Source organism: Salvia miltiorrhiza, chromosome 6, assembly GCF_028751815.1.
Source record: "Salvia miltiorrhiza cultivar Shanhuang (shh) chromosome 6, IMPLAD_Smil_shh, whole genome shotgun sequence".
Lineage (NCBI taxonomy): Eukaryota > Viridiplantae > Streptophyta > Magnoliopsida > Lamiales > Lamiaceae > Salvia > Salvia miltiorrhiza.
This window is the reverse complement of record NC_080392.1, coordinates 10,458,530-10,530,618: the sequence shown is the minus strand read 5'-3', so window position 1 is coordinate 10,530,618 and position 72,089 is coordinate 10,458,530. Positions and strand designations below refer to the sequence as shown.

Sequence of the window (72,089 nt, the reverse complement as noted above, 5' to 3'; positions counted from 1 at the left end):
AAAAATTCAGACGGAACTTAAAGAGCTTCATCGATACGTCTTGACAACTAAAATACAATCCAAGCAGCAACTTCTTGACATTCAAGATAAACTTGGAAAAATGCGCATCGAGTTCATGACAGACTTCATGACTTCTACAGACGCTCAACTGATGATCGTGCAAGAACTCCGACCAATCCTTATTCGCCTAGCAAAAGTTGAAAGTGAACTGAATTCTGTTCGAGAGTCTTCCAACTCTTCGCTCATGCAATCGATGCTGAGCGACATCAAAGATCTTCAGAAGAATATTAGCTCTCTCCCTCGCGATGATGCCAAAAAGGGGAAAGAGTATTTGGAACATTCCTTACCCAAAGATCTGGCACAAAGCTTTGTCAGGGCCCAAGCAATCTTCTCTGGCGCTCCCAGCACCACCGCACAAGCTCCTTCTGTTTCAAGAGACCTCAGCAGAAAGAGATCAAGAGAAGAAAGCTCATCTTCCAGGAACCCAGAACCAAAGGCCAAGAAAGCTCTCTCCATGGGCGAAGATATTCCAGAACCCTTCCCACAGAGGCTTCAAGAACAACAAAGAATACTACAATATATCAGCGAAGGCCTCTTGGCATCCCACTTGGATAGATGCGAACGACAAGACCGATGAATACCGTCTGATATGAATGAATGGTGGGAAAAGCTGAAAGAAAGCTACACCAAATGAGTTGTTTTCACAAATCTCGACAGGAGCAGAGAATTCCAAATTGAAGCTTGGAAATACTTTCTCGTCAATTGGCCTGAAAGAGTGATGGTTGTGAAGATGCAGGCTGCTCAGAAAGATGCTGGGATTCTAACTTCCAATTCTCTGAAGAAGACAGTTTGTCCTCCAAGAACCAGAAACGGCGTTAATAGAGATTCCATCAGAAGAGAAGTCAAAAGCATCTGCAAAATCTGGAAGGTGCCTACTAATGTTAATTCAAGAGCTCTTAACAATATCAAGAATGCAGTCTTCAGTTTGTATGGACAGAAACCTTAGTTTTCTGTTTTGTTTCCTTAAAGAAGTCTTTTACTGGTCCTGTAATTCAAACTGTTGTCTCAACAGTTATTTTCTTATAATGTTTTTATGTCTTCTCCTCGTTCTATTTTAGAACTGTTGTGTTCTTTCTCTAAGTACAAGTTTTTAGGTTCTATTGTTAAGGGGGAATAGTATTCACCCTGTTTTAGGACTTGTACTCTGAGTTCAGTCTTTTTCTTGTCTAGAACTGTTGTGTGGTTTTGGCATCATCAAAAAGGGGAAAATTGCTGGGAACTTAATGGAATATCCTAATTCTTTATTTTGATGATACCAAAATCCATAGGCTTTATTTGTAATAGACTAGAACTGTTCGAACTCAAGTGTTAGAGTTCTTTTCTAGTTTAGTTGTTGTTCTGAAGACTGAAGACTGAAGAACGGAGGACTGAAGACTGAAGTTGCCAACTGAAGTATCAGTTGAAGAATCAGTCTTGAACTGATTACTTAATGCGTGCCACGTGGAATCAGCAGACTAATACTAAAGTCAAGTATCAGTTAAACATTCTTCCTCGGACTGAACCTCCAACGTTCAAAGGAAGCCACGTACTCCAAAAGTACAGCCGCATTAAATGCAGAGATCTCAGGATCATCATTTCTCTGCAGAGGTCATTCCTATTTGGTGACTTTTGTATCAGAGACGTCGCATCTCCTACTCTTCAATATAGTCGTTCTCACCAAACAAGGAACCTCGAAGATTGAAGCCTCAGCCCAAGTTCAAATTACTTTCTAACGGAAGAAATCTTGAAGACCTTCTCCGCCAACAGATCTAATCAAGACCTCTCCAATAAATAGCGCTCGAGGATCACTTCAATCTTCACCGATTAAACAACTCAAGCTGAAGCTCTGCCAAAATTGCGTCTCAGCCCAAAGCTCAAATTCCCAAAGCTTGAATCGAAGAAGAGAATTCCAAAGTCAAAAATCAGTCACTGCTGATTACATATATTCTCTTAGACCTTAGGCAAACCTCTGTTTACCCAGAGCCTAGGTCAAAACTAGCTCCAAAAAACTTGTTCTTTGAAGTTTAGTTTGCAAGATTTCAAACCTCCCTTCGACCGATAGAATCGAGTGTTTGAGTTGAAAAGAAGTTCAGGAAGGTACTCTGACTCCGTGAGATCCTAGTGCCAGTTCGTGCTAGGAGTGAGAAATCCAACAAGGTGTGTTGGTACTGAAGATTGGATCTTCAGTTGATTCGGTTGTGTGCACCCGGCAAGCACACGGATTCGGTTTGCTGTGCACCCGTAAGCACAAGCTTCGGTTTGCAGTGCACCCGTAAGCACTTGCAGAGTGAAGTTGTTGGTCTGATCAACCGACCGTGGATGTAGGAAGTGTTTTCCGAACCACGTAAAAATCTCTGTGTTATTTACAACTTTCAGTTTTACTTTCCTACTTGTGTTCTTACTTTGATAAACTGAATACTGATTAATTGCAAAGAGAAACTTAAGACTAACAACGTGCTCAACAAAGGCTATTGCGAAACAAAAGTATTTCCGCTGCGTATGTTATCAGTCATCTATCCTCGGATAGTCAGGAAGATTTATAACATCTCTGTTTTTATCAAACCCGACTGAAGCCTTACGTGCATCAGTTAAGTTATTGTGACTTAACTGATAACTCCTTACTGAAGAGTCTTTCAGTATCGGTCGTCAACCCTGTTTTAATCAAATCTCTTTTCAATAAACAAGTGTGTGTGTTTGAGTTTAAAGTTTCGTTTTGATCTCTATATTGAGATCCATCTGATTTTGAAAAATGGCCTATAGATGTATTCCCCCCCCCCCATACACGTATTTGAGACCCTCCGGACCTAACATATATATATAGGGATGAGATCATGTAGATATATCCCCTATAATAGTATATAGTATCTAGCGGTCTTCCACACAATGGGGCCATGTGGCGCGCTTCTAGCGTGCCACATGGCAGCAGCCTCCCCAAACCTTCCAAAGCCTTCTAAGGCAGAAAACACGGAAGGGTAAAATGGTCATTTGAAAAATTATAAAAAAAAGTCCATAAAGTCTGACACAAAAATGCATTAAAAAAATGCATAACTTTGAACAGAAAAATGCATTAAAAAAATGCATAGCATTGAACAAAAAAACAGTGCATTACAATTTTTACAAATTAATTTGGTATTTTCTTTCCGCCACCCCGCAACACCCCCTCACCCCACCCCTCAAAAACTGACATATTTTACATGCATATAATTTCACACAAAAATGCAAAAAAAACTCAAGCAAAAATGCATAACTTTGAACAGAAAAATATATTACATTTTTAAAAATTTTGTATTTTCGCCACCTCACCCCACACCACCCCCAAGCCAATTTTTTTTTTTTTTTTCACAAATCTGATTTTTTGACCGCTGCCCCCCTCCCCCCAAGCCAACAAATTTTTTTTTTCAGAATTGTGAAAAGAATAAAAAAAATTGGCGTGGGGGTGGGGGTTGGGGGGGTGGTGTAGGGTAGAGTGGCGAAAATACTAGATTTGTAAAAATGAAATGCATTTTTTTTTTACAATTTAATGCACTTTTATGTGAAACTTTATTCACTTTTTGTGTAAAATTATATGCATGTAAAATATGTCAATTTTTCGGAGGTGGTGGTGGGGGTGGGGGTGGGGGTGGGGTGTGGGGATTGGGGGTGGGGGCTGGTGTGGGGTGGGGTGGTGAAAATACCAAATTTGTAAAAATGTAATGCAGTTTTCTTTTCAAAGTTATGCATTTTTGTGTCAAGCTATATGCATTTTCTGTTCAAAGTTAGGTTTTCATGATTTAAAAATTGATTATGTGCTTTGCATTAAGTTAAGAGATTATGTTACTATAGAATAAGAAGCATGCATATTCATGATTATAATTGATTAGTTCGGTGTTGTGAATCTAGGATTAAAGTATGGACTTATGGTGAAGGATAGATTATATAGGATGAGTTTTACAGACTTAGTTCGTCTATACTAAACCTAAGGTTTATATTGTAGGCATAACTGAAGAGGATACCTAAGTGGGAACCACTCAATAGCAAGATCAAGACTATCTTGTATATCAGGTGGTATCAGAGTTGAACCTCTCCCAGTACAGTGTGGTTCGGGGATGAATAAAGCGAAAGCTGGTGGGCCTATGACGCCCGCGGACGAAGTGCGGAGTGATCGCCGGTGCAAAAGAGGCACGGACAAGGAGCAGCTCCGATTAAGACTTCCAAGCGGAGGGTCGCAGGGATGAACCGGAACACACTCGAACGAGAGGAATTCCGAGAATATGTTGGAATGGGACAACATATTCAAGGAGAGCTTAAAGGATTTGATTGTGCTACTCATATCAACAAGATGCGTCTTCTTTTCTGATGCCCACATGGAAAAAAACTCCAAGGTTAAGCGTGCTTGGCTTGGAGCAATTTCAGGATGGGCGACCCCCTGGAAAAATTTCTCGGGGAGCGTGCGAGTGAGGACCAAACACGCTAGAAAAGACTTGTGTTCGTCTGTGGGGACAACCGTCAAGTCTGGAGTCGGGCTGTTACAGGCTATAACGCCCGGGGACGAAGTGCGGAGTGATTGTCGATGCAAAAGAGACACGGACAAGGAGCGGCTCCAATTAAGACTTTCAAGCGGAGGGGAGCATGGAAGAACCGGAACACACCCGAACGAGAGGGATTCCGAGAATATGTTGGAATGGGACAACATATTCAAGGAGAGCTTAAAGGATTTGATTGTGCTACTCATATCAACAAGATGCATCTTCTTTTCTAGTGCCCACATGGAAGAAACTCTAAGGTTAAACGTGCTTGGTTTGGAGCAATTTCAGGATGGGTGACCCTCTGGGAAGTTTCTCGGGGAGCGTGCGAGTGAGGACAAAACATGCTAGAAAAGACACGTGTTGGTCTGTGGGGACAGCCGTCAAGTCTCGAGCCGGGTTGTTACAATGTAAAATATGTCTATTTTGAGAAAATCTAAAAAATTTAGCGTGTGACAACGCGCTAGATACTATATACTAGTATACGGGAATGGATCTACATGATCCACTCCATATATATATATATATATATATATATATATAGGAAGTTCTATGGAAACACAAAGATAGGCAGAGAAAGGAGACATGATCTCGTTCGTTGATTTGATGAAATCTGATGGTAGTAAATTAATCCCATTACTGACAGTATTTTATATGCTGAAGGATACTTTGGTATTTTACTCATTTGTGGAACCGTAGGTTACCTTAATTACATGTAATCAAATCTACTTTATTATAGAAAATTAGATATGCATATACATTTGTTGCATTAAATCATAAACAAAGATTACATAGTGAGAAAAGCTAGTTGTTGTTCACTTCTTCTTGAATACCACTCTCTGCACGTATGAACGAAAGTAGTTGTTCACTTAAGTTTCACAGAAATATGAACTTTATCTTCGAATTCGGATGAGATAAATGAACATAAAATAAACAATGTTATAATTCAGATGCATATGGTTATGAACATAAGAATTATTGCACTTTATTTATTCCGAACCTGAGCACACTTGTTCTTGAACATTAAGTTCTGTGCATATGAACGTCATATGCACCAGTGTTCATCGACGGAGGAAGCAACACAAAGAATCAATATAGGAGATTAATCGACTACTTCAAAAAAAAAAAGCCAAGGTTCATCGACGGCAGAAGCAACACAAAGATTCAATAACCTACGATCCTCAGCTACGATATGGAAAATAAACACACCCCCATAGTGAAATCACATCCTAACGAACGAAGATTTGGTATAGATTTGATAAGTGAGAAATTTTAGGGATACTATGATTCTTTCCAAATTCAATTCATTGTATTTTTACTTAATTGACCTTACGAACATCAGAATTAATATCTTAATATTAAAAATGATTATAATAATTAAAAGAACTCTCAATCTCATCCCTTGATTACACTTGATCCAACGAACCATAATATGTCTTCTTTCTCTATATAGGGGGCTGTTTACATGAACAAATTTATATATTTTACGAACAGATCAACATAAGTAATGAACAGACATATTTTGTTCATCAAAATTATAGATCTGTTCATCTTTGTTTGACGAATTCTCTATTCTATAAATATTTAGCATTCTCTGAACCTCTCTCTCTCTCTCTCTCTCTCTTTATATATATATATATATATATATATATATATATATATACATATATACACACACACACGGAAAAAAAAATCCGTAGAGAAATACAAATATTTAGGGATTTGAGAGTTGTTCAATACTCTTATTCAATATTATATATTGTCTTATTCATCATTATATACTAACTTATTTATTAGTCTCATATCTTATGAAGTAACAATCTCACTAGAACCTAACCCTATAAAAAAAAGGTAAAGAAAAAGAAAAAATAGGAAAAAAAAATAGTTTCTAAATAAATTTTTAATTTTATTGTAATATAAAATTACCATTTAATTTTGAAATCAAGTTGAAATTTTGGCCTTTTTTTTATTTAAGGAAAATTTTAGCAGATTTAAGAATTTTAAAGTAGTTGTTATTATAGATATTTTTGTTAGAATGCCAATAATTTCAAATTTGGATAGGTCAATAGTTTGAATACTAAACTGTAATATTTTGGAAAGCATAACTGTGATTTTGTTGCTTTTCTGCACACGTGCATCATCTACTAACAATATATAATTCAACTTATTAATTATGATATAACAAGATTTTCTTGGGAAGGAACAAAAAGATGTTTTAAAATACTTTTAGCAAAGAATAGGATGTGCATTGGAGAGGAATGGAATCTGAAAATAAAATACTACTGGAACCGTTTTGAAATCGGGGATTTGAACCCGACGTGAATCGAACACGCAACCTTCTGATCTGGAGTCAGACGCGCTACCATTGCGCCACGGATCCCGATATTCGTTCTGCTTACATATATAATTATAGTTCCATGCTTACGAAATTATTGATTTACTTTTGGAATATATGGGTAATCGGGGCCGAACTTATTTTATGGGTTTTGGATCAAGTGCGATGATTTGTTTAATCAGCTATTAAATACTACTTTTTCTCTACCACAAATTTTGATAAAATATTAAGGGTAAAGGTCACTTTCTGTCCCATCGTTTTAGCGAATTCTCAAAAATGTCTCAACCTAACGATAATATCAAAACGATACCCAACCTATCAAAAAAATATCATCCGTGTCCTATTAAAATTTTCCGGAGACCGGAAATTGACGTGGACGACCGGAGAGCCTACATGGCTTGCCTATGTGGATTGAAAGGAAAAAGAAAACTAAAAACTAAAACACACGTAATTTATCATTTCATTTTCTTTTTTTTCTCCGCAGTTTTCGGTAAATGGTCAGCTCTTCCACCGCCAATGACTCCATCCATCTCTCAAGTCGCGGCTGCTCTGATATCGGCGAGGACCTCCGTTCGACATCTCGCCTCCTCCCCTGTTGATGTGTCGTTGCCGTTGCCACTGGAGGGCCGACAAGAGTCATCGTCGGCTCGGTTCCACGAATCAAAGTTAGACTCGAATTCTTCTACAATTTGATCCAAATCCATAAATTTCGGATTCACGGAAGAAATAATGGGCTCAGAGAAGAATCCTAAAGCAAATAATGCGAAAAAGGAAGAAGAACGAGAAGAATTTCTTCACCCCTTTCTGCAGACTATAAATTGCAAACCCTAACCACTCTTTCTTCCTCTGCCGAGCACCATTTTTACCCGCCGTCAGTCACCACCACTCCCGCCGTCTGGAAATAGGTCAAGAATGGAGAGTTGCAGCCGTATTCATAGGCGAAGGCTTCTCTGGTGACTCCATCAACTTTTTGGTGCGCCGTCATCCTCGAGGCGGATGTAAGCTCCGCTATCGAGGCAGCTAGGGAGGGAGCCCTCCACCGTGTTGCAGGCGGTGGGGGGGGGAGCTCCTCTATTGGAGCAAAGTTGCTGGAGAGGACGTGTTTAGGGCGGATTTTGAGGCGCCTCATCTTTTTGAATAGCTGCGCGGCGAGGTGGGGCCAGCCTGAGCGGCAGTAGGCGAAGATGCAGGTGTTGAGGAGGGTTGCGGATGGAGGAGGAAGGGGGCGGGCGGGGTGGAGGAGGTGGCGGTGGAGGTGGTGGTGGGGGTGCTCGGATGCGATTTGGGATTGGAGTATGGCTTTGGCGTCGTCGAATTTGTGGTGGGAAATGAGGAAGGAGATGAGAAAAAGGAGAGGGGGGAGGGGGAGGGGGGTGAGAGGGGCGGCAGATTGGGCCCAATTGAAGAAAGAGAGGAGGGCGGACAGGTGGCGGTGGAGGGCGGAGGAGGAGAGAATGGAGTGGAAGACGTCGGAAGTTAGCTGGGGGAGCTAGGGCGATAAGGCGGCGTTGAGGGTGGGTGTGGCGGGGTTGGCAGTCTTCAGGAATGTAGTGATGGTGGAGATTTAATTTTAAGAGCCATGTTAAAAAAATTTCCAGCTAGATAAATTTCGTCCACGTCGATATGGCCATGTAGGCTCTCCGGTCGTCCACGTCAATTTCCGGTCTCCGGAAAATTTTAATAGGACACGGATGATATTTTTTTGATAGGTTGGGTATCGTTTTGATATTATCATTAGGTTGAGACATTTTTGAGAATTCGCTAAAACGATGGGACAGAAAGTGACCTTTACCCCAAATATTAAATAAGTGTATTAAAAGTTGAAAAATGATTCACTTTGATGAGGATGGTAGTCGGGACTTTGGGCTTGAACTCCTAGGCAAGAAAGAGAGCCCAATTACCCCAATCACTCGCCTCAGGAGGAAGACAAGCTCAGAGTTGAACCTAAAAGATATCGCTTGGAATTGTTGTTAAGTAAAAGGGGAATTTCTTTAGTATTAATCATTAAACCCCGCAAGATCAGAGTGGAGTACTGGTCATGAGAGAAAACTTGGGAAGTACCCAGACCAGAATTGATTCTTATTAAGACGTGGATCCCATAACGCAATTAGGTGCAAAGGCTGAAGCAACTCAAAGCGGAGCCCCTTGAGCAGAGTAGCGGGATACTTATGAAAAAGTAACTTTCTACGGGAAAGAAGCAATGCACCTGCGAATGACACTCATTGCAACTGAAAGGCAGAAGGTCATTGTCCTCTTTTTTGCAAGAACCGCCTCCCTTGACTAACAATCTGCCGGCTGATGTGGAAGATGCTAAAGGAGAAAGGACATTCTTATCCCTGGGTATAAAGGAGAATGAAAGTAGAATGACTAAAATACTCGTCCGTATTATAATCTGGAATGACAAAATTGCCCACTAGGTCGTGTAGTCTATAAATAGCGTAAGTATTAGCTTTCTAAGGGGACCGATCTTTGAATTCTTACCCGATTCTGCATAAGAAATCACCAAGAAAATGCTCTAGTCCTTATTCAAAAATATTCGACCGTTAAGAAGAAGAAGAGTATGAGAGCTGAAAGAAAGGAGACCATCAAGATCACAAATACACAGATCTTATTCATCCGTGAAAACCAGGTAGGATTTAGAAGTTTAGAGCTTTAATATAAGTGTTGGTAAGAACCGCCTTCACCGCACTTTATTATAAAGTAAGAGTAAAAAATTAGATGTGCATGTGTTGATCAAGCAGTAAGGGGTTAATGCCTAAGGCCAAATGTCTTGGGTTCAAGTCTTCTATGGTGCGACCTTCAAATTTCTTTATTTAATACTGTTAATTTATGAAAAAAAAAGAATAGGAAATTAGGAGTTAGCGGTGAAATATTGTCCAAAAAATAGTAAATGCACACTCTTGTAGGACCTCTCAAAATAGAAATAATGACACGCTCTTATGAAACGAAGGGAGTACTATTAATATGTCTGTGTGTGTGTGTCGATAGACGATGAGTATTAAAATTAAATAATATTTTTAATATAAATATTAAATATAAGTAAATACGAATTAATTTTTTAAGATAAAAAAGTTGTACCAATTACTAATTAAGAACATGAATATGAAAATATATGAATTTTCAACTTTATATTTCAATAATTGAAATATCTAATAATTGATTTTAATTAATAATGGCTATACACATTTAAATTATCAAAAATTAAAAGCAAGTATAAATGATAATGAGTATTTATGTATCATACAAACATTCTAAGACGTATAAAATCATTTATTTGCACATACTTTAGTACTCTTTGTGTCCCTTTTCGCTTGGCCAATTTTTCCTTTTTGGGTGGTCCCATTCAACTTGGCTTGTTTCCTTTTTGTATAATAAATTTTCACTACAATAGATATGGACTCATATATTTTATACTATAATCTTACTCTCCTTAATAATCGTGCCGAAAAGAATTAGGCCAAGTGAGGTGGGACGGTGAGAATAGTTCTTACTAGAACCACACTCTATGTGTGTGTGTGTGTGTGTGTGTGTGTGTGTGTATAGAGGTGAGCTAAAATAAGAACACTTTTAAGTGTTCAATAGAAAAATGCCTTAAGATAGATAATAAAGAAGTAATCTATACCATCTATTTCATCTAATCTAACGGACCAAATTAATTAATAATTAGTGATTTAAAAGTTTCGAAAATATTTAGTTGGTTTTTAATGAATAAAAATGGTGAAACAGTAAATTATTAAATTGTATAGATATGGTAATAATAACGTATTTAATCAAATCCCTCATTTCTCGCCGGCACAATTTTGTTCAGTGGGAATTATTTTTATCATATTTATTTCATTTATCTTATTTGTTCTACGGATATCAAGGTCATGTTCAAAACAAATATAACGCCTGAACAAAAACATGTTGTTCAAAATGTTCAATACGTTCAAAACTAATAACAAAAACATGTTGTTCAATAATTATTCATCAACGATAAGATATGTTCAACATGCAACTGATCATGTTCAACAGGCAACTGGTCATGCATGTTCAAATAAGATATGTTCAATAAACATTCATCAACGATAAGATATGTTCAACAGAAATTTAGTCATGTTCGTCCTTTTTATATCATATTAAAATAAACTCAATCTATTTACCTGAAGAATCCATGGCAGGCATAGGGTTTTTGATTTATTTAATGAATAACGTAAGTTAGAGGTAGTAGAAGAAAAATATAGAGATCGAATGCGTTATGGAATGAATCAAACATAACTGCAAATAAAATCTTCCATAATTACATGAATTTGGTTATGGTAATTAAGGGATATTAAAATTAGTAAATTACATAGATATCCTTTACTAAGTAACTGGCGTATAAAATCACAATTAACTTATATCTGTTAGATGTAGCAAAATGAATGGATATGATTCATTGTTCAACAGATAAGCTAAATATTGTGGAGAATAGAGAATTCGTAAAATAAAAACGAACAGATCTATAATTTTAATGAACAGATCAATGTACCACATGAACAACATTAATTTGCCAAGGGATCGAATCCTGCTGGTGGCGAGTTTTTCTTTATTTTTATTAAATACGACTGTTCATTACTTATGTTGATCTGTTCGTAAAATGAATAGATTTGTTCATAATGAATAAAAAGATAATTCTCTATTAAACTCAACCCTATATATATATATAGAATGGTTCTACAGAGAATTGTAATATATAGATAATAGAGAATAAATCTTGTGCATTGATCTTGATGAATCAAATGGCTATCATTTCCTATCAAAATTGCCGCAATTTTAGTAATAAGGTTAAGTAAGTAATTTGTTTTTTCTATTACTAACAACTATTCCTACATTTAAGGTAAATTTCGTTTATTATCTACAGATTCTATTTTTCTCTCTCTTTCAATCTAAACCACTCTTTCTCTCTCATTATATACTGTAATGTCTCTGGTTGATCTTGAGAATTTCAGTCCAGAATTTCACTCTTCATTTTTTTCTTTTTCACGTGTAATTTAGTCATGTCATTAATATTAATAATTATTTCTGTATCTGTATTCGAAATAATTTTACGCCTGTTCGTTAATTTTTTTACGCCTGTTCAAAATGCCTTATGTTAGTAAAAAAATATTCAAAAAGTTTATTTAAGTGTTCGTAATTTTTTTACGCTTCTTCAAAATAGTTTATGTTAGTACAAAAAATTCAAATAGTTTATTTGGGTGTTCGTAATTGTGTAAGGCATGTTCAAAATGTTTTATATTAAAAAGCCAAACAAAAAAAATCAGAATTCAAGAAATGAAAACAAAAGCGATTCGCTGATTTACTTAAGAAACCCTACCCGTTCGTGCATAACTTTGAGGAAGAATGGAAGCTATAAAGAAGGAGTGATTTTAGATTAAACGATTTTCATCCTATTAAATAGTGTTCCACGAAGAATCACAATTTATAAACGAACAGAACACAATTTATAAATGAACAGAACACAATTTATAAATGAACAAATATATTCATATTTACTGGACACATGAATATCCCCAAATTTATATGAAAATTTCATTCAATTTGACGAAAACAAAAAAATATATATAGCAGTGCAGATCAACAACATTGTCCTGCAGCAGCATCAGCCATCCATCCGCCTTCAGCAATGTCTCGGGGCTCGAATAAGATTTTGAACGTGATTTGTCAATGAGAAAATTAAAAAACGACATACTAGATCTATTCGAAATTTTTTTTAAAATTGAAAAATAGATTGGAAACCCTACCTTCGTTGAACTTCCGCCGTCGAACAGGAAAAGTCGTGATAACCAAGATCCTGACCATGGTCGGCGAGATGGGAAACAAGCGCGGAGGTGCTGCGGCGGCGGGACGCGCGCTCAGACCAGTGGCGGCGACAGTCGTGTGTGTCGACGAGCCCTTCACGTGAAGTTAGCAGCGGCTGCGTGCGTCGACGAGCAGATGACGGTGACCGAAGCGATGATCTGGCCTAAAGATGGCGAAGAGGGAGGCGGCAAGGTGGATGCAAAAGGAAGCGAGGGGGACGGCTGGATGATTGAGAGAGAAACATATCCCAAATTGATTGATCGAAAATGATGGTAATTGGGTATTGTGGAGACTAAGTGCGTTTGACTAATGGACATATTTACCCTTCTGTTCAATATAATGCACATAAAATATTGATTAATTAGTAAATAAAATGGAGCATTCAATTTAATCATAACCGTTCAATCCCACTAAATAGATGGTTATGATTTATTCTTTATTCTCTACATATAAGGGATTCTTTGTTGAATTCCTAAACTTGAAGAATTCGGATGAATCTGATTCATTGATTTTGGTGAGATCAATGGCTCTGATTTGGTCTTCATTCTCTATATAGGGGAGTGGTCTCCATTGAAAGATTTTATTAGATATATTTAGTGCAATAATTACATACCTACCTTTATTAAATAAAATAATCAAAAATTAATAATCTTAATCAGTTGAATGATCACCATTAGATTAAGCAAAATCGACGCATATGATTTGGTCTTTATTCTTTATCTAAATGAGTGGTCTCCATTGAACTATCCCATATATATATATATATATATATATATATATATATATATATATATAGGGAGGTTCAAATGAGAACCGAGATTCACAATGAGAACGGAGAACCATCCTCAATCATTGAATCATGAATATCAATGGTGGATGCATCATTTGATGGATAAATGTACCATCTGGGTTCGAATCCTGGAGGGAGCGATTTTTTTTTCTTTTTTTCATTTTTTTCGAATGCAGTTAATTGTACAGCGAATGCACTAACTTTACACGTCAATGTAGTGTTCTCAATTCTCATTTTAAATTGTGGTTTTCACTATAACCATATATATATATATGGGTGGGATAAAATCAGAACACTTTTAAGTGTATAAAATATGAACAAATCCTATCCATTAGATCTTGGTTGATCTTGTGGCTTGAAATTTGCCTAATCAGAACATAATTCGTAACAAAAAAAACTTCAGATTCGTGCATAGAATATAACTCGTAACAAAAGTACTTTCAATTCGTAATAAGAAAAACGTATGAATTGTTTTCGGATCTCCATATAATTTGATCTGGGCCATTAATTCACTATGATCTAATGGTCATGATTTGTTCCTATTTTATACACTTAAAGTGTTTTCATGGTAGCCCACCCATATATACATATAAGGGTGGGCTAAAATAAAAACACTTCTAAGAATATAAAACACCTTTCAGTCAACACCTGTGAATATGTCGGAATCGATTCCAAAACAAACGTTTTCGGCACCACCGTGTCGGGCTTGAAGGCTCACGAAGGAATTGAAAGATCTTCAGTATGGGTCACCATCAACACCTGTGAAAATGTCGAAAAGGCCTCCGTCAGAGGCACCATATCATTGAAAATCGGACAAAGGCCCAACTCACGAATCGAGGACTGAGAGATAATCGGTAGAAATCGGTAGAGATAATCAGTCCAGACGTGCGGCCGCGCGACGGAGCAGAGCTTGCTGGAGGAGCGCGCGGGCTCGGCGCGCGGGCGCGCGAGCAGGCCGCGCGAGGTCATGCGGTCTCGGCGCGCGGCCGCGCGAGACGCCGTTTTCTCGCCCAGTTTCCGGATTTTTCACTTAAAGCGCGATTTTGGAGTATTTTTGGAGCTTGAAGACCTAGGGCATATAAATACCATCCAATAACTTATTCCCCAATGATCTTTTATCATATTTTACTTTTCCTGAGAGCTGAGAGAGACGGAGAACGGAGTGAGAGCAAGAACTGAAGATTCTCAATTCTACTACGGTTTTTCTTGTGGATGTTTATTTGTTTTATTGAGAATTGTATTCTAGTTCATATGTCTATGTGTGGCTAGAATCCCTTTTTTTCCCAGGGTTTAGGGAGTAAACATGGTTTGAATTTCTGAATGTTTGATTCAATTAATTAGATTGTTATTCCTTTCTATGTTCTTGTTTTAATTGTTTGCTTTATTGATTGGCCACCAATTTAGCATAATCATAGGTTTTAATTTGAGATCGGGAGATGATAATTATTACCTGAACTAAGAACATAGAACACATATATTTAATTCTAAAGGGAATTGATATTTGTGAGGGCGTTAATCCTATAAGCTTTTAGGAGTTGCACGTTAGAAGTGCGATCCGGGGACGGTAGCCTTGCATGTAATCAACGGTTTGTATGCCACGGGAGTGGGTATAGACTAGTTTTGAGATTGCCTTAGGAATCATCTTATTAATTGAATTGAACATGTTAGTTAGGAGAATCTGTTGAAACCTTTGCCTTGGGAAATCTTCTCTTATCTGTTTCTCTGTTTCACAGCTTGCTTTATTTTCTTTCCTGTTGTTTACTTATTTTGTTCTTTACAATAAAAACTCTAAATTTCGTTTGTCCAGATAGAGTAGAATAATTTAGGACAGGAATTGGTAAATTCAGTCTCTGTGGAATACGACCTTGCTTGCTACTGTACACAATTGCACCCGTACACTTGCGGCGTGTTAATAAAATAGCGAACAAGGCGGCACAAAGTATGGAAAAAACTAGGGTTTTGTCAAAATGAATGTAAGAAAATAGGGAGGTGTTGACCGAAAGAACTAATGGGTAGGAATTAATTAAGTAATTAGATTAGGTTTTAATTAAAAAATTAAGTAGATTGTTTGTCATTTATTGTGATGGGTCAATGAATAGCAAATAAAGTAAATTTAGAAATTAAAGGAATAAAATTGTATAAAAATAAAATAGGACACTTTTTGTGGATAAAAAAAATGAGTAAGTATGACTTTTTTTTCGTGAATGGAGGAAGTAGTTTCAATAGGTACGATGAATCGTGGTACTAGCCTACTAGACTAGGTAGGTGTATTTAATTAGTTAATTAATATTCATCCTCTATGCTTTAATATATCCATGCATGCATTTTCTTTATTTTGCAATAATTTAACTATTTGTTTATTCCTAACTTGAGATGGCTATTTATATATATTAGGAATGCATATACATATATGTAATCAACAATTTTTAGTTATTTAGTCATATATATATATATATATATATATATATTTGGGTGCATTTATTTTGATGGATAAATTTATCATGAAAAAATGAGAGAGAATAAAAATTTATATCTTTAAATGCCTCATTTCTTTTTTCACATTTTATACAAAAGAGAAATTCACTATATTTCCTTCCTTATTTTCACTTCAATGAGGGATAATATTATCCTTCCACCCTTAGAGAATATGCACTCATATAGTCATATTGAGCAATGAAATTCAATTTTGGGCTATCCATCTAAAAACATACAAATTATGGCCATTTTTTATAATTTCGGTCCAAAATACTCTTGACCTCGCAGATCCTACTCTACCCAGCCCAACTCGTACACGTGATTCTCCCTCTGTCTACCCCCACCCCCACCCCCCTCCCCTCCCTTCGCTAAGCACAAATGGCATAACCGTGCCAAGTGTACCTAATGAATGACACATTTGACACAAATTTATCCATTTGTACGAACTGTACCATCATTCAATCTTCAGTTACTTTTGGCACAAATGAACATAATTGTACCAAGCCAAATGTACCTAATGAATGATACAATTAGCACAAATTTACTCATTTGTACCAACTGTACTATCATAACCCACACACCCCAACCCGAACCCGAAGCCCAGCCCACGCGCAAACCCGAACCCGGTCCGCCATAATTAAGGGCAAAACAGTTTTAAAACGTAAAAAATAGGCAAAATTTGTGTGTTTTAGATGAGAGGCCAAATATTGAGTTTCATTGCTAAATATGGTTTATCTCAAAAGTTGACTCTACATATTATACGTCTATACATATATTTATTTCACCTTGAATCATTATGTACATATATTTATATATGTTATATAAGTATACTTATATATGGAGTATATTTTTAGGGGTGAGCTAAAACAAAAATACCTCTTAGAATATAAAATAGGAACCATTTTCAACTATTAGATCATCAAGATCTATGATTGATTCATCACATTGTTAGATAAATTCATGGTCCCGAGTTCAAATCCTATAGGTAATAATTTTTTTTTTTAAATCCATACATTACACAGTGACTTCATACGTGTTCTACATATAATTCATACATTAACTAGTTCGCATTTTATATATTAAGAAGTAGGGGTGTGCAGCGGGTCGGACCCGGACCGACCCGCCGGGTTTGTAGACCCGAAATTTTTTTAAAAATGGACCGACCCGAACCGAAAGTTTCGAGTGGGCCGACCCGGGTCCGGTTCGGTCAGGGTCAGACCCGCTAAAAACCTGATTTTTTTCCCTATTTTTCACCTATTTTTTCCATATTTTTTCCTATTTTTCACCTATTTTTTTTTCCCTATTTTTCGGCATCTGGGCAGGGGAACACCGCGTCTGCACGTCAGGGGCGTGGTCGGCAGCGGTGCTGGGCGTCAGGGGCGTGGTCGGACCAGTAGGCGGGGCGGCAGGTTTGAGTGAGGCCGAGGCGTCTGGACTCTGGGCTTGGGCGCGCAGGGGGGAGACCTCAGACCGCGTCTGCGCGTCAGGCGCAGGCTCGCAAGTCGCAGCGGTGCTGGCCTGCTGGGCGTCAGGGCGTGGGCGCCTGGGCGGTCCGGGCGGCGGTTAGATTGAGGAGTGGATGATGGGTGTGTGCGGCGCAGAGAGCAACAACAGATTGATTTTTATTTTTTAGGGTTAGATTCAAAAGTATAAGTTAGATTAATATTATATTATTATTATAAATATTAAATATAAATATTAAATTTTAAATGGCACGGGTCGGTTCCGGGTTCGCCGGGTTTCGACCGGGTTTGACCCGGACCGACCTGGAAAACTCTCGGTCCTGAAAATAGGACCCAACCTGGACCAAACACCTATAGTGGGCCGGTTCGGTCCGGACCGAACCCGTCGGTCCGGGCGGGTTTAGCGGGTCTGGGTTGGGTTTGCACACCCCTATTAAGAAGTGTTTATACCCTAACAATCTCCTGTATTTTTATATGTTATATATATAATTCTACTTGTGAAATTGCTCGGTTAAAGTTCTTTCGTAAAATTTAAAAGCCTATGTACAAGTTCGTATTTAAAAACCATATACAGTTATTAATGTCATGATAAAAAAAAAAAAATCATTTGTATATATTGTTAATCTAGTTCGTTGTAAGTTTAAATGAGTCCTATTTTCTTCAAACTTCACTAAATATTTTAGAAAATAATTTAACATTATTCTATGAAAATTCGAGATGTTACGAGTCGTTTTGATGGTAAGGTTTGGGAGACAAAAAGTACTTTTGTTGAAATACAAGCCCGAATGTGGAGTTGGGTTACTATTTTTCAATTGTTTGAGTGGAAGGACACCTTCTCTTCATGGTGCTCTGGTGTCCTATCGAATCTTTTTTGTAACTGACTTTTGGGCATTTCTGATGCCTATTTTCTTTCTTAATGAATTGTTGTTCCTTTTCTGATAAAAAAAAATAGTAGCATCATATTTTTAGAATACTTCCTTATATAACATTTGGTAATACCATTCCATACCATCAATTCTATCACATAATTATGATGCTTTATAATATTATCTATTTTAGAATACTTCCTTATATAAATTCTAAATATACTACAAATATATTATCTAGTTTATCTCAAGTTTAAGAGTCACATTTCTTACATATTTGAAAATCAAATATTTTTATAAATACAATTTATATATTCGTTGATAGTAATGCATTGGAAAGTTTAATTCAACAATTTGCCTAATTTATTTGATAAAATGTCCAACAAACAATTATTATCCATACTTTCTAAAAGGAACCAAAAGAATTTCCTATACTTAAGTTCCATTACAAAAATACTCCCTCCGTCCCGACTATTTTGAGATCTTTTTCTTTAGCATAGGAATTAAGAAAGTAGTATTTTGTGTATAGGTGAAAATAGGGGTGAGCAGAAACCGAACCGAACCGAACTGTATTGGTGCAGTTCGGTCCCAATTCTATTGGTGGTCGGTTCGGTCCGGTTCCATAATTCAAAAACAAAAAAATTTCGGTTCGGTGTCGGTTCTGAAGTTTTGGTTCGGTTTTGCACCGAACCGAACCGACTAATATTAATATTTATTAAATATTTATATTTTATAATATATTTAATTTTAGTTTTAACCTAAACTAAGAAAGAAAGTAAGAAACCCTAAGTCTGCCTCTCATTCTACACTCTGCCGCTCCTCCCAGTCCCCCATTCTCCTCCAAATCTGAATCGGCAGAATCGCTCCCGTTCCAGCTCGGCGTCCGGCCGTCCGCCCGTCGCCGACTCCAGCCCAGACCAGTCGTCCCCGCCTGCCTCCGCCAGTCCGCGTCGCCGTGGCGTCCCTCTTCCAGTTTCCAGCGGGCAGCGGCGACGACAACGACGTGTAGTTCAGGCGTCCGACGTCCCTAATTCAGATGTGAAGTTCAGGCGTCCCTCTCCCGGCAGCCGTCTTCCAGTTTCCAGTTTTAGGCGTCCCTTTCCCGATGTTTCCAGTTTCAGGCGTCCCTCTCCCGGCAGCCCTCTTCCAGTTTCTAGTTTCCCGGCGTCCCTCTTTAGACGTGAAATTCGCCTTCACCGAACCGAAACCGACGGTTTTTCCGGTTCGGTTTCGGTTCGGTTTGGCACCTATGATTGGTGCGGTTCGGTGCCAAATTTGAGCATCGTTTTGGTTTTCGGTTTTGAGTTTTTGGTTCGGTTTTACACCGAACGGAACCGATGTTCACCCCTAGGTGAAAAAGTAAAAATGTGAATAAAGAGTCTAACTTTTGCCAACTAAGAAAATATCTCAAGATAGGTGAGACACCAAAAAAAAAGTGTCTCAAGATAGGTGAGACAGAGAGAGTATTATAATTGAGAAATCATGTAAAACTCAATTTATATCATTTAAATTTCAGAATTTTAAGTAAAATTAATACTATAATAAATGGAATAAATTATTAGAGCAATCCAAAAACATGACAAAATATAATTCTTAACTCTACTGAAAAAATTATAAATAGTACAAAGCAGGAAAAAAAAAACCTATTAATATTGGTGGAAAATTAAATCATTAAATAAGTGAAAATAAATAAATAAAAGTTTATACTAAAAATAATACAAATACTTTGATAATTAAAATTACACAAGTATATTTCCATAATAATCAAACATAAAATATTTTGCGCAAGTATAGACAGTAAAATAAAATCGAAAAACAAAAGGAAATGAAGCAAATAAAATAAAATCAAAAGAAAAAAAAGAAATAAATATAGGATATTAAGAAAATAAAATGAAATCAAACGATAATAGATTTAAGAATTAAAAATAAATAAAATATAAGAGTGAAGAGATGCAATAAATAAAATAAATGAATTCAAACGATAATAGATATTAAGGATATCATGACAATAAAATAAGTAATTATTGACATGATATAGTAAAATAATGAGATGGTCTCCTGTGAAACCGATTTTATGGTGAAACTAATTCACAATAACATTACTTCAAATGATACTTTAACATTTTAAAGTATCATTTATATGTCGCAGTGGTGTCATTGTAAAGCTGATTTCACCATAAAACCTATTTTACAGGAGTTTTTGTGTAAAATAATTTTCTCCATCATTCTAATGGAACAAGTCTTAACATGGTTTTACATGCCGACCAAGATACATTTGTTGATGTCAAGTTGTATCACAATAGCAATCTTATAGTAAAATAATCAATGTTCTTACTTTAATTTGCATTCTTATAAAATAAAAACCAATAGACTCAAATATCCATCATCGAAAACGTTCCTAATTTCTTGGTCCTTGTACGAACTACGAAGAATCAAACAGTTTCATGTATTTTAATTTCAGATATTCAATTTTACGAAGTTGCAGTTTTTGAAAAATTTTACGCAAATTCTCTCGAGCTGTGCACATTCCTGCATAAAATTACTTCTTTTGGGGCCGTTATAATTTACTACATTCTTGTGATTTATGCAAATATTATCGATTTGAGAAATATAAATCTAACTCAACTAAACTAATTGTTTTTGCATTATGCTTACTGAATTGATTGAAACCAAATGCACTGTCTTATTGATTAAGTACACGAGTAAATGAAGGAAGTGAAATACTTTGATAGACATAGAACTTCATTTATAATGGTAAGCTAAAAAAAAGTTAGTTGAATAATAAAAGTGATATCATGCTCATAAGATTAATATATAAACAAGTTAAAATGAGATTAATAAATGATTAGAACAACATAAATGAATCGTAAGCCTTAAAACAAAGTCATTTCGCCTAAACCAAAACTACGGGCTTAAGCAGCCAGCATCGCATGAAACGACGTCGTTGAGAGCGTCCCCTTTCTTCCCCACAGGCACAAGCACAACCCAACTGCAACAAGAGATAATAAAATTCCATCCTTGGCCGGCCACAGCTCAAGTAACCACTTGCCAATCTTCTGTTCCCCGTCGGAAGGCCGCCGTTTGCTACTTCGAGTAATGTGAATCGAACTGAGTCTCGGTCAACGGAGACGGAGATTTCGAGGGTATACTATCCGTTTAGCTGAAATGGATCGGGCACCGATGACCTTGGGTCCGGGCATGGATATGCCGATCATGCACGATAGCGATCGCTACGACTTCGTTCGAGATATCGGTTCGGGTAATTTTGGTGTTGCCCGATTGATGAGGGATAAGCAGACCAAAGAGCTTGTTGCGGTTAAGTATATTGAGCGAGGCGATAGGGTCAGTTTGTTTCCTTTTATTGTTTTTTTGTTTTTGTTTTTTGGGGGCTTTTCTGATTAATGAAGATTATTTACTTTAGCCGCTAAATATATTGATATCTGTGCGAAACGGTGGTTTGCTTGGATTTAGGTTGGGGAATTGTAGTAGGAGGATCCCTTTTTCAGTTTTCAAACTCAAATTTTGATTTGTCGAGTAGCGTCCTTTCTTCGGTTTTGGTGGTAGTCAAATTTGTTAGGCAAAAACTTGCGTACATCCGGATGTATGGTGCATCCACTCAATTAGGGTTTCTCAGAGTCTGCCTCAGTTTATTATTGCACATCGGAAAGAAGGATAAGGTAGCTGAAACTGCTGTAAAGTAATTAATCTGGATTTTTTCTTTTTTGGTTGATGCTCAGTGTCCAAAATGCTAAAACTCACAGAGTGGTGAATACAATCCAAAATATATGATCCGGTGACTAAAGTAGCAAGTCATTAACCACATTAACCAGACCTTTGGATCACTCAAAGCTGAAGTAGGTAAAATTTACTCCCTCCGTCCCAATTCAATAGGCCACAAGGCCTGGGTGTGGGCGCCACAGTGACATATGGTGTAAATAATAAGTTATCTGGGGTTATTTGTTATGTATCGACTTTCCATTTTAGGATGTGGCCTATTGAAATGGGACATCCAGTTAAGGAAATGTGCCCTATTGAATTGGGATGGATGAAGTACTATTTTTGGCTGTGAGCTGTTTTGCTTATGTGATATAGCTTAATGAGGTTGAAATTTGAAAAGGGATTCCTCTTCTCTTATTAGAATTACTAAGGCCATATTTGCCTAGTCTGTCAAGAACTTGCCAAGAATTTACTACAGTAAGGAATAACTCCACCAATTATTGTTGGATGGTAATATTTCCGGAAGTGGTTGCTCCTGCCTATACTACAAAAGAGCACCAAATCGTTTTTTCGCTACTTTTGATTCAAATAGAAGAAACATCTAAAGTGTGACTGCATTGAGATATCACTATTCATGCTTACAGATCTGATACTAATTGTAGAATAAATGAAAAACCCCTAACTCGGAAAGTTATGAGAAATAACTAGGCATTAACTCAGCCTGTCATAATAAGTGCCAAGCTTAAAATTCTATATATTTGAAAGAGTCAAGATTTAATCTGAGAAATATAGTGTTGTGGGCCTGTGGCACAGAAGAAGTTAAGGATTACTGCCAACTAGTCTAGTCAGTGCACGTAAAGTTCTAAAGTTTTCTGTGGTCTCACTTCATTAATCCAAATATTGATTCTATATGGTTTGCTTATGATGATGATCCACAGATGACTCTTTTTCTTACTGGTTCTTACACAATGTTTTGGTTAAACGTATTAGCTTCCAAGGTAATGTAAGTTCATATGCAGACTACTGAAATAGTAATTCTAGTAGTTAATAGTTGAATAGAGGCCTTTCTTTAGAATTATTTACATCGGATGGTAAGATCCTAGGGGTGTTTATTAGCCAAAGGCATGATCTCGTCCCACATCTGCCGCCTCTCCAAATTATAGTAGTGAGTGTTTGTGAATGAATATGTATGTTCCTGATGTCAACAATCACGGGTATTAAGCGCGCAATAAATTTTATGAGGTAAGGATTTGTCGTTTCTTACCAAATGAATCCTAACATTTCACTCTCACATTCACACACAAAAGAAACGTCTTGCTGCGTTGGAAATAAAAATTTGTTGTTTATTTAACTATCCAACCGCCGCTAAATGACATTATGCTGCCGTCAACCCTTACATCTCCACAACCTTATTGTGATAGTGTACAATGCATCTGAACCAAGATTTCAATTTTAGTGCTCTATATCATCACTTATTGCTCTAGGGTTCAATATCTATTTAAGAGCGCATAAGAAGCATCTCTCTCTCACTCACACACACACACACACACACATATGGAAGCATAAAATTATCTTACCTCTACTGTCTCATTCTTTTAGTTCTTCCTCAATTTGTCCACCACCTTTTTTGTAATTTCTCCCTTCAACTTGCTGGTGCTTCTCATCAGTTATCCCTTCAACAGCGTTCAAGTAAAAACAAGTGCATCAGTTCATACTTATTGTAGTAGAGTTTGCAGTTGTGTTAATTAGCTGTTGAATGGAGTTTGCTGCCCGAAAGAGATTGCCAAGTAGTGTCCAAATTGTGCATGATAATGATCAATATGATTACATTAAGGATATTGGATCTGGGAATTTCGGAGTCACCCGGCTCATGAGAAAGAAACAGTCTAATGAGCAAGTTGCTATTAAATACATCGAGAGAGGCTGCTCGGTCAGTTATTACTTATGTGTAAATGATGTCTGTTTATGATATCTCTATCTGCTTTTAGAACTTGATTTTGGGGTAATATTACTCTTGTTCTAATCGAGGAAGCAACTCTTTTTTTGGTGCACGTACTGAGATCCTCGTTAGGTTGGGACCTTTGGGTTTGGGGATGCTAAAAATTATGATTGCAAGTTATGAATTTTCCCTTAATAAGCTAGAAATTATCTGTTTTCAATATACAACTCCTAATCTCTAATTATTTCTTGGAACAAATATGCTTCTAAAATTTATATTGAAGATTATTATCATAGTTCATATAATATATTTGATTGGAAAAGCCTCAACTCTGCTGAGAATCCTTTTATCTCTTCTTTGTTTAATTATCTGCTCCCCATGCCATAATATGTCCCAATAGACCGAAGAGATTGCTCTATCATTTTCTGCATTCAGATTTTGCTGTTTGAGGTTCTACTAATGTATGGCGTCTACTAGGCTGGCTTTGATGTCATGATATAGGATTTTAAAGTTCCGAAAGAGATGAATGTGTCAGAAATTACTATAAATAATGTGTGGATTGCAGATTGATGAAAATATTCAGAGAGAAATTATCAATCACAGGTCTTTGAGGCATCCAAACATTGTCAGATTTAGAGAGGTTTGTTCTTGATATTCTATTTACAACTACATAACTTTGAAGATATTTATTGTGAGCAGTACTCTTGAATACTGCACTTCAGGTGATTCTAACACCTACCCACCTTGCTATCGTGATGGAGTATGCATCCGGAGGAGAGTTATTTGAACGCATATCTAATGCAGGACGATTCAGCGAGGATGAGGTCCTTTATTTGCTCATAAATGTTTGTTTTCCCTTGATTGTGTGGCTTTTCCATGTGCTTACTGTGTTGTTTGCGAACTTTTCTCATGCAGGCTCGTTTCTTTTTTCAACAACTTATATCTGGAGTGAGCTACTGTCATTCAATGGTATCAAAATGTTACACTTATAAGTATTTTTCAATGACAATAGTTGAAATGGAATCTAATATCTATCTTCTATTTTTCTTGATAAAGCAAATATGTCACCGGGACTTGAAGCTAGAAAACACACTGTTGGATGGAAGCCCAGCTCCTAGGTTGAAGATATGTGATTTTGGGTATTCCAAGGTAGTCATATTGCTAAGCTATTGTCTTCTGCATCTGTTAATCATGCATGTCAGAACTCCCAGGGTCTTAGATTTTCAAATAAGTTTTTGCTATTTTGGTCAGCTTCATGGTATTCTTTTCTCATTTTATGTGTGCCAGTGTCATAGAATGTGGTTATCATCTTCTACTCTTTATCTGATTGTAACTGATCTTTTGCAGTCTTCTTTGCTGCATTCACAACCAAAATCTACAGTGGGTACTCCTGCATATATTGCTCCGGAGGTGCTGCATAGAAAAGAATATGATGGGAAGGTATAACAATGCATTGCCTTGTTAATAGAGAGTTGCATTACAATTCAATTTGCTTCATTCTTAGTAGAACTCTAAAACGTGTTCACATGAAGAGGATGCCTTTGTTAACCTCTGTTGCTCTCTCTCTCCGATAAATTTTCATAAAGCTTTTAGAAGATCCTAGCCCCTGTTTCAGCACTTATGTGAGTAATGTTCTTTATCTGTGAATATTAACGATACCTTTCCTTCAGCTTGCAGATGTGTGGTCATGTGGAGTTACATTATACGTTATGCTGGTTGGTGCTTATCCATTTGAAGATCCTGAAAACCCCAAGGATTTTCGTAAGACAATACAGAGAGTCATAAATGTTCAATACTCTATTCCGGAACATGTTCTGATTTCTGAGGAATGCCGTCATCTAATTTCAAGGATCTTTGTTGCTGATCCTGCACAAGTGAGTGATTTGATCTTTGACATGCAAAACATGTTTTTTGTTCATTACGAAGGCCTTTTTGAGAAATTATATTAATCTTCGGGGAGTAGAGATGGAACATAGAAATACCAGTAGAACAATTTCTATTATATACAATTAGTTTTAGTTAAAAGATACAGCTGAACATACTAATTCATGTGTAGGAGGTCTCAATTTATATACTAGGTAAATTTGCATGGATCTTCTAGAGTCTGACTTGAAAGAATCTTGGCAATAAGTTGAACTGGTTCCATATTTTGCTTGCATGGTAATAATCAAAAGCAGTCGATGATTGCAGAACAAACAAAATTTCTGTGCTGTAGATATTCGTTTTTAAATACTATGTGATTGTAATGGGATTGTGATATCTACTTGGTCAGCGCATTAGTATGCTTGAAATCAGAAATCATGTGTGGTTTCTCAAGAACCTCCCAGCAGATCTGATGGATGAAACGACCCAGTTCCAAGAACTGGACCAGCCGATGCAGAGCTTGGAAACCATAATGCAGATAATCTCCGAGGCCACTATACTTCCAGCTGGTTTATATAACCTGGACATGATGGACGATGATGACATGGATGACCTCGATTCTGATCCTGATCTTGATATTGACAGCAGCGGGGAGGTCATTTATGCAATGTGATTCCCACTTTTATTCTTTTCCTGCAAAGATAGTACAAGAATCGCAGTGCCCCGCTGCAGGTCGCTATTTTATGGTTGGATACATATTCAGTGGTCATGTACTTGTACTGTTGCATCAGGTCGATCTTCTGTCATATGCACTATATAATTTGTATTGCATCTATTTAATTATTTTTATTTTTGTATGTATTTGTGTCTGTACGCTGTGTTGTTTCTGTATCATTGTATAATAGGATTGTGAAAAAGTGGATCGAGCTGAATATATGAAGTCAGTGTGGTTTGTGTCAACTTGGGTTTGGGTTTTGATTTAATACTTTCAGATGGTTTTGTGGTTTGTTTGTAAAAGATAGTTGTAGAGTTGTGGGTTCAATGGTATTGATTTATTCTGAATTTTCTTAACCTGAAACTCCTCAAGTCTGTTAGGATCTGTGCTATAGAATTTAAAGGTTTTATATAACATGAAAAATCCACTAGTTTTCTTTCATGAATTCAATTGTCTTTCTCTATTCAATTCAGAATTTAAAAGATTTTTTTATATTTTAAAAGTTCATAGGTATTCAATATAGATTTTAAAAACTCCTTAAAAATCTGTTGGTATTCAATCATGATTCTTAAATATCTATCGAAATCTGGTGATATTGAAAATTTGTTGGATTTTAATGTCATGGACTCTATAAGATTCTAATGTCATAATATAAATACGAAATTCCTTTAGAAATTTCACCTCTACATAAGTGATTTTGACATCATCTCTCTATCTTCAATATCACCAAGAAAAAGAAAAGAGATATTAGGTATGTCAAATTTTCCACCTATTTTCGTTCATTTTTCTCTCAATTTTTTTGCTTTCTTCTCTCAAATATTGACCATCGTTCTTGAATGGTGCAGCGAAAGATGATTTTGACGGTTTTTTTGTGAATAGATATAAGGGCAATTTTCTCTCTCAATTTTTTTGCTTTCTGCTCTAAAATATTTGACCATCGTTCTAGAATGGTACAATGAAAGGGATTTTTGGCACTTTTTTGTGAATCGGATATATTTCCCGCCAAAAAATTGGTCCATTAGCCAAAAACATTCCCGTCTTTCTTCTCCATATATATTTATAAGATTGACTAATCTATATGTACATATAAAAGCTAAATCAATTTTTCGTCAAAATATCAAAAAGTTTCGTCAAAATTTTACAAAGTCTATGAAAATAGAGATAAATCAATCTAACAGAATCTGCTAAACTCTATATAAAATTAAAATAATCCATGAAATTAACAGAATCCACGAATTAGAAAAAATCTGTCAAAATCATTTAAATTCTGAATTGAAATCAACACACTCTAAGTCTCGCGTATTAGGGTGTGTTTGGTACCCTATGTAAGTTGAGATAGTTAAATAATCTTGGCTTATATGAGTGTTTGGTAGCCCATACTATTTAGCAAGTTGACTCGTGATAATTAAAGGGTTCGATCTTTTTTCGTTATTTAACCTCGAAAATTAATAGTCCTTTCGTCCTATGATGTTTTACTTAGCCTAACAATTATTTAAAAGAGTAAGATTATAATGTAAAGGTATGTAGACTCATGTTTATTACAGTGAAAATTGATTATCCAACAAAAAAACAAGCCAAATTAAAATGGACAATCCCAAAATGAAAGCAGGCCAAAATTAATTTCCTTTGATTGACATTTCTATGTATTATACTATTACACGTTCTTTAAATTTCGTACAAATTGTAACATCAAAGAATTGAGCATTTTCATATTTTAAAATATTAGAATAATGTTAATTTTAAAACTTTCAAGTTGAGTGAGACTCATAATTTGGGCATCAAATAATGAATTTTGACAGTTTTGAATAGAACTGAAAAAACGAAAATAGTTTGGGATATAATTAACTGTAAATCCCACTTACCCTATATTTATTTAATTAAATTTCTATGTGCCATAATTATATTTATATTAATTCCTGCAAAAATATAATATTACTATTATTTTATTTTTTATTTTTTTGTTTTTTGTTTTTTATTTTTTACTCCATCCGTCCACGAAAAAGAGTCATGATTCCCCTCTTTTTTTTGTCCATGAAAAATAGTCCTGTTTCACTATTTTGACAAATTTACCCTTATGTTGCATCACAATTCACTTTAATTGCCATTGTTGGGCCCACCACAAATCTAATTTAAACTCCTTTAATTAAAAAGTCATACCTAATTAAACACTCTTAATTAACCTCTGAAAATGTGTCAAATTAAAACCAACCCCCCAATATTAATGGACCCTGAACGAAAATTAAATCATCCCACCCCCCAATATTTTATTCTGCCACTTATGTTAAAAATCCATTCACCTTCAAACCCTAAGTTCATCAGCGCCGCATCATTTCTCTCCCTGAAAACCCTAAGTCTTTTCTCGCCGATTTGTTGTTTCCTCGCCGATTTCTCCTTCGGCGTCAGTCGATTTGTTGTTTCCTCGCCGATTTCCCCTTCGGCCTCCAATTTCTCGTCGCCCCACCCCTGATTTATGGATCAAGAACAGATTCTCACTTCTCTCTGTTCAGCCGGTGATTCTACCGAAGAATCACCGGATCTGTTACCATCTTCGATGGATCTCGGAACCACCAGTGATTCTACCGAAGAATCACCTGATTTGTTGTTCCCCCCTTTGGTTTTCGGTGATACGGCGCCAATGACGGAGTCTTCTCCGACGTTTTCAGACGTTTTGACGGCGACCCACTTTGAAGCTTTGTCCTTTCCGTCTTGGGCTTTGGAGCCGGACACTGTGGTGCCGGAAACGGTCTTAATGGAGGCGTCGGAGCCACCCCAAGATCTGCCCGTCAATGGCTTCATCCAGGATGAAGAAGGCCAGCACTTTGATACGGTGGTGCCAGAAACACCCCAAGATCTGCCCGTCGATGGCTTCATCCAAGATGAAGAAGGCCGGCCCTTTGATGCGGTAGTGCCGGAAACACCCCAAGATTGGGCCGTGGATGGCTTCATCCAGGATGAAGAAGGTCGGGCTTTTGATGCGGTGGAGCCGGAACCTTTTGATAATTGGAGGGGCTGGAGCAATGAAAGAAGGATTTGGTACCTTCGATTGCTTTCTCGGTACTGCCCAGCGGCCTTAGACCTAATCTAATCAGGTGATTCTGTTCCTAATTTGCTTTTGGGTTGGTGGTGGCTGGTGATGCCTTGCATACCTTATTTGTTGGTGTTTGTTGGTGTTTGATGGCTGGTGATGCCTTTGATTCCCTAATTTTATTTCGTTCCATTTGCTGTTCATTTGTTGCGATTTCAGTAAACAAATTAAAAAGTTAAATTAATTTCAGTAATTAATTTAAAATGAATTAATTTATGTAATTAATTCAAGTTTTTAATTAAAGTTAAATTATTGCCATCAAAAGTTAATTAAGGATTAAAGAACTTTAAAAGTCATATTAGCACTACCCCTATAAATTTACTTCTCTCTCCACTTACACCTACTTTAACAACTTTCTTAAAACCCGTGCCGAACCCCAAATGAGACTCTTTTTGGTGGACGGAGGGAGTATTTGTGAATTCAAAGTTTGAAATTTGTACTCTATGTTAGGAATGGCAATTTTATTTGCGTGTTCAAGTTTCCGTGGATACTCGGCCTTAATAGGGTGAGGGTAGAGCCAAGGGCGGGTGCAAATTATTGAGGACATGTGCAAATTATGGAAGACGGGTTGGATTCGGGTTTATGTTTTTATACTTGCATCGAGTTCGGACTATAAACTTAAAAGAAACAATGTAGTCAAATAGCCATAATGAAGATTGAAAATTAATTTTTGGCCTCTAATCTTAAAATATCAAAATATGGCCATTAATTAGGTGGTATGCCTAATTTGCCCTTTTTACTCGGCTGCTGGTGTGATTGCTCGGCCGCTGGAAGCTTATGGGTGAGTTGTGCGCTCGCGGGAAAAAGCCAGTGTCCGCTGCGCGTATGGCACTAATAGTGCCATAAGTGCCATACGCATCATTTTATTACTTGGTTTTATTTTGGATTTCCGTTGACACTTATGGCACTATTAGTGCTATAAGTGCCAAAATGACCATTTTAAACACTTCCCCGTAGGGTTTAGATGTTCCATTTAGGATTTAAATGTTCCATTTAGGGTTTAGATTATCCATTTAGGGTTTAAATGTTCGATTTAGAGTTTAGATTATTCATTTAGGGTTTAGATGATCCATTTATGATTTCTTGTAACTATTACTGTTGTTTCTGTTGCACGTATGGCCCTTATGGCACTATTAGTGCCATAAGTGCTAAAAGGACCATTTTACTTTGGTTTTATTTTGGATTTTGAAATCCAAAATAAAACCAAAGTAAAATGGTCATTTTGGCACTTATGGCACTAATAGTGCCATAAGTGCCTAACCCGACCCGACACGCGACCCGCGTGCCTGATCCTACCCGGTCCGCCTCATTAGGGGTAAAAACGTTCAAATCAATAAAAATGACCAAATTTTATGATTTTTCAATGTGTGGCCATAAATTGTGTTTTATGCTTCATTTTGGCTACTTCAAAATTTTACTCATCTTAAAAACTACACTTAATTATGTAGTATATAAATTTTATTTTATATGAATTTTATATTCATTGTGGTGAATCAATATGTTTGTTATTTAAGTATTATTTTTTTTAAGTTAGTCTTTAGTTTTGTTCGCACTTGATGGGTACCCTTCCCCTACTGAGTTCCTTGCCTTGATTCGAGTTGGGGGTAGGGCTGTAAACAAACTAAGCCGTTAGCAAATTATTAGGAGCTCGACTCGAAAAAAAAACTCGTTCAAATTTGTTTAGAGAAATTCGATAAATAAACAAACCATATTTGAGTTTGGTAGTATTCCGCTTGTTAGTTCGTGAACACGTTCGCTTAGTGATTCAAGTTGAAAAATATAAATTATTTATATTTATTTATTAAAATTAATAATTATTGTATTAAATTTCTAATTATCTCTGCTTGTTATAAGAAAATAATTAATATATTTATTATTTTGAATGAAATAATTTATTTTCAAAATAAAATAATTAATATTTTGAATATAAATAGAAATTTAAAAAGTTTGTATAGGCTCGATTAAATTCATGAGCCTCACAATATTCGATAAATAAAGTTCGAGATTCGACTCGATACTAAATAAACCCAACTTGAACACACCACTGTTCGGTTCGGCTCGATTACACTAGTTGGGATGAATTTTTGGAGCGCGAGTATAGATGTGGAAAAGCAATACCGTCTCTGTCTTGTTTACACCACTAACTGAAGGTTTGATTTTCAGAGAATACATTAGGAAAAAGCATAAACTTTAATTTGTTAAAATCTGAAAACATGAAAATAAATATTGTGACGTGACTGACGTCCAAGAATGAAGGTTTGATTATGGAAAAATAATAAATGATAAAATTAAAACTTTAATTGGTTAAAATATAAAAATATGCAGAAATTTATTTTCCCCCACTTTGAAGACTGAATATTTGATTTTCGAAGAACAAGAGATGATAAAATTAGGAAAAAGCATAACACTTTCGTTTTGACAAGTGAAGCAAAAGATAGGGGAACCGAAGAAATCGGGGATTTGAACCCGACGTGAATCGAACACGCAACCTTCTGATCTGGAGTCAGACGCGCTACCATTGCGCCACGGATCCGGCTGATGAATAATTCATAAGTAAATTATACAAGTACGAATAATATGTGCGTCTTGGAAGCTTAAGACAAGATGTCACAAGGAAATATGATAACTGGCCATTTAATGCTGCTCTACCTATTAACCTCATGCTAATCTCTAATTACTGCCCAGTTTTAGCGCTTGCCAAAATTATTGTGTGTAATCTCAGCACTTAATACAGTAGGCAAAATTATTGTTTGTAATATAAACACTTAATACAGTATAAAAAATAGAGAAGTATAACCAAATGCATTCGTAAAAGTAATGAAGATGTCTCTTACCTAATGTATAAGTGAAGCATATTAATTGCTCTAATTAATGTCTCTTTTGTGGAAGAAACACACCCCCTCCCTCACCAAATACAGTTCAATTATGTGTGTTGGTAAAGCGGTAAAAAGTTAATGCCTAACATTAAAGGACTTGAGTTTGATTCTCCTGTGCTGCAACTTTTAAATTTTTTTTATTTAATATTATTAATTTATAAAGAAAAAAATATAGTTTAATCTTTGCTCCATGACACACACACACCTGAGCTCCTAAATAGTCTTAAATGTTCTGGTATCCTCAATCATGAACTATACTTAAAAGTTTGAACTCCAGACACACTTTTAAGAAATACATATCATGCAAATGACTTGTGCAATGGCACTAGATTGGTTATTACTAGATTGAGGAGTCACGTATTGGAAGCCAAAGTTATAACTGGTCATAATGCTGGAAACAAAGTTCTCATTCCAAGAATGTCACTAACACCATCAGATTCAAGATTGTCATTCAGATTTCAGATAAACCAATTTTTTTGTCATAGTCTCTTATGTAATGAGCCAATGACAATAAACAAAAGCGAAGGTCAATCATTAATTGTATGTAGCAATTTCACGAGTCACAAATGGTAATGGTTTGAAAATATTGATTTGTAAAAATGATGGTGACTATAAAAAAACTGGTACTAAAAATATTATATATAAGGAAGTACTGTAAACAATATGTTTTACATTTAATTATTTTATTTCATCATTTATTTCAATTTAAATTTACTTTGATATTAGACCATACAATTATAAAATATAAGAATTAATATATGCTAAATATAAAAATAACAAAAGAACTACTTAAAAATATTAACGTAATTTACATATTTTAAATGTATAAAAAATTTATTAAGTCCTTTTATTAAATATAAAATGTTTTATAGCATTGTATGGCTCTTCAAATGTTAAAAAATAAATAGACATTATGAAATAATAACAACTTTATATTATTAATATTTGCTAAATTTAAATACACTACATATTAGAATGAATCACGTAAAAAATATATAGATCCCGTATATTGGACGGACGTAACACTAGTGCTGTATCTGAAATGCTGCATGGATGAATATTTATATCAAATTTTCAATTAGAATATGCTGTGGAATGTTATTAAATACTTCCTTCGTCCCCCCCAAACATCTTCCTAGAGAATGGTGACACGAATTTTAATAAAAGTTAGTTATGTATTTGATAACACTCATATTTCCATGGTTTTTAATGTTCATATGATGTTAATTCTATAGGAAATTGAGTGTTGGATGATTGTTTTGTGCTTAAATTGCTTTATCTTGTGAAACATGATTCTTACTCGAACTTTGAAGGAATGTACAGGTTTATTGAGTTCGAATTTGGAAAACTATGCTGAAATAGAAGTTGTAGATCGTCTCGATACGAGTTCGTGAACGCAAACGGATTATAAATCGGAGTTTGGACGAGAAAGTTATGGCCGAAACAAAAATGTCGCGCGCAGCAGTCAAAATTCGGCGACCTAAACGGCGACCGCCGAGTTGGTCGCCAAAATTCCTGTTTCAAATTTGCACTACGAGCGTTAAATTCGGCGGGCGCCGAATTTGGCCGATTTTCAGACCAAAAACGGCGACCAATTCGGCGATCGCCGAGTTTGGTCGCCGATATGGGCGGTTTTGCGAGATTTTCCGATTTTTAGAGTTCTTCTGGGTTTCAAACACTGTATTTTACCCTGACACTATAAATAGGTCTTCTTTTGACCTATTTTGGGTTCTCTTTCAGTTCCCAACTTTTTTATATTTCAGTTTTCTAGCTTTAGAATTTTATTGCTTCCATACATTAGCTTTATTTTTCCTGCAAGATTTCAGCTGTCATTCAACATTCATTCCGGGTTTTATTTAATTCAGTTTTTATTATTGTTTTCTTCTTTATTATGCTTTTGTTTTATTTTAGTATGTCTGGCTAGTTCTTTAATCTGAACCTAGGGTTTGTACATAGCTGATTAATTATGGGTGTATGATTTATTGATATCAATTTGCCTTCCAACTTGTGATTCATAATTTCTGGTGCTTAATTTCTTGTGAATTATTTGGCCAATAATTTACATGTCTAGCTATTCAGTTTGAGTCTTGAATGCGATAATTGTTCAGCCGAGTCAGGAATGCATGATATAGTGTTAGCCTTGAGTCTTGAATGCGACAGGTGAAGCTATAGGGAGCTATTCTTTATGTGCTATTTGGAGTTAGTTTATTCCTTTGAATCTTGAATGTGAAGGGGGGTAAATTAATCTACTTTCATAGGTGTTCGTTAGAGAAGCTTGTGAATAATTTAGTGATCTTTCATCAGGGTTGGATTAAATTGGTAATTGAATCGATAGATTAAATGCATGTAGTTGATTAGTAAAAGTACATCCCTAGGGTCAGAGTTTTCCTTATATTTGAGTTAGTTATCATTATTTATATGCTTTAGTTTTTATTTGGTTAATCTTAGTTCGTGATTCACCCTTATTTTTGTTTTACCTGCATACTGTGAGAGTCTGTTTAGAAAATAGCTAAAGTAATTTCGGTTTTACAGTCTCTGTGGATACGATACTCGATTGCTTATTATTTGCTACAATTGCCTGTGTTAGTTGTTGTTTTTGTTGCTATAAAAATAGTGATCAGTATTTGAGAAGTAAAAAATGGATCCCATAAAAAGTGAAGATTGTAAAATTTACGGTGAATGCAATCATTTCCAAAAGTAGATTAGGAAAATATTATGGGGATGAATTAAAATAGAAAAAATGAAGATGTTTGAGGGACGAATGTAGTAGTAAAGTATGACGTAATATGTAATATGTAGATCTGTTAGATAAGGATTGGACAAGATTAAAAAATGAAACAGGGACCAATTAAATCCAAAACATTGTAAAGGGATCTAATGGAAAAAATAAAAATAAAAGCACAATTACTTAAGGATGCATTTCACCGTGTAAATATGATGTAAATTAATAAACTAACATATAGAAATTAAAATGGCTTGGATAAATATTATTGAAACCCGAGCAAATGTAGCCTAATGCATGAATTAAAAGCAGGCGAAAGGAGAAATAAAATTTAATTTCGGTGGCATTTTTACATACTTACAAAAGAGAAAATAAAATTTAACAGGATTAAAACGAAAAATTCTTTAATCATTTCATTAATAAAAATTTTCTAGAAGAAATAGTTGCTTTGTGATTTGACTTGTTTAAAAAATGGAATTATTTTTATCATGATTTCGAATTTCAAGAACCCTAAATTATGGTTTAGATAAAGGCATAAAGCCTTGTAAAATCTCAGATCCATACTCCTACTGGGAAAACGCGTGGCATTCATCGAAGTGGAATTCAAGAGCATATGATCAAGTGGAGCCTTTTTAAAAAAATAATTCCGTCACACCAATCTATTCTATTTATATATCTGATTTTTGTCACACTTGAAGAGCCAAGATTTAACATAGCCTAAACAGACACAGATTTTGAAGGAGGATCTACTCAAAATTCTCTACTTTTTTGTAGCAATAACATCGCTCAAATCCGGTACATTTCCCTTGATTCAAAATCTCATTTGCTTAGGATCGATCTCACTTCAGTCTAGCTACTCTACCAAAACCCACAATTCTGGCTTTAGATGCAATAATCTCATATATAATCAAAGTTTCAAAGCCCCCTTTGTAATCTGTATGTAAATTTGAGATTCCGAGATAGTATTTTTTGGAAAAAAAAATGGGGAGCGCGACGATACTATCATTGATTTGGATTGTGGGATTTTTGAGTGTGGCCTCAGTCTCAGCTGAAGATGCTTACAAGTACTACACATGGACAGTGACATACGGCACTGCTGCGCCTCTGGGTGTCCCTCAGCAGGTCCCTACTTCTTTTAGTGTATAATGCTTATAAGAGTTACATTAATCATGTTTTAATTGCAGGTTATTCTCATCAATGGCCAGTTTCCAGGCCCTAATCTTGATTGTGTGACAAATGACAACATCATCCTTAACCTCATCAACAAGCTGGACCAGCCTTTCCTTCTCACATGGTGAGCCACACCCACACTTTGATTAATTAATTGATTCCTCTGTAATGTGAATTGCATTCAGGAATGGGATAAAACAGAGAAAGAACTCGTGGCAAGACGGCGTATTGGGAACAAACTGCCCCATCCCTCCCAACTCCAACTACACCTACAAGTTCCAAGCAAAGGATCAAATCGGCAGCTACACCTACTTCCCCTCCACCCTCATGCACAGGGCTGCGGGCGCCTTCGGAGCTCTCAACGTATACGCGAGGTCCGTCATCCCCGTCCCCTACGCCCCACCAGCCGCAGATTTCACCCTCCTCATCGGCGATTGGTACGCAGCCACTCACAATGTGCTGCAGCAGACGCTGGATTCAGGGAGCCCGCTGCCCTCCCCCGACGCCATCCTCATCAACGGCCGCAACGCCTCCACCATCACGGGCGATCCGGGGAAGACGTACATGTTCCGCGTGTCGAACGTGGGCCTGGCGACGTCGTTTAACTGGAGGATTGAAGGGCACCAAATGAAGGTGGTGGAGATTGAAGGGTCGCACGTGATCCAGAACACGTACGACTCCGTGGACGTGCACGTGGGCCAAACCGTGACGGTGCTGGTCAGCCTGGACCAGCCTCCCCGAGACTACCGCATCCTGGCATCCACGAGGTTCACTCTCAACCTCACCGCCACCGCGCTCTTGCACTATTCTAATTCCGAGGGACCGGGAGTGGGGTCCCAGCAGGATCTGGCGCCACGCGGCGTGGAGTGGTCGGTGCAGCAGGCGAGGTCGTGCAGGTGGAACCTCACGGCCAATGCGGCCAGGCCCAACCCGCAGGGCTCGTTCCACTACGGGCAGATCAACATCAGCAGGAGCATCTTCGTGGTGAATTCGGCGCCCCTTATTAATGGGAAGCAGCGGTATGCTGTGAACGGGATGTCTTACGTCCAGCCGGACACGCCGCTCAAGCTGGCGGATTACCTCAACATCAGCGGCGTCTTCAGCCTCAACGCCACGGGCGAGCTGGGCACCGCCGTGGTGGGAGCTGCTCTCCACGACTTCGTGGAGATCGTGTTTGAGAACGAGGAGGAGACCATCCAGACGTGGCATCTCGATGGCTACGATTTCTGGGTTGTGGGGTACGTCTTAGTTAAATTTAATGCAGATGCAGATGCAGATGCAGTGATTTAATCGAAGATGGTAATTGTACAGAATGGGAGCAGGAAAATGGAGGGAGAGCAGCAGGGAAGGATACAATCTGGTTGATGCTGTGACGAGACACACAACGCAGGTGTATCCGAGATACTGGAGTGCTGTGTTAGTGTCGCTGGACAACCAAGGGATGTGGAATTTGAGAAGTGCGATGTGGGGGAGGCAGTATCTGGGGCAGCAGCTCTACATCAGAGTGTATGATCCAATTAAAAGTCTTGCTAATGAATACGACATGCCTGCCAACGCTCTACTCTGCGCCCGCGCCCTCCACCCGCTCTAATCTTATATCAATCGCCTCTTTTCCACTTTTATCTCATTTTATTCACTTTGCCTTGTTTTCTACAAACTAATCATCTTACGGGAAATCATATTGCTCAAACTCTGGATTTCCATCAACACAGGACAAAAAATATATAATTAGATTTGCAATTCAGTACCACTAACATAGAGTATATGAGGAATTAGAAAAACATTCTATAGAAATTAAGCAAAATGCACAAGAATTTAACTCCACCATCAATGGAGGTGCCTCGTTGTGACATCTTTAATTGGAGGTCGAAACATGCCGACTTGCCGAGGCCCACTCATACATGCTTACAAAAATATATTTTGCCAAATTGAATTGAGTTGTTTTGAATGAAAACATGGATGGGATATTTGGAAAACGTAGTCCCGATATTATTTTAACATTTTATAAATAAAAGAGAAAGGATTATTGGCACCTAAGGATAAATATTTATGTTTTCGGGAAGAAGTAAGATGATCCAATACAATACAAGTAAGAGAGCGTAGAAGGTTAAGTCAAAATTCATCAATTTGGTTCTAATACTATAAACATCCTATAAATCAAGTAATTATAACACCATTGTTTTTTTTTTTTTGATAAATTAACAAATAAATAAATAAATTTAAAGTCTGCATTAATTTCTATTTTATTTTTTTTTATTCTTATTTTCTTTTGTCAGGGGTCCCCGTTTTTTGGCTTAATTTATGTCCCTGCGAAAAACTCATAACTCGAAAAGAATAAAATGCAAATATTATATAGTTAAGATTGGAAGTTTTTTTAGTACTGACAGTTAATGTGTAAGATAAGTTCAACCTTGTAAAATGTACACATATATTGTGACAACTTATGGACAAGTCTTAAAATTTCCAAATTTATAAGAAATGTCATCATAACGAAATAACTAATTGGACAAAAATTAGTACTTTGTGAACCAGAAATAATATTTTACTATTTCCGGTTAGGGGTAAATGTTCTTGTATATGTGATTCAATTTATAAAAGGCTAAAAGCCAAATATGCACTGGGCCAAGATGTAATAGCTATTGAGCCCTACATAGAGCCCAAAAGTCCTTGGGATATGAGAATTAAATAAACTTCAATTTCTTGTCCCACATCGAATTCCAATAAGTTATTGTAGCACCTTATATAACATAAAGCAAGGTTAAGATATTGTCCCTTCGGGGACATCCGATAAAATTGGAACGATACAGAGAAGATTAGCATGGCCCCTGCGCAAGGATGACACGCATAAATCGAGAAATGGTCCAAATTTTTTTCTAATATTTTTTTTACAAATCAGATATTGTTTTCGAAATTTATGAAGGATATCTAAATGGTGATTCCTCAGTGTACAGAGTGAGGTCAGTGTTTAATTTTTTTACAAATCAGATATTGTTTTCGAAATTTATGAAGGATATCTAAATGGTGATTCCTCAGTGTACAGAGTGAGGTCAGTGTTTAATGGTATAATCCTCCCGGTCCTCGATGGCCGTCTTTAATTACAACGTAAATATGTACATAAAATTAAATATAAATTTGCTATATGAATAATTCTTAATTTATAATTTGACAGATCACCTGCTGCAATACACATTTATGTGCAACGTTATACATACATACACACATATATATATATATGCATATTTTTATTCAATTATATGCATAATTAAGGTAGGGAGAAGTAACACTACAAAAAAATCGTTGATTACCGACGGCGAAATGCCGTCGGTAACAAAAGACGGCCGCCGGTAAATAGTGTTACCGGCGGCAACTCGCCGTCGCTAAACGGTTCGTCGGCAACGCCATTACCGACGGCGATCGGCCGCCGCCGGCAATTAACGGCGGCGAAGCCGCCGGCATTTCCGCCGTTAAATACCGCCGTTGAACGGCGGAGAGTTGCCGAAAAATTACCGACGGCGTTTGCCGTCGGTAATTAGCGGCGGCGAGATCACCATCGGTAATTTCCACCGGACGGTGGTGGCGCACACGCCGGAGTTGTTCACGATATTACCGAGGGCAAAATGCCGTCGGTAATTACCGACGGCATTTGCCCTCGGTAATATTTTTTAATTTATTTTTTTTATTTTATTTATTTTATTTATTTATTTTATTTATTTATTTATTTTATTGTATATCCACAATTTATTTCGGTATTTATACAGTATTGCATAATTTAGACGAACTTCTCAGTCGGTCACCCATCTTAGTTGTGCTCTAAGTCAAGCACGCTTAACCTTGAAGTTCTTTTCGAATGGTCACCAGTACAGAACACTCGTATTATTGATATATATAGTATCTATTAATTCATTTAAAGTCTACTTCAATATACAATATCATATATATTCATAACCTTAGAATATGTCGAGATGATATACAAAAAATATTGTTAATTACGGATTGGGCTCGTTTCCGTTCTTATTTTTATGTCGGAATAATATTTATTAAGTAATTTATTATTAATTTTCGATTTTTTTTTTTATCAATCTAGTTTATACACCATTCATAACCTTAGTGTTGATTGATGAGTGAATCACTAATCAAATTAACATTCTTAAGTTATAATTATAAGATTCTTACTAAGAATCTTGAATTCTTAGTAATAATCTTGGATCAGTGATGATTGATGAGTGAATCACTAATCAAATTAACATTCTTAAGTTATAATTATAAGATTCTTACTAAGAATCTTGAATTCTTAGTAATAATCTTGGATTAGTGATGATTGATGAGTGAATCACTAATCAAATTAACATTCTTAAGTTATAATTATAAGATTCTTACTAAGAATCTTGAATTCTTAGTAATAATCTTGGATTAGTGATGATTGATGAGTGAATCACTAATCAAATTAACATTCTTAAGTTATAATTATAAGATTCTTACTAATTAAGAATCTTGAATTCTTAGTAATAATCTTGGATTAGTGATGATTGATGAGTGAATCACTAATCAAATTATCATTCTTAAGTTATAATTATAAGATTCTTACTAAGAATCTTGAATTCTTAGTAATAATCTTGGATTAATGATGATTGATGAGTGAATCACTAATCAAATTAACATTCTTAAGTTATAATTATAAGATTCTTACTAAGAATCTTGAATTCTTAGTAATAATCTTGGATCAGTGATGATTGATGAGTGAATCACTAATCAAATTAACATTCTTAAGTTATAATTATAAGATTCTTACTAAGAATCTTGAATTCTTAGTAATAATCTTGGATCAGTGATGATTGATGAGTGAATCACTAATCAAATTAACATTCTTAAGTTATAATTATAAGATTCTTACTAAGAATCTTGAATTCTTAGTAATAATCTTGGATTAATGATGATTGATGAGTGAATCACTAATCAAATTAACATTCTTAAGTTATAATTATAAGATTCTTACTAAGAATCTTGAATTCTTAGTAATAATCTTGGATTAATGATGATTGATGAGTGAATCACTAATCAAATTAACATTCTTAAGTTATAATTATAAGATTCTTACTAAGAATCTTGAATTCTTAGTAATAATTTTTGATTAGTGATGATTGATGAGTGAATCACTAATCAAATTAACATTCTTAAGTTATACTTATAAGATTCTTACTAAGAATCTTGAATTCTTAGAAATAATCTTGGATTAGTGATGATTGATGAGTGAATCACTAATCAAATTAACATTCTTAAGTTAAAATTATAAGATTCTTACTAAGAATCTTGAATTCTTAGTAATAATCTTGGATTAGTGATGATTGATGAGTAAATCACTAATCAAATTAACATTCTTAAGTTATAATTATAAGATTCTTATTCTTACTAAGAATCTTGAATTCTTAGTAATAATCTTGGATCAGTGATGATTGATGAGTGAATCACTAATCAAATTAACATTCTTAAGTTATAATTATAAGATTCTTACTAAGAATCTTGAATTCTTAGTAATAATCTTGGATCAGTGATGATTGATGAGTGAATCACTAATCAAATTAACATTCTTAAGTTATAATTATAAGATTCTTACTAAGAATCTTGAATTCTTAGTAATAATCTTGGATTAATGATGATTGATGAGTGAATCACTAATCAAATTAACATTCTTAAGTTATAATTATAAGATTCTTACTAAGAATCTTGAATTCTTAGTAATAATCTTGGATCAGTGATGATTGATGAGTGAATCACTAATCAAATTAACATTCTTAAGTTATAATTATAAGATTCTTACTAAGAATCTTGAATTCTTAGTAATAATCTTGGATCAGTGATGATTGATGAGTGAATCACTAATCAAATTAACATTCTTAAGTTATAATTATAAGATTCTTACTAAGAATCTTGAATTCTTAGTAATAATCTTGGATTAATGATGATTGATGAGTGAATCACTAATCAAATTAACATTCTTAAGTTATAATTATAAGATTCTTACTAAGAATCTTGAATTCTTAGTAATAATCTTGGATTAATGATGATTGATGAGTGAATCACTAATTAAATTAACATTCTTAAGTTATAATTATAAGATTCTTACTAAGAATCTTGAATTCTTAGTAATAATTTTTGATTAGTGATGATTGATGAGTGAATCACTAATCAAATTAACATTCTTAAGTTATACTTATAAGATTCTTACTAAGAATCTTGAATTCTTAGTAATAATCTTGGATTAGTGATGATTGATGAGTGAATCACTAATCAAATTAACATTCTTAAGTTATAATTATAAGATTCTTACTAAGAATCTTGAATTCTTAGTCATAATCTTGGATTAGTGATGATTGATGAGTAAATCACTAATCAAATTAACATTCTTAAGTTATAATTATAAGATTCTTATTCTTACTAAGAATCTTGAATTCTTAGTAATAATCTTGGATCAGTGATGATTGATGAGTGAATCACTAATCAAATTAACATTCTTAAGTTATAATTATAAGATTCTTACTAAGAATCTTGAATTCTTAGTAATAATCTTGGATCAGTGATGATTGATGAGTGAATCACTAATCAAATTAACATTCTTAAGTTATAATTATAAGATTCTTACTAAGAATCTTGAATTCTTAGTAATAATCTTGGATCAGTGATGATTGATGAGTGAATCACTAATCAAATTAACATTCTTAAGTTATAATTATAAGATTCTTACTAAGAATCTTGAATTCTTAGTAATAATCTTGGATTAGTGATGATTGATGAGTGAATCACTAATCAAATTAACATTCTTAAGTTATAATTATAAGATTCTTACTAAGAATCTTGAATTCTTAGTAATAATCTTGGATTAGTGATGATTGATGAGTGAATCACTAATCAAATTAACATTCTTAAGTTATAATTATAAGATTCTTACTAATTAAGAATCTTGAATTCTTAGTAATAATCTTGGATTAGTGATGATTGATGAGTGAATCACTAATCAAATTAACATTCTTAAGTTATAATTATAAGATTCTTACTAAGAATCTTGAATTCTTAGTAATAATCTTGGATCAGTGATGATTGATGAGTGAATCACTAATCAAATTAACATTCTTAAGTTATAATTATAAGATTCTTACTAAGAATCTTGAATTCTTAGTAATAATCTTGGATCAGTGATGATTGATGAGTGAATCACTAATCAAATTAACATTCTTAAGTTATAATTATAAGATTCTTACTAAGAATCTTGAATTCTTAGTAATAATCTTGGATTAATGATGATTGATGAGTGAATCACTAATCAAATTAACATTCTTAAGTTATAATTATAAGATTCTTACTAAGAATCTTGAATTCTTAGTAATAATCTTGGATTAATGATGATTGATGAGTGAATCACTAATCAAATTAACATTCTTAAGTTATAATTATAAGATTCTTACTAAGAATCTTGAATTCTTAGTAATAATTTTTGATTAGTGATGATTGATGAGTGAATCACTAATCAAATTAACATTCTTAAGTTATACTTATAAGATTCTTACTAAGAATCTTGAATTCTTAGAAATAATCTTGGATTAGTGATGATTGATGAGTGAATCACTAATCAAATTAACATTCTTAAGTTATAATTATAAGATTCTTACTAAGAATCTTGAATTCTTAGTAACAATCTTGGATTAGTGATGATTGATGAGTAAATCACTAATCAAATTAACATTCTTAAGTTATAATTATAAGATTCTTATTCTTACTAAGAATCTTGAATTCTTAGTAATAATCTTGGATCAGTGATGATTGATGAGTGAATCACTAATCAAATTAACATTCTTAAGTTATAATTATAAGATTCTTACTAAGAATCTTGAATTCTTAGTAATAATCTTGGATCAGTGATGATTGATGAGTGAATCACTAATCAAATTAACATTCTTAAGTTATAATTATAAGATTCTTACTAAGAATCTTGAATTCTTAGTAATAATCTTGGATTAATGATGATTGATGAGTGAATCACTAATCAAATTAACATTCTTAAGTTATAATTATAAGATTCTTACTAAGAATCTTGAATTCTTAGTAATAATCTTGGATCAGTGATGATTGATGAGTGAATCACTAATCAAATTAACATTCTTAAGTTATAATTATAAGATTCTTACTAAGAATCTTGAATTCTTAGTAATAATCTTGGATCAGTGATGATTGATGAGTGAATCACTAATCAAATTAACATTCTTAAGTTATAATTATAAGATTCTTACTAAGAATCTTGAATTCTTAGTAATAATCTTGGATTAATGATGATTGATGAGTGAATCACTAATCAAATTAACATTCTTAAGTTATAATTATAAGATTCTTACTAAGAATCTTGAATTCTTAGTAATAATCTTGGATCAGTGATGATTGATGAGTGAATCACTAATCAAATTAACATTCTTAAGTTATAATTATAAGATTCTTACTAAGAATCTTGAATTCTTAGTAATAATCTTGGATCAGTGATGATTGATGAGTGAATCACTAATCAAATTAACATTCTTAAGTTATAATTATAAGATTCTTACTAAGAATCTTGAATTCTTAGTAATAATCTTGGATTAATGATGATTGATGAGTGAATCACTAATCAAATTAACATTCTTAAGTTATAATTATAAGATTCTTACTAAGAATCTTGAATTCTTAGTAATAATTTTTGATTAGTGATGATTGATGAGTGAATCACTAATCAAATTAACATTCTTAAGTTATACTTATAAGATTCTTACTAAGAATCTTGAATTCTTAGAAATAATCTTGGATTAGTGATGATTGATGAGTGAATCACTAATCAAATTAACATTCTTAAGTTATAATTATAAGATTCTTACTAAGAATCTTGAATTCTTAGTAATAATCTTGGATTAGTGATGATTGATGAGTAAATCACTAATCAAATTAACATTCTTAAGTTATAATTATAAGATTCTTATTCTTACTAAGAATCTTGAATTCTTAGTAATAATCTTGGATCAGTGATGATTGATGAGTGAATCACTAATCAAATTAACATTCTTAAGTTATAATTATAAGATTCTTACTAAGAATCTTGAATTCTTAGTAATAATCTTGGATCAGTGATGATTGATGAGTGAATCACTAATCAAATTAACATTCTTAAGTTATAATTATAAGATTCTTACTAAGAATCTTGAATTCTTAGTAATAATCTTGGATTAATGATGATTGATGAGTGAATCACTAATCAAATTAACATTCTTAAGTTATAATTATAAGATTCTTACTAAGAATCTTGAATTCTTAGTAATAATCTTGGATCAGTGATGATTGATGAGTGAATCACTAATCAAATTAACATTCTTAAGTTATAATTATAAGATTCTTACTAAGAATCTTGAATTCTTAGTAATAATCTTGGATTAGTGATGATTGATGAGTAAATCACTAATCAAATTAACATTCTTAAGTTATAATTATAAGATTCTTATTCTTACTAAGAATCTTGAATTCTTAGTAATAATCTTGGATCAGTGATGATTGATGAGTGAATCACTAATCAAATTAACATTCTTAAGTTATAATTATAAGATTCTTACTAAGAATCTTGAATTCTTAGTAATAATCTTGGATCAGTGATGATTGATGAGTGAATCACTAATCAAATTAACATTCTTAAGTTATAATTATAAGATTCTTACTAAGAATCTTGAATTCTTAGTAATAATCTTGGATCAGTGATGATTTATGAGTGAATCACTAATCAAATTATCATTCTTAAGTTATAATTATAAGATTCTTACTAAGAATCTTGAATTCTTAGTAATAATCTTGGATCAGTGATGATTGATGAGTGAATCACTAATCAAATTAACATTCTTAAGTTATAATTATAAGATTCTTACTAAGAATCTTGAATTCTTAGTAATAATCTTGGATTAATGATGATTGATGAGTGAATCACTAATCAAATTAACATTCTTAAGGTATAATTATAAGATTCTTACTAAGAATCTTGAATTCTTAGTAATAATCTTGGATTAATGATGATTGATGAGTGAATCACTAATCAAATTAACATTCTTAAGTTATAATTATAAGATTCTTACTAAGAATCTTGAATTCTTAGTAATAATTTTTGATTAGTGATGATTGATGAGTGAATCACTAATCAAATTAACATTCTTAAGTTATACTTATAAGATTCTTACTAAGAATCTTGAATTCTTAGTAATAATCTTGGATTAGTGATGATTGATGAGTGAATCACTAATCAAATTAACATTCTTAAGTTATAATTATAAGATTCTTACTAAGAATCTTGAATTCTTAGTAATAATCTTGGATTAGTGATGATTGATGAGTAAATCACTAATCAAATTAACATTCTTAAGTTATAATTATAAGATTCTTATTCTTACTAAGAATCTTGAATTCTTAGTAATAATCTTGGATCAGTGATGATTGATGAGTGAATCACTAATCAAATTAACATTCTTAAGTTATAATTATAAGATTCTTACTAAGAATCTTGAATTCTTAGTAATAATCTTGGATCAGTGATGATTGATGAGTGAATCACTAATCAAATTAACATTCTTAAGTTATAATTATAAGATTCTTACTAAGAATCTTGAATTCTTAGTAATAATCTTGGATTAATGATGATTGATGAGTGAATCACTAATCAAATTAACATTCTTAAGTTATAATTATAAGATTCTTACTAAGAATCTTGAATTCTTAGTAATAATCTTGGATCATTGATGATTGATGAGTGAATCACTAATCAAATTAACATTCTTAAGTTATAATTATAAGATTCTTACTAAGAATCTTGAATTCTTAGTAATAATCTTGGATTAGTGATGATTGATGAGTGAATCACTAATCAAATTAACATTCTTAAGTTATAATTATAAGATTCTTACTAAGAATCTTGAATTCTTAGTAATAATCTTGGATTAGTGATGATTGATGAGTGAATCACTAATCAAATTAACATTCTTAAGTTATAATTATAAGATTCTTACTAATTAAGAATCTTGAATTCTTAGTAATAATCTTGGATTAGTGATGATTGATGAGTGAATCACTAATCAAATTATCATTCTTAAGTTATAATTATAAGATTCTTACTAAGAATCTTGAATTCTTAGTAATAATCTTGGATTAATGATGATTGATGAGTGAATCACTAATCAAATTAACATTCTTAAGTTATAATTATAAGATTCTTACTAAGAATCTTGAATTCTTAGTAATAATCTTGGATCAGTGATGATTGATGAGTAAATCACTAATCAAATTAACATTCTTAAGTTATAATTATAAGATTCTTACTAAGAATCTTGAATTCTTAGTAATAATCTTGGATCAGTGATGATTGATGAGTGAATCACTAATCAAATTAACATTCTTAAGTTATAATTATAAGATTCTTACTAAGAATCTTGAATTCTTAGTAATAATCTTGGATTAATGATGATTGATGAGTGAATCTGTAACACCCCAATTCTTGAAGGAATAAACTATAATCGAGGTGCGACTAAAATCATAGAAATAAACAAGGAAAGAACCTTGTGGAATTCAAATAATAGGATAAAAAGTCGGGGAACGCCCTTTGAGTGAAGAAAGACAAAAATCAAGTGATATTAATCAATCAACAACATTCTAAGCCTTAGGATCACAAGTTCGGTTTCATGCTTCCGATAACCAACGTTAATAACATAGAGCTAGAAGTTGAGAGTTTAAGCTCGATAAGAAAACATAATTCAGAATTTAACATAAAAGTCTTAAGTTGGAGAAATAAAAGACAAATAAGAGCTAGTGCAACAGCGGAAAACAAAATACGGAGTTGAACCCTAGCCTCAGCTCTGCCCCGTCAGCACCGACCAATCAACCTGAAAACATTTGAAAGAAATTTTGGGCTAAGTACTAATGTACTTAGTGGGCTAGCATTTTTATAAATATTTCATAATCATAAGAGCAGTTTATCCAATTATACTTTACATGACTTAGAAGGTTTTAAAACAAAAATAACTTCTAAGCATGTTAAAACATTTTATTATATTGCGCGCAATTGTCACACTCCCTTTCCGTTACTCGCTGTGATCCCGGACCTTTTAGCCACCGACGGATCCATTACTCCTGCTTTACTTGGACTGAGGGCGTAACCCAGCCAAGCTCCCATTTGGGACCCAATGCTCCGGAACACATCCCGTCGAGCACCCTTATAACGCCTCATACATGATTAGTGCCCGATGGAGATCAACCCACCGAGTCAGCTAATAGGTGTACACAATTCTCAAACAACGTGTTAGGTCATAAGAGAACCTCGATCGATTAACTTATGCGAGCCTTAAACAGAGCAGAGTGCACAAAAATATTTATTGGATAAACAGTTTTCATTTCATTGAAATATTTAAGCTCAATAGCTAAATCATACATTTGGAAAATAAGCCCACCTGATTAGGCAATGCCTGTCGTTTATTCTTAACTCTGAATTGATATAGCAGCGCTAGTCCTCACGGTCTACAAAACCTACAAGAAATCTATAATCTTAATAGGTCTCCTGAATTAAATCTTAAGTCATGGTGAAGTGCTTAATATTCTATGATTCACTTAGCCGGGTTTTCAAAATTTAATGCATAAATAATTGAAAATATTTCTCTTGAGTTAAGAACACCAACAATATTCTTACTCATCTTTCTTTAATATTTCTCTTATTGCAAAATATAATGCAAATCATGTTATACTTAACATATAATAAGTAATTTACTTAAAATATGCACATAATAATAATATGATATTATTATGAAAATTTTCCTTTAAATAAATTAATCAAACTAATAATAGTTCAATTAATTAAAAATAAGAAAGCCCAATTTCATAAAACAATAATAGGGCCCAACTGATAATAAAATTTCGCAGCCCAAAACTAAAAAAAATCGGCCCAACACTAATTAAACCCCGGCCCAACACCCAAGCCCACTCCCCATCCAAGCCCAACCTTCACCCTAGCCCACTGACTCCACCCTCTTATCTCCCTCAGCCGCACAACACTCACACACACATAGCCTCTCTCGTCTCTCTCTTTTCTCTCCATTCACGCCAAACCCCCTCCCCTTCTCTCCCCCAACTCTCTTCCGGCAGACGACGGAAACCACCGCTGAATACGCCGCCGCCCTTGACTCTCCTCTCCCTCAACTGCTCCTCTCCCTCGACTGCTCCTCTCCCTCGACTGCTCCTTCATGCCCGGCAACGAGCGCCGGCCGGAACTTCTCCCTCGTCTCCTGTCACTTCCGCCGCCGCAGCTACACCACCTGTTCCTACCCGACACCACCATCACCTTCTCCTTCTTCAGCCGACAGCGTGGCCGCCCTCGCCGCCCCGAGACAGAGAGCAGCGGTTGGTCGGACCGCCTGCCACCATCCCAGAGCCGGCTGCCATCCCAGCCTCTCTCCGCCACCGCGGCTCGGCCACCAACGAAGGACCACCCACCTCATCTCCCTCTGTACCCCCTGTTCTCTCTCCTCCTTGGCAACGACGGAACGCCGCTGCCTGTCTCCCTCTCTCTCTCACCGTCCTCGGCCCGACAGCAGCGTCTCCACGCCGCCGTCTCTGCCAGCCATCTTCCCCGACTCGACTCAGACGCACCGGCATCAACCGGCTCAACAAAAATAAAAGCTTTAAACCAAGTTTCCCTTTTTCTACTTATGTTTTCGTGAATGCAATGTTCTTGAAAGATTTCAATGTTTTGTTTAAAAACATAAACTTTATGATTTGCGATCTAAATATACAAATATGTATGCATATATCTGATGAGATGATGGACATGTGTTTGTGTTTTTCTGTTCGGCTAAGGATTGATGAATTTTGCATGAATTGAATGAGTTGGAAATATAAACCTTTCACTGATTTGTTGTTGATACACAGATGGATGTTTGCTTTGGTTTGGGGAGATTTCTGGTGAAATGAGTTTGGGGAGATTTCTGGTGAAATGATTTTGGAGAGCCGATGAAAGAAATTTGGTGGAGTAGTGAGTGAAGGAAAATTTGACTGATTTGTTAGGTGTAGTGGAAAACTTGGCTGATCTGGTGTAGTGGAATTTGACTGCATAAAAACAAAAATAAATGGAAACAAAAGAAAGTGGACAAATAAAATAAAAGAAAGTGGAAGCAAATGAAAGTGGACAAAAATTTGATAAGATATCAAAGATATGATTTTATTATGCAGATATAATTGATTGTCTGCACATGTATGTAAAAAAAAAAAATATATCATGATATTGGGTGGTTATTAGTAACATAGATAAAATATCGGGACTGTAATAAATATTTCAGGGTTTGCTAAATAAATATCTCGTAAAAAAAAAATACTTGAATGCTAAATTAAATAAATATACAATGCATATAAATTCAATAATTAAATTTACAAATGTTTTTTTGTAAATCATTTTTTGTTGGAATTAAAAATAAATTTATTTTCTTTATATCCGGCGTGAATCATCTTAATCTAAGTTTTAAAAAAATTCTAAATTTAATATAAATAGGCGGGTGTTACATTCCTCCCTCCTTATAAAAATTTCGTCCTCGAAATTGCATATCTGGGTCATCTAGTTTGGATACTAGACTTTCATTCCACTCAACTCTTGTGCGGCACTAAATCATATACGTACTTAATTCCCTAACAGCGCGACATCGTTTAGCAAACTAGAAAATTTTCCTCAAACTCTGGTACGTCGTTATGTCGTGGAAACTTGTCTCGTTCTCTCCTGAAGATTGAAGAGGGATCTTTCTCTTGTTAAAAGTATCGTGGCGCTGACTTGAGTAAGTCAACCAATTCGAGGATTGCGTCAATTTCTATCATAGGAATAACATGTAAGTATGTCAAAATGTTTCGGCGCCTATATCGAGCTCTGAGTTCGCGGTGACGTCCTTAGTAGCAGTCTTTCATCGTCAGTTGTACTAACTTTTATCGTTGTTACGGACGATTATAGCGTAAATTCTAATTTCTTACAAGCAACATATGAAATGGAAGAATATGATACTCCAATATTGAATAGAGCTATAATCGACATGTCGAAAACATTAATCGTACCTGCCAGGTTTCCGTGATCTCCTGCTGCTCGGTGTTGGTTAAGGGCATAGGCCCTAGCGTATCGTGGTTGGTTCTGATTTCCTCTAGGACCTTGGTTTTGTCGTTGTTGGTTTCCAGGATTTTGTTGTTGGGGTGCTCCTCCTCCCTTCTTTGGGCATGTCGAGACATAATGCCCGGCCTCTCCGCAGTTATAGCAGACGTTCATTCCTTTCAGACATTCTCCCGGATGGAGTTTTTGACATTTTGGGCAAGGAGTTTGAACTATTGCTTGAGGTTGTGGGTTCTGATGTTGATTCTGATTTTGATTTGCCGTCCATGGTTTCTTCCCATTTCCAATGTTTCCACCAGTCCCTTCATTCCATTTTCTCTTTCCCTTACTACCATCTTGAGATGGTACAAATCCAAACTGTTCGGGGGATTTTCCTTTCTCCCTTGGCAACAATGACTCAATAGTGAGGGCTCTGCTCAATGTCTGCGCGTAGGTGAGACCCCCTTGACTTGCTAGGGAAATCGCTATCTCGTGACGCAGTCCGTTTCTGAACTTCTCTGCGCGTTTCTCATCGCTGTCCACCAACGTCGGAGCATATCTTGATAGCTGATTGAAGGCTCTATCATACTCGGTCACAGTTCCCGTTTTCTGTCTCAAATTCCAAAACTCGTTCTGTTTCTTTTGTCGGTAACATCCTGGTATATACTTCTCATACAATTCAGCCTTGAATTCTTCCCATGTGAAATTCTCCCACTGTTCGTCAGTCATAGTCCGCCTCACTGACTCCCACCAAAAGTCAGCTTCGTCCACCAACTGATAAGTTGCGCATGCCACTTTATCCTCATCGTCACAACGGATGTAGTTGAAGATCCGTTCTATTGCCCTAACCCATTTCTCGGCATCCGCAGGTTCGCCCAATCCATCAAACGTTGGAGGTTTTTCCTTGCGAAACTTTTCCTCGGCTGTGCGATTTGGTGCTACTTGTGGAATAGGCTCTTCGGGTACAAATCCCCTACCGCGCCCACGGCCACGTCCGCGCCCTCTACCACGTCCTCTTGGTGCACCTTCCATTCTGATTGACGGACGAGAATCAGCAGACAAAGAGACTCATTCGGCATACATACATACATACATACATATATAGATATACACGAGATATATCGCTTCTATAGTGTAACCATGTGAAAGACTAGTTCTACGTGGAAACTAATCTAAACTTAAGTGGAATAACTTAAGTGAAACCTTAATCTCATGACATTTCTTCTACGTTGTAACATATCTATGTTAAACGTTGCTATCTTATCATTCCTTACTTAAATCGATCAAGCGGAGCTTTCACGACTAACATTTCTAAAGTATCCTTGGGTAGTACTCAAACGATTTGTAAGAGACTCATCATTCATATCGTACAGGCAGTGGACCTAACACGATAACATAAAACTTTTCATTCATTTAATCATTTGTTTCTTTTGAAACCTTTAAACATATGGACAATAAATGCCCCTTTCATAAAAATTTTCTTAATCCGGAAAGATTAATGAAATCTAACTCGACCATAAATTCATTGATTCGTTAAGGGCTCGGGTAGTCCCAAACACGACATACATACATACATTGGTTATATGAGTTAAAGGCTCAAAATAACAATATGAAAGCGATAAGCAATTCATATAACATCATACATTGAAAGCGCGCACTTCTTAAAAACTTTGAAAGCATTTAAAATCATTGAAATTTTTAAGTCGTACCTTTTGTTGCGGCAGTGTGACGGCGAGCTGAGGGTCAACAAATTTTCTTAGAAGCCTAGAGGTACTATTCTAGACTCGACATTAGAAGCTTACGGTTATCAGAGACATGAAAGAAAACTTATGCTCTGATACCATTCTGTAACACCCCAATTCTTGAAGGAATAAACTATAATCGAGGTGCGACTAAAATCATAGAAATAAACAAGGAAAGAACCTTGTGGAATTCAAATAATAGGATAAAAAGTCGGGGAACGCCCTTTGAGTGAAGAAAGACAAAAATCAAGTGATATTAATCAATCAACAACATTCTAAGCCTTAGGATCACAAGTTCGGTTTCATGCTTCCGATAACCAACGTTAATAACATAGAGCTAGAAGTTGAGAGTTTAAGCTCGATAAGAAAACATAATTCAGAATTTAACATAAAAGTCTTAAGTTGGAGAAATAAAAGACAAATAAGAGCTAGTGCAACAGCGGAAAACAAAATACGGAGTTGAACCCTAGCCTCAGCTCTGCCCCGTCAGCACCGACCAATCAACCTGAAAACATTTGAAAGAAATTTTGGGCTAAGTACTAATGTACTTAGTGGGCTAGCATTTTTATAAATATTTCATAATCATAAGAGCAGTTTATCCAATTATACTTTACATGACTTAGAAGGTTTTAAAACAAAAATAACTTCTAAGCATGTTAAAACATTTTATTATATTGCGCGCAATTGTCACACTCCCTTTCCGTTACTCGCTGTGATCCCGGACCTTTTAGCCACCGACGGATCCATTACTCCTGCTTTACTTGGACTGAGGGCGTAACCCAGCCAAGCTCCCATTTGGGACCCAATGCTCCGGAACACATCCCGTCGAGCACCCTTATAACGCCTCATACATGATTAGTGCCCGATGGAGATCAACCCACCGAGTCAGCTAATAGGTGTACACAATTCTCAAACAACGTGTTAGGTCATAAGAGAACCTCGATCGATTAACTTATGCGAGCCTTAAACAGAGCAGAGTGCACAAAAATATTTATTGGATAAACAGTTTTCATTTCATTGAAATATTTAAGCTCAATAGCTAAATCATACATTTGGAAAATAAGCCCACCTGATTAGGCAATGCCTGTCGTTTATTCTTAACTCTGAATTGATATAGCAGCGCTAGTCCTCACGGTCTACAAAACCTACAAGAAATCTATAATCTTAATAGGTCTCCTGAATTAAATCTTAAGTCATGGTGAAGTGCTTAATATTCTATGATTCACTTAGCCGGGTTTTCAAAATTTAATGCATAAATAATTGAAAATATTTCTCTTGAGTTAAGAACACCAACAATATTCTTACTCATCTTTCTTTAATATTTCTCTTATTGCAAAATATAATGCAAATCATGTTATACTTAACATATAATAAGTAATTTACTTAAAATATGCACATAATAATAATATGATATTATTATGAAAATTTTCCTTTAAATAAATTAATCAAACTAATAATAGTTCAATTAATTAAAAATAAGAAAGCCCAATTTCATAAAACAATAATAGGGCCCAACTGATAATAAAATTTCGCAGCCCAAAACTAAAAAAAATCGGCCCAACACTAATTAAACCCCGGCCCAACACCCAAGCCCACTCCCCATCCAAGCCCAACCTTCACCCTAGCCCACTGACTCCACCCTCTTATCTCCCTCAGCCGCACAACACTCACACACACATAGCCTCTCTCGTCTCTCTCTTTTCTCTCCATTCACGCCAAACCCCCTCCCCTTCTCTCCCCCAACTCTCTTCCGGCAGACGACGGAAACCACCGCTGAATACGCCGCCGCCCTTGACTCTCCTCTCCCTCAACTGCTCCTCTCCCTCGACTGCTCCTCTCCCTCGACTGCTCCTTCATGCCCGGCAACGAGCGCCGGCCGGAACTTCTCCCTCGTCTCCTGTCACTTCCGCCGCCGCAGCTACACCACCTGTTCCTACCCGACACCACCATCACCTTCTCCTTCTTCAGCCGACAGCGTGGCCGCCCTCGCCGCCCCGAGACAGAGAGCAGCGGTTGGTCGGACCGCCTGCCACCATCCCAGAGCCGGCTGCCATCCCAGCCTCTCTCCGCCACCGCGGCTCGGCCACCAACGAAGGACCACCCACCTCATCTCCCTCTGTACCCCCTGTTCTCTCTCCTCCTTGGCAACGACGGAACGCCGCTGCCTGTCTCCCTCTCTCTCTCACCGTCCTCGGCCCGACAGCAGCGTCTCCACGCCGCCGTCTCTGCCAGCCATCTTCCCCGACTCGACTCAGACGCACCGGCATCAACCGGCTCAACAAAAATAAAAGCTTTAAACCAAGTTTCCCTTTTTCTACTTATGTTTTCGTGAATGCAATGTTCTTGAAAGATTTCAATGTTTTGTTTAAAAACATAAACTTTATGATTTGCGATCTAAATATACAAATATGTATGCATATATCTGATGAGATGATGGACATGTGTTTGTGTTTTTCTGTTCGGCTAAGGATTGATGAATTTTGCATGAATTGAATGAGTTGGAAATATAAACCTTTCACTGATTTGTTGTTGATACACAGATGGATGTTTGCTTTGGTTTGGGGAGATTTCTGGTGAAATGAGTTTGGGGAGATTTCTGGTGAAATGATTTTGGAGAGCCGATGAAAGAAATTTGGTGGAGTAGTGAGTGAAGGAAAATTTGACTGATTTGTTAGGTGTAGTGGAAAACTTGGCTGATCTGGTGTAGTGGAATTTGACTGCATAAAAACAAAAATAAATGGAAACAAAAGAAAGTGGACAAATAAAATAAAAGAAAGTGGAAGCAAATGAAAGTGGACAAAAATTTGATAAGATATCAAAGATATGATTTTATTATGCAGATATAATTGATTGTCTGCACATGTATGTAAAAAAAAAAAATATATCATGATATTGGGTGGTTATTAGTAACATAGATAAAATATCGGGACTGTAATAAATATTTCAGGGTTTGCTAAATAAATATCTCGTAAAAAAAAAATACTTGAATGCTAAATTAAATAAATATACAATGCATATAAATTCAATAATTAAATTTACAAATGTTTTTTTGTAAATCATTTTTTGTTGGAATTTAAAATAAATTTATTTTCTTTATATCCGGCGTGAATCATCTTAATCTAAGTTTTAAAAAAATTCTAAATTTAATATAAATAGGCGGGTGTTACAGAATCACTAATCAAATTAACATTCTTAAGTTATAATTATAAGATTCTTACTATGAATCTTGAATTCTTAGTAATAATCTTGGATTAATGATGATTGATGAGTGAATCACTAATCAAATTAACATTCTTAAGTTATAATTATAAGATTCTTACTAAGAATCTTGAATTCTTAGTAATAATTTTTGATTAGTGATGATTGATGAGTGAATCACTAATCAAATTAACATTCTTAAGTTATACTTATAAGATTCTTACTAAGAATCTTGAATTCTTAGAAATAATCTTGGATTAGTGATGATTGATGAGTGAATCACTAATCAAATTAACATTCTTAAGTTATAATTATAAGATTCTTACTAAGAATCTTGAATTCTTAGTAATAATCTTGGATTAGTGATGATTGATGAGTAAATCACTAATCAAATTAACATTCTTAAGTTATAATTATAAGATTCTTATTCTTACTAAGAATCTTGAATTCTTAGTAATAATCTTGGATCAGTGATGATTGATGAGTGAATCACTAATCAAATTAACATTCTTAAGTTATAATTATAAGATTCTTACTAAGAATCTTGAATTCTTAGTAATAATCTTGGATCAGTGATGATTGATGAGTGAATCACTAATCAAATTAACATTCTTAAGTTATAATTATAAGATTCTTACTAAGAATCTTGAATTCTTAGTAATAATCTTGGATTAATGATGATTGATGAGTGAATCACTAATCAAATTAACATTCTTAAGTTATAATTATAAGATTCTTACTAAGAATCTTGAATTCTTAGTAATAATCTTGGATCAGTGATGATTGATGAGTGAATCACTAATCAAATTAACATTCTTAAGTTATAATTATAAGATTCTTACTAAGAATCTTGAATTCTTAGTAATAATCTTGGATCAGTGATGATTGATGAGTGAATCACTAATCAAATTAACATTCTTAAGTTATAATTATAAGATTCTTACTAAGAATCTTGAATTCTTAGTAATAATCTTGGATTAATGATGATTGATGAGTGAATCACTAATCAAATTAACATTCTTAAGTTATAATTATAAGATTCTTACTAAGAATCTTGAATTCTTAGTAATAATCTTGGATTAATGATGATTGATGAGTGAATCACTAATCAAATTAACATTCTTAAGTTATAATTATAAGATTCTTACTAAGAATCTTGAATTCTTAGTAATAATTTTTGATTAGTGATGATTGATGAGTGAATCACTAATCAAATTAACATTCTTAAGTTATACTTATAAGATTCTTACTAAGAATCTTGAATTCTTAGTAATAATCTTGGATTAGTGATGATTGATGAGTGAATCACTAATCAAATTAACATTCTTAAGTTATAATTATAAGATTCTTACTAAGAATCTTGAATTCTTAGTAATAATCTTGGATTAGTGATGATTGATGAGTAAATCACTAATCAAATTAACATTCTTAAGTTATAATTATAAGATTCTTATTCTTACTAAGAATCTTGAATTCTTAGTAATAATCTTGGATCAGTGATGATTGATGAGTGAATCACTAATCAAATTAACATTCTTAAGTTATAATTATAAGATTCTTACTAAGAATCTTGAATTCTTAGTAATAATCTTGGATCAGTGATGATTGATGAGTGAATCACTAATCAAATTAACATTCTTAAGTTATAATTATAAGATTCTTACTAAGAATCTTGAATTCTTAGTAATAATCTTGGATTAATGATGATTGATGAGTGACTCACTAATCAAATTAACATTCTTAAGTTATAATTATAAGATTCTTACTAAGAATCTTGAATTCTTAGTAATAATCTTGGATCAGTGATGATTGATGAGTGAATCACTAATCAAATTAACATTCTTAAGATATAATTATAAGATTCTTACTAAGAATCTTGAATTCTTAGTAATAATCTTGGATCAGTGATGATTGATGAGTGAATCACTAATCAAATTAACATTCTTAAGTTATAATTATAAGATTCTTACTAAGAATCTTGAATTCTTAGTAATAATCTTGGATTAATGATGATTGATGAGTGAATCACTAATCAAATTAACATTCTTAAGTTATAATTATAAGATTCTTACTAAGAATCTTGAATTCTTAGTAATAATCTTGGATTAATGATGATTGATGAGTGAATCACTAATCAAATTAACATTCTTAAGTTATAATTATAAGATTCTTACTAAGAATCTTGAATTCTTAGTAATAATTTTTGATTAGTGATGATTGATGAGTGAATCACTAATCAAATTAACATTCTTAAGTTATACTTATAAGATTCTTACTAAGAATCTTGAATTCTTAGTAATAATCTTGGATTAGTGATGATTGATGAGTGAATCACTAATCAAATTAACATTCTTAAGTTATAATTATAAGATTCTTACTAAGAATCTTGAATTCTTAGTAATAATCTTGGATTAGTGATGATTGATGAGTAAATCACTAATCAAATTAACATTCTTAAGTTATAATTATAAGATTCTTATTCTTACTAAGAATCTTGAATTCTTAGTAATAATCTTGGATCAGTGATGATTGATGAGTGAATCACTAATCAAATTAACATTCTTAAGTTATAATTATAAGATTCTTACTAAGAATCTTGAATTCTTAGTAATAATCTTGGATCAGTGATGATTGATGAGTGAATCACTAATCAAATTAACATTCTTAAGTTATAATTATAAGATTCTTACTAAGAATCTTGAATTCTTAGTAATAATCTTGGATTAATGATGATTGATGAGTGAATCACTAATCAAATTAACATTCTTAAGTTATAATTATAAGATTCTTACTAAGAATCTTGAATTCTTAGTAATAATTTTTGATTAGTGATGATTGATGAGTGAATCACTAATCAAATTAACATTCTTAAGTTATACTTATAAGATTCTTACTAAGAATCTTGAATTCTTAGTAATAATCTTGGATTAGTGATGATTGATGAGTGAATCACTAATCAAATTAACATTCTTAAGTTATAATTATAAGATTCTTACTAAGAATCTTGAATTCTTAGTAATAATCTTGGATTAGTGATGATTGATGAGTAAATCACTAATCAAATTAACATTCTTAAGTTATAATTATAAGATTCTTATTCTTACTAAGAATCTTGAATTCTTAGTAATAATATTGGATTAGTGATGATTGATGAGTGAATCACTAATCAAATTAGCATTCTTAAGTTATAATTATAAGATTCTTACTAAGAATCTTGAATTCTTAGTAATAATCTTGGATTAATGATGATTGATGAGTGAATCACTAATCAAATTAACATTCTTAAGTTATAATTATAAGATTCTTACTAAGAATCTTGAATTCTTACTAAGAATCTTGAATTCGTAGTAATAATTTTGGATTAATTATGATTGATGAGTGAATCACTAATCAAATTAACATTCTTAAGTTATAATTATAAGATTCTTACTAAGAATCTTGAATTCTTAGTAATAATCTTGGATCAGTGATGATTGATGAGTGAATCACTAATCAAATTAACATTCTTAAATTATAATTATAAGATTCTTATTCTTACTAAGAATCTTGAATTCTTAGTAATAATCTTAGATTAGTAATAATCAATGTTTAAATTTTCAGTTGTATGTCAATATATATTTGATTTCAATGTTTTTGTATTTTTATCTTTGATCAATTTATTAGATGATAAATGAAAAAAAATTAAAAAAAAAATTAAAAAATAAAAAAAAATAAAAAAAATAAAAATAAATAAAAAAAAATAACGGTAATTAGCATTTGCCGTCGGTAATTAGCGGCGGAAAAATGCCGTCGGTAACGTTGGCCGGACGGCGGTTGTGCTATCGCCGGATGTCACCGGCGGTGGCGATTAGCGGCGGCCGATTGCCGCCGGTAAATACCGACGGCAAATGCCGTCGGTAATAAATATATATGTATATTAATATATATTTAAATTAGCGACGGCGTAGCCGCCGCTAATTAGCGGCGGCCGTTTTGCCGTCGGTAATTCGCCGGTAATAGTCAAAAGGCGGGTCGCCGTTTTTGCCGCCGCCGTGCCGTCGGTAATTGCCGGCGGCGGCGCCGCCGTCGGTAGTTTTCGTCGCTATTTGCGCGTTTTTTTGTAGTGTAAGCATCGGACAGAGACATCTGACACATTACCTAGTGCAATGTAAATTTATGTGCAATATTATGCATATTTGTGTTTGTATATATATGTATATTTGTGTTCAATTATATACATATATAGCTAGGGCGACGAGCTGTGTGCAAAAAAAAAATCAGATTTTTTTAATATCTAAAATTTATATCCTTATTGAGCGTTTACTTTGCATGATTGATAAAATGGATGATTGAGTATTTTTATCCTCAAGAGTAGGATCCAATCCCACCCTATTCATGGGATAAGAATCAAGCAAAACTAGCTTGAGTGATAGAAATAATCAAGGGCCTTGGGATATCCCAAAATTTCAATCCAACAAAGTAAACATGATATTAGTATTACTATTTTTATCTATCAAGGCTAATCCTTCAAAGTAAACGCCCCCTTATTTTACCCCTCCGTGTATTTTGACTTGAAATATCGTATTTATCACGTGTCGCGTACTTAGTGTGCCACATAAATACAATGTGTGATGCAGGTAGAAGTGTGAAATATATTTGATACTGATAAATATATGAACTCCGTTGATAACCACTGTATACTGGAATACGTATAATAAGGGTTAATCCGTTGATTCACTCATGAATACCGAAAGAACACCACGAGAAGGGAACAATCACACCCTCTACATTTTAACTCTCAATTTGACTCCCATAAAATATAAATAAAACTCCTATTTATAATAGAGGCATTCTCCCGTGCAACCGGTTGCACCGTGCAATTAGTTTCTGAATGACACTACTGCAACATACAAATGACATTTGAAATAGTGTCATTTAGAAATATTCAAGTGTCATTTCTTGAATGAAGTAGTGTCATGAAAACCAGTTGCACGGTGCAACCGGTTGCACATGAGTATACTAAAAGGAAACAAAATAACTTAACCAACAAGGCAAATCAATAATTAAAGATATAATATATTATACGATTCTATCTTCATCATTCTCTCCATCCTTGAAACGATTCGTCCTCGAACCGGAAACGTCCTTGATGATGTTCTGCATAAGGTCGATCATATTGACCGTATAGGAAGTCAAAGATCTCTTGATTCTGTAATTCCTTGAATTGTTGAGACAGAAGGTCGTCGTCATGATGGAGATAATCTTTAACATTCTGAACGGTTGATTGACGGGGCGACATCGCGTAGGAGCGTAACAAGGCTCTGGATACCAACTGATGCAGGTAGAAGCGTGGAATATATTTGATACTGATAAATGTACGAACTCCGTTGATAACCACTATATACCGTAATACGTATAATAAGGGTTAATCTGTTGATTCACTCATGAATACCGGAAGAACACCGCGAGAAGGAAACAATCCCGCCCTCTACATTTTAACTCTCAATTCGACTCCCGTAAAATATAAATAAAACTCTTATTTATAATAGAGGCACTCTCCCATGCAACCGGTTGTACCGTGTAACTGGTTTCTGAATGACACTACTTCAATATACAAATGACATTTGAAGATCTTCAAGTGTCATTGGTATGTTGAAGTAGTGTCATTCGGAAATATTCGAGTATCATTTTCCAAATGAAGTAGTGTCATTCTGGAAACCAGTTGCACAGGAGTATTTGTGTTTATAATAAAACCCTTACATGCCTAAACATCTAAAAGGAAACAAAATAACTTGACCAAAAAGGCAAATCAATAATTAAAGATATTATATTATGCGATTCTATCTTCATCATCAATTCATATTTGATTCTATATACTACCTAAGAACATCAAATCTACATGATCCACATATGTGTGTATATACTCCCTCCGTCCCATATGGATAAACTGATTGAGATTTTCACAAAGATTAAGAATAATAATTGGAAATGAAAATATATAAGTAAATTTTCTAGTATGTCCATATTTATTATTTAATGATGTATTAAAGTGAGAGTAAATTAAAGAATTAAATAGGGATATAATAGTAAATGAGTAAAAAAATATTACTTTTTATGGAAACAAGCCTATATAAATGGGGCATTCAAAAAAGGAAAGCAAGCCTAAGCATATAAGACGGAGGGAGTATATAGTTAGACTTCTAGTAAGATTGTTATTTTTCGTTAGAAGTGTGAATAATAAATAAGTCAGTATATATTTAAAAACTCAGTAATTAAAGTTTATAATCCTCCAAGATTTGAACCCATGTAAATTTTTCTCAATCTAGATGAATATCAGTGATAGAATATATTAAATCAAGACTTACAAATTAATCTAAAATCTCACCAAATACGATGGATTTCATTGAAACCATTCATTTTATATATACCAATCATTATGTAAAAGCAAAATTAAATAATTAAATAGAAACTAAAAAAACCCTAAAAATAATCATAAACATATGAAGCTGTTTAAATTAGAATTAAAATCTTAATAAGAAATCCGAGAATTTGTATAAAATTATCAAATTCGACATTCAAATAGTAACGAAGTGAGCAACTACTGTATTATTCTCAAATTCAAGTATTCAACATCAAATTATCAAATATAAATCTCTCGGCATAATACAAATTAATTAGGGTATTGGCCCGTAAATATTCAAAATTTTCTCGTTTTCTGATTTTGCACCGTAACTTTAAAATCTTTCTATAAATACATAAACTTTGTATTCTTTTTAATTTTGCATCTGACGAATTTTACCCACAAATCGTCGCTAACATGACAGTCGGATTGAGAGGGAAATTTGAAGTGCATAATGAAGCAAATAAGTTTATTGTCAATGTGAAATCTAAAGCATGTAATTATATGATTTTGAGGTGTCAATTCGACTCTCATGTCAGCAAAAATTTGGGGATAAATATTTGTCAGGTGTAAAATACAAAATTCAAATATTTATAGGCATATTTTAAAATTAGAATATAAAATTAAAAAATAGAAAAAGTTCGAGTATTTACGAGTCAATACCCCAATTAATTATAGGCAACATAAAATAAAAAGTACTAAAATGAACTTCAGGCGGTAACTAAATTTGAAAAGTTCTACTTTAGCTCAAATCACACTTATAAAAAGTACAAATGAAAATAGAATAATTCTTTTTTTTGTATAATTATAACAATAAATTCAAAATTCGTGTTATAATAAATTTATATTTAAAAAATTCAATATCAAATATTAATTAATCTACCACTATAATAGACCAATACACACTAGACTAATATACATCGTAAATAGATTATTTCATTTGGTTTCGAAATCACGCGCACTTCAATTGGGGCTGCCTCTGTTTAATTAGGAGCCGCCTTCTGCGTTTCTCATTTATGCCAAAATACTATCCTGTTCTCTTCTACAGTTACCTATTTAATTTATATTCTATGAATTTCCTAGGCTCATAATGCAACTGACAACGACATTGCTTTATTCTCTTACCCAAATTAATTTTTTGCCCCCATCTAGACTTAAAATTATTGAATACAACGTTGGGACATCAAATGCATAATAACTACAGCCTGTTCACTATTTATGATTACAATATTAAGTAATCCTAAACACCAAATATCATCATGACTATGATTTTCCTTATTATATTATTTTTCCGATCGATTAACGCAAGCTAATTTTTAAAAGAATTTAGTGCCATAAATTATCACAAATAAACGTTCGAAAATAATGATCACATGAATATTGATAACATTCAAACTAATACCTAATGAAAAGTAAAGAATTCAAATGATATTCTTTTCATGGGTTATGTAAATACTATTCTTAAGTGCCTTATGACAAAAACTTCCATGTTAAACAATATTATAGATTACAGTACTGAGATCTCATGATGATTGATTTTTATAAATTGGATGTCTAAGATTAAATACGTATTTATGAACTCTAAATAGAATGTTGATACAACACAAAAAACCAGTCGAATAACCTTAAGGCTAAACGATCAAAACAACCGCTACGCTCCAATGACGTCTTAGTCTTCAATCATCGCTATTGCCACCCACCCTGAAATACAATGCTAAGCCTTTACAAATTGGCTGCCTAGGACTTCCACGGTTTAAGCTTCACTCTAAGCAATTGGTTCACATTTGCAGCAAGACAATGATGATAATCGTAGTGAATAGTATCACAATGAAAATGTGCTTTCAAATCGTGCGCATGAAGGAGACATCTCGCAACTTTTATAGAAGTATATTTCGTGGTTTGTGAGCTCCAGTTTCCACCCCCAAAGTCCTCAAATAACTATTGCAATGCACTTTCGAAAATTGCCAGTCAATCAGCTTGCATAATGTTTGGTTGAGATCATGCTCGTAAAAAGTAGGAACAATGTGTCCTACTATCTTAGAAAAAGTCCTATTATCTTAAAGCACCAGCATCGGTTGGTTCATCAGCCTAGCTCAAGGTGGCCTCGATGATGAGCCAGTCGATGTAGGGTTCCCTGACTCAATGCCAATGCCAAGGGTCTAAGTGGTCACAGCGACGACATGATCCGAGAGAGGCGCAAACCTTATACATATCCAGAAACAAAGGGTGTTCCATTCAAATGGTGAAATGCGTGGAAAATTCTCCAACAAAATCGAAAGTTCAAGTCGTTGTATCTGGAGAGCGACGTTTATTCCTCTAAGATGACAAAAAAACGTCAGAGAGTGGTGATTTCACAACATCGGCACCAAGCGAAAAAATTTCTTCTACCCGGCAAATAGGTAACAAGGCGTCGGTGAGGGCGACGACCAAGGAAAAAGGATCACAAGCCTCGATGCCCTCTACCAAAGTCTTGAACTTTATGGGCGAGACGCAAGTCAATCTTGCCGCAATCGTCGAGGCCAACATGTAGAAGAATTGGCTCTAGCGCGAGGCGAGTACAAAATTTTATTCATGGATACGTCGAAAATGACACCGGAGCAGCAAGAAATAAATGCGCAAAGGGTGGCCAAAATTCTCGCCCGAAGGGTAGCCGAAGATGCTTGATTTTCATGTTTTAAATTTATGTAATTCAATTTATGCAATTTAAATTAAGTAATTTTCTTATTTAAATTGGTGTAATTTAAATTAAATCAAAAATCAGAAACTCAAAACTAATTCATGTGAGTCAATAGGATGTGCCAACATGTGACTTATAAGTGGGCCCGGAGCATGAATAAGTCAAACATTAACTAAACCAATATAGATGCTCTTAGAACCATGATAAAACCACACTATTTATTCAAAGGTGGCCAAATGTACAATCCACATTATTCAAGCATGACGTTATAAACATTCCGACGTCATTCAAGTGCTAAAGAATTAAAAAACGAAAAGGAAGAAAAAGATTAAATATATACAATTACTTATGAAGAATCAAAGTACAAATTTAATTCTAACAATTTCTACCTTTATATATATATATATAGGGTGCGGTTATAGTGAGAACCACAATTATCGTGAGAACATAAGAACCAAAAAAATTACTGCATCTGCTATAGAAATTAATGCATCCGCTATTAAATTTAATGCATCCGAAAAAAATAATTTTTTTGCTCCCTTCAGGATTCGAACCCACCACCTGCATCCATCCACCAAGATGATGCATCCACCGTAGATATTGATGATCGAATGGCTTAAAATGGTTCTCCGTTCTTATTTTATTAATGGTTCTTATTTGAACCTCTCCCTATATATATATATTCCAACTTTGTTTCCGATGACAATAGGCTTGTCTAAAGAATCTTTATTTTTTATACAGTGTTCTCTTTGGTTAGTAAATTTATAATGAGAAAATGATGAATAATAAAAAAATTCTTTTTAAATTCCTTATTTTTTCCCCTCATTTTCTACAAAAAAGAATTTTATCATTTTTTATCCCTTCTTTTCAAAAATGAAGGGATAATATTATCTTCTTTGGAGTGAAAAGAAGGAATATAAATAGTAAAATTTTATTTTGTAATGAAAAGAAGGAATATAAATAATAAAATAAGAGAAAATAAAGAAAGAATATAAAAGGAGAATTTTTTGTTACCTTCATTTTCTTTATCAACCAAAACAAACCGCTTATGATACAAATACAGATACTTTTCCCCTCGTGCAATAAGCAATTTTATTGTCGGACATGCCATTATTTAAGTAAATTCTTCAAGCTACTTGTATAAAGTCAATAATTAATAGTACTATTATGTTATTTATGAAAAAATAAAATTAAGTTTTGGATATTTACATTTACTTTTAGACAAAAACACACACACTCACAGTAATCTTATATTATAAGTACCCATAATATTACTTTAATCACCACGATTTTTTTAATTTTTCAAATTGATTATTATTATCATTCACCAACAAAATAAAACATGAATTGAAATAGAGACTCATAACCACATCACTTGATCTTGTGACACTTGAACCATAGGTCCATAACATTATTTAGTAAACTTCTTCCACTTAATTATTTTTGTTGAAATAACATTTACGAAAATTAGAGAGGCAGATTGAGATAAAACTTTGTTCTCTGTTCCTGGCGTGAGTGACAATTTGATACGGAATTCTACACTAAATATATATATCTAGAATAGATGGAGCATTGCATTCTCGTAATAGTCACAACGTAATAAAATTGAAAGCCACAGAAACATAGATGATTTTACCAAGTGCTACTGATCTTGATACGAAAAAAGAAAATAATTTACTGTAGTATTTTATTTAAAAAAACTCCCTGGAGTGGAAATAGCAAGATCTGGAAAACCAAAACAATCTCCAGCAACAAATCCAGTCTCTCCACTCTCGAGCTGCCACGTGTGCCCTGGCCCGGCCGACCCAGGCCCAGCGCTGTCCACAACCGCAGCAAACGGCCAAGCCGCCCTTCCCAGCCCAAACCCCACCTCTTCAAGCCCTACCCCAAACCCACCCAGCGCCAGAAGCCCCGTCGCCGGAGAGCTGTTCAACAGCGTGGTAAAACTCCCACCCATCTTGCCGTCGCTCACAAACGGCGTATCGCCGCTGTGGCTGGCGCCGAGCGGGACCAGGAGCTGGGAAGCGGCGGCGGGCAGGTGGCGGAAGTCGCGATGATAAGCGGCGGAGAATACGGCGTTGGCCGGGACGGGGGCGGGGATGTGGGAGGTGCGGGAGCGCTTGGCGTTCTTGCGGCTGCCGCCGCCGACGGGGATGTCGCGGAGGGTGCCGCCGTGGGTCCAGTAGCGGCGGCAGGCCTTGCAGAAGTGGCGCGGCTGCGAGAAGTTGTAGTTGTTGTAGTAGCAGAACTTGGTGTTGGTGGAGTCGCAGCGCGGGCAGGGGAGGTGCTCCGGCTCCTGCGGCGGCGGCGCGGCGCCGGCCTGCCCTGACTTCGTCGCCTTCTTTTCGCTTGTGTCTGTGGCCATCTCAATTTGATTAAGTCTCTCAGAGGAATCAGGCAAGTTGAGATAATAACTTGGTATTCGTAAGTGAAATGTGGAGTGTGATTCGAGTTTATAGAGAGAGAGAGAGAGAGATTGTTGTGTTGCGAAGGATAAGAGTTGTCGGAGTTGTGAGAGTGAAGAGCAGCTTTTGCAGAGGTTTTGGTTAAGCAGAAAACATACTTTCAGTCGGCTCGAAGTAGGCTTTTCTGGATCGGCTCCCTGCTGGGGAACTATATATGCATGGCCCAAAATTATATATACTCCAAAATGTGCCGTGTTATTCATATTTTCACCAAGATAACATGGAATAAAAATAATTGAAACAATTAAAATGTAGTAATTCTCAATATTTTCTTATCTCATTTGTTTTAGGATTATTATTAAAAAAATAGTCCGAACTTACAAAAATTATAAATATAGCCTGAACTTATTTATGTTGCTCAGTTTATAACTCGAGTCAAAATTTCACTCATAAATATCACCGTTTCACTTAAGAGTTCAAATTTTAATCTAATTTATAATTAGACGGTTGGAAGCGGATGTGGATAATAAAATTTAAGGGTAAATATCACTTTAAATCTCAAACTATTTTCGCACTATTAATTATATCCTGAACTATCGAAAATAATTTTTTAAACCTTGAACTAATAATTTTGTATCAATTGTACCATTCGTTCATTTTTTTAGCTTCAAAAATTTAACGTGGCTCACCGGATACCACAATGTATTTAGAATCATTCTTTTTTTGACCTATATTATATTAAACGACGTGATCCTATGCATTATTCATTAAAAATTCAAATGATGAAAAATGGATAAAGAGTACAATTGATACAAAATTGATAATTCAAGGTTTAAAAAATTATTTTCAATAGTTCAGGATATAATTGATAGTGCAAAAATAGTTTGGGGTTTAAAGTCAAATTTACCCAAAATTTAATGTAAGTTTTATTTATTTTTTAATTATCAGTTGGCCAAAATTTTGATCGAGCTGTAAACTGAACAACGTAAATAAGTTCCGGCTATATTTGTAATTTTTGTAAGCTCGAACTAAAAAGTCACCATGAGATCAAAGTTCGGGCTATGTTTTAATAATAACCCTTTTTTAATAATAAATTCAAAATAAAAATTAAAATCCAAAAAGATATCCAATAATATAATATTGAGCGTATTTTCTTCTTTTTAAGGCAATTCAACGTAAAATTTTATCACTTTAAGGAATTGTAACAGCCCCGCTCCAAAGTTGACGACGGTCCCCACAAACCAATACGAGTCTTTTCTAGCATGTTTTGTCCTCATTCGCACGCTCCCCAAGAAACTTCCCAGGGGGTCATCCATCCCGGAATTGCTCCAAGCCAAGCACGCTTAACCTTGGAGTTTCTTCCACGTGTACGTGCACCAAAAAATAAGATGCATTTTGTTGATATGAGTAGCACCTATCAAATCATTTAAGCTCTCCTCGAATATGCAGTCCCATCAGGAGTGTTCCGGTTCATCCCTGCACCCCTCCACTTGGAAGTCTTAATCGGAGCTGCTCCTTGTCCGTGCCTCTTTTGCACCGGCGATCACTCCACACTTCGTCCCCGGACGTCACAAGAATATTTGGTATATACGATTCGCACAAGATAGATAAATATCTAGACTAATACACTTGTTTGGTATTCTGGATACATATCTTGAAGGTCAGAGATATGGACCAAGTCCGGGCAAAAAGTATTGTTATTCTTTAACTTAGAGATCGACCAATTCCTCTCCCATAACATACGTAGGATTCAACAATGTTCCAGATAGAGGGGGTGTTTGTCCAAATCACCCTTTGTTCGACTCCTCTACTCCAAGTTTTCAATTTTGTGATTTTGGTGAAAGACAATAGGTAAAGCTCGTCGACGACATCATGGCCATCGATTTGGTGGTTGACGAATAGGTAGGTTGGTTTGGCTTTATGGAGGGATGTAATGGCAAACTGAATTTTATTCAGTCTATGAGTGAGTTAGGGAAGAGAGAACGACAGTGTGTTCAACAAAGAGGAAGGACACTGGCCAGGGAAGGGGGTGCTTAGGTGAGAAAAAGAAGAGAGTGAAAGTGTGGCGATGTGTTCAATAAAGAGGGAGTAGGCCGGCCGCGGGGGTGTTTAGGGGGATGGGGCGAGGAAGACGTGTTCAAAGATAAAGAAAAAATTGGGGATGAAGGGCGGAGACGTGCTCAGATATGAGATAACCATTATTTCGATTTTATTTTAGCTTATTTATTTAATATTAAAATTGTAATTTATTAATTTAATCTAGATTTTAATCTTTTATACCAAACAACTAATTCATGATATCTAGATTTCATATCTAAACTAGAAAATACAAATATATAATACTTATCACCCCTTATCTACAATATATAGCTTAACTTAAATTATCTTGACATATACTAACATACTAACCAAATTAGATGACATATCCTAACATACTAACCAAATTAACCCTTGAAATGACATTATTATATATTGGTCGCATGGGCTTGTTGAATTCAATGGAGGCTTCTAAATATGCTTTTAGCATTATGTATACTAGTAAATTCATAAACTTAGTAAACATTTTTTTTCCCTACCATTATGTTTACTAGATTTATAAATTAAGGTAGCCCGTGAAGTAAAATAAATAATACTCCATCCGTCTACAAAAAGTATGGTACTTTTGTCATTTTGGGTGTCCACAAAAATTATGACACTTTTCATTTTAAGGCATGCATGATCCACATTTTTTCTTATCTTTTATTCTTATAAATACTCATTATTTGCAAAAGAAAAAAATCATCCTTAATTCAATCTCAACCACTCATTTGAAATTTTGGTTGGGTCTTTTCTCCACTACATAAAAATTACCACTCATTTTATTAAAACTCGTGCCCAACAAAAGTGTCATACTTTTGGTGGATGGAGGGAGTAAAGTGCAGTATAATATATATATATACATATATATAAGATTTCATTAAAGGAAAAAAGAAAAGAAAAAAATCTAAAGAACCCTTGAAAGCACAAAAACGCAATCATAAAGGATCGAGGCCTAATCAAAACCTCATTGGAGAAAACCCAGTGAAAAAAAAATTCAAGAGAAAAAAAATAGTAATCGTCTGCAACAAATAGAAAGAAACATAAAGAAACAGTTGAAGCACACATAATACTAAGATGAACCAAAATTAAAAGAAGCGGCCATCGAACAAGCCTTAGAACCACATGAGCAAAAAGAAAGATATAATAGAACGTCACCAAACACCAAAGAGGCCAGATTTTCTAGGACCCAAACCCCAACGCACCGGGAGTCTGTAAAAAAGTCCAACAAGCTACCCCTGCCAAACAGACTCGACCATGACCACTATCAGAGGCCCCAAAACAAAATAAGTGCATAACTCGTCATTCTTGATCGGGTTAATCCCAATTGCAACAGGAAAAACTCATTCGTTTCCATCCTTTGTAACAACGACAAACAAAATGTCTTTGCTCTTTCCCTTCACATGGGTCTCATTTCCCACAACGGCTGGTCGCAAATGTTCTCAAAGGCAATCACACTATGTCCTAAAGCAAGAAACATATGTTGAAATGCGTCATCAGGAGGCATCTTAATATTATATATCGTCTCGGGATTAGACACACTCATTTATTCTAATATGACGAGAGCATTTGAGGACTCCTCAAAATCACCGTATGTCATCTCTATCGCGAGATTTTCTGATCATAACGGAAAACTGTAATTGATCTCTACTATTGCTAAAAAATAAAGATTTATCAGAAAACGAGAATAACACGAATAGGGTTGAAACCTTGGGACTTTGTATTGACTTTGGGTATGCGTAATGTATTGTGCAGATTGAAATAAATAACGTATGTTTACAAAGAGACTCTATATGCATTTATAGGCTAAAATATTAAGAATCATAGTAGAAATAAGACTTTGTCCGTGATTGAGTAGAATTATAATTGCTCGAGTTTATCCACACCTTTAAGAAAATCTCCTACTTTATCGGGTACGTGATAGCTTCAAGATAGCGTCAAATCCCGCAAAATCAGGGTTGTTGCTGAGCCGGTAGCGCTGTTATAGGTCTAGTTAGGTTGGCTTTACCTTAATTCATCGATTTTTTGGAGATACATACTTTTGTTCTTATGAATCTTAATACCAAATAATCATTGCATCTCCGTAA

At 34.7% G+C, this 72,089-nt stretch overlaps 4 protein-coding genes, 1 long non-coding RNA gene and 3 other non-coding genes across 10 annotated transcripts; 3 read left to right on the top strand and 5 right to left on the bottom strand.

The window, feature by feature from the left end:
- Positions 1-6,849: 6,849 nt before the first annotated feature.
- TRNAW-CCA (transfer RNA tryptophan (anticodon CCA)) lies at positions 6,850-6,921 on the bottom strand. Its single transcript has one exon. It is a non-coding gene; the product is annotated as a tRNA-Trp (tRNA).
- Positions 6,922-12,363: 5,442 nt separating this feature from the next.
- On the bottom strand, positions 12,364-12,967 carry LOC130988590 (uncharacterized). Its single transcript, XR_009090145.1, has 2 exons — positions 12,639-12,967; positions 12,364-12,531 (listed from the first exon to the last, which is right to left on the bottom strand). It is a non-coding gene; the product is annotated as an uncharacterized LOC130988590 (long non-coding RNA).
- An 8,104-nt stretch (positions 12,968-21,071) lies between these two features.
- LOC130988589 (serine/threonine-protein kinase SRK2I-like) lies at positions 21,072-26,769 on the top strand. The gene is made up of 8 exons (XM_057912472.1): positions 21,072-21,632; positions 24,512-24,586; positions 24,669-24,770; positions 24,862-24,915; positions 25,003-25,095; positions 25,294-25,386; positions 25,617-25,820; positions 26,219-26,769. Exons 1-8 carry the CDS (start codon positions 21,456-21,458, stop codon positions 26,480-26,482), a joined length of 1,062 nt encoding a protein of 353 aa, XP_057768455.1. The 5' UTR covers positions 21,072-21,455; the 3' UTR covers positions 26,483-26,769.
- A 5,301-nt stretch (positions 26,770-32,070) lies between these two features.
- TRNAW-CCA (transfer RNA tryptophan (anticodon CCA)) lies at positions 32,071-32,142 on the bottom strand. Its single transcript has one exon. It is a non-coding gene; the product is annotated as a tRNA-Trp (tRNA).
- A 3,414-nt stretch (positions 32,143-35,556) lies between these two features.
- Positions 35,557-38,067, top strand: LOC130988588 (L-ascorbate oxidase homolog). The gene is made up of 4 exons (XM_057912469.1): positions 35,557-36,329; positions 36,392-36,501; positions 36,563-37,615; positions 37,689-38,067. The coding sequence occupies exons 1-4, from the start codon at positions 36,189-36,191 to the stop codon at positions 37,966-37,968; spliced, it is 1,584 nt and encodes a 527-aa protein (XP_057768452.1). The 5' UTR covers positions 35,557-36,188; the 3' UTR covers positions 37,969-38,067.
- Positions 38,068-39,145: 1,078 nt separating this feature from the next.
- LOC130991094 (U6 spliceosomal RNA) lies at positions 39,146-39,248 on the top strand. Its single transcript, XR_009091057.1, has one exon. It is a non-coding gene; the product is annotated as a U6 spliceosomal RNA (small nuclear RNA).
- An 8,662-nt stretch (positions 39,249-47,910) lies between these two features.
- Positions 47,911-56,270, bottom strand: LOC130988587 (uncharacterized). Of its 3 annotated transcripts, none has more exons than XM_057912467.1 (4): positions 55,780-56,270; positions 54,337-54,412; positions 51,498-53,772; positions 47,911-48,298 (listed from the first exon to the last, which is right to left on the bottom strand). In XM_057912467.1, the coding sequence occupies exons 3-4, from the start codon at positions 52,555-52,557 to the stop codon at positions 48,294-48,296; spliced, it is 1,065 nt and encodes a 354-aa protein (XP_057768450.1). In that variant the 5' UTR covers positions 52,558-53,772; positions 54,337-54,412; positions 55,780-56,270; the 3' UTR covers positions 47,911-48,293. The 3 variants fall into 3 exon arrangements, 2 of the variants coding, with proteins under 2 accessions (XP_057768450.1, XP_057768451.1); XM_057912468.1 differs by having other exon boundaries at positions 51,498-52,558; XR_009090144.1 differs by lacking the exons at positions 51,498-53,772; positions 54,337-54,412; positions 55,780-56,270 and adding exons at positions 48,863-48,938; positions 50,306-50,800.
- Positions 56,271-67,071: 10,801 nt separating this feature from the next.
- On the bottom strand, positions 67,072-68,134 carry LOC130988586 (dof zinc finger protein DOF3.4-like). Its single transcript, XM_057912466.1, has one exon. It carries the CDS (start codon positions 67,884-67,886, stop codon positions 67,209-67,211), a length of 678 nt encoding a protein of 225 aa, XP_057768449.1. The 5' UTR covers positions 67,887-68,134; the 3' UTR covers positions 67,072-67,208.
- Positions 68,135-72,089: the final 3,955 nt, after the last annotated feature.

Coding starts and splice junctions, on each gene's coding strand:
- LOC130988587 (XM_057912467.1), bottom strand. CDS start 52,557: ATGGAAGGTGCACCAAGAGGACGTGGTAGAGGGCGCGGACGTGGCCGT.
- LOC130988589 (XM_057912472.1), top strand. CDS start 21,456: ATGGATCGGGCACCGATGACCTTGGGTCCGGGCATGGATATGCCGATC. Junction 24,587..24,668: donor ACATTGTCAGATTTAGAGAG/GTTTGTTCTTGA, acceptor ACTGCACTTCAG/GTGATTCTAACACCTACCCA. Junction 25,821..26,218: donor TTGTTGCTGATCCTGCACAA/GTGAGTGATTTG, acceptor CTACTTGGTCAG/CGCATTAGTATGCTTGAAAT.
- LOC130988586 (XM_057912466.1), bottom strand. CDS start 67,886: ATGGCCACAGACACAAGCGAAAAGAAGGCGACGAAGTCAGGGCAGGCC.
- LOC130988588 (XM_057912469.1), top strand. CDS start 36,189: ATGGGGAGCGCGACGATACTATCATTGATTTGGATTGTGGGATTTTTG. Junction 36,502..36,562: donor CAGCCTTTCCTTCTCACATG/GTGAGCCACACC, acceptor AATTGCATTCAG/GAATGGGATAAAACAGAGAA. Junction 37,616..37,688: donor TACGATTTCTGGGTTGTGGG/GTACGTCTTAGT, acceptor GTAATTGTACAG/AATGGGAGCAGGAAAATGGA.